The sequence below is a fragment of the Lissotriton vulgaris genome, chromosome 1_2, assembly GCF_964263255.1.
Source record: "Lissotriton vulgaris chromosome 1_2, aLisVul1.2, whole genome shotgun sequence".
In the NCBI taxonomy this organism is placed as follows: domain Eukaryota; kingdom Metazoa; phylum Chordata; class Amphibia; order Caudata; family Salamandridae; genus Lissotriton; species Lissotriton vulgaris.
The window spans coordinates 224,663,022-224,735,110 of record NC_141686.1 but is presented as its reverse complement, the minus strand read 5'-3'; the positions used below and the strand labels follow the sequence as shown (position 1 = coordinate 224,735,110).

The 72,089-nt window shown below is 41.8% G+C and overlaps 1 protein-coding gene and 1 long non-coding RNA gene across 2 annotated transcripts; one reads left to right on the top strand and one right to left on the bottom strand.

Annotated features, from left to right (window-relative positions):
• Nucleotides 1-13,980: 13,980 nt before the first annotated feature.
• On the bottom strand, nucleotides 13,981-48,955 carry LOC147735088 (uncharacterized). The gene is made up of 3 exons (XR_015307615.1): nucleotides 48,854-48,955; nucleotides 18,131-18,203; nucleotides 13,981-14,284 (listed from the first exon to the last, which is right to left on the bottom strand). It is a non-coding gene; the product is annotated as an uncharacterized LOC147735088 (long non-coding RNA).
• LOC147735089 (olfactory receptor 8U3-like) lies at nucleotides 26,185-27,126 on the top strand. The gene has a single exon (XM_086953580.1). It carries the CDS (start codon nucleotides 26,185-26,187, stop codon nucleotides 27,124-27,126), a length of 942 nt encoding a protein of 313 aa, XP_086809706.1.
• Nucleotides 48,956-72,089: the final 23,134 nt, after the last annotated feature.

Genomic DNA, 72,089 nt, shown 5'->3' with positions numbered 1-72,089 from the left:
TAAAAAAGAACTTGCTTATTCATTCATATATATATATGTATTAATGTATTTCTATGTACCTACATACAGACATCTAAACACACACATGCATATGTATTGACAAAAGAAACAAAGGTTGAAGTAACATTATAATTAGGTGAAATGCTTACTAACAATGTTACGTTTTAAATGAAAAAAAACCATGGAAATTCACCAGTTATCGTTATTTTCAGTAGGTATAACTGAAGTCCTACGGTAACTGTAATTTGCACACCCATCATACACAGTTTTTTCATCAATAATTTAATTGCAAATGTTGCAATGATAATATTAATTTTGTCATAGAATATGCGACAAGTGATATTATATGCGGGGTAATTGTCAGTGCATGGCGAGTGCTTGAGTTATACTTAACTTTAGGACACGAATTATAGTTGCTTGAGATAACCTTAGCTAAAAATGGTGCATTTTTGTGGTTTTTAGAGTTTAAAATACTACATTATCACTGCACATTTATCCTAACTATACCATTACTTTAACCTTTGTTTGGGTGAATTTTGAGGGTTTTTTGAATGTAAAATAATGTCATAACTATATGCAAATCTGACCTCTGCTGCGCATAGTCATTGGCCACTCCTCAGGGGTTTAGCTGCAGAGCCTGCCCCCGACATCCCGCATGCCCCGCTGAGGCATGCACCCCCAAAGGCCCCATGGCATCACTTCCTAAGGCATCAGTAAGGGCAGAAAAACAGATTTCAAGTCTGCTTCCTGCCAGTCGCAGCATTTTTAAAAAACCTGCTGAGGGCATCTTTTGCATTTGCTTCTGTTTAGCAAGAGATAAAAAAATACTCCTACAAGGCGAGAGCAAGCCCCATGTTTACTGAGGGTACTGTGTCCCAGGAATTGACACCCTGGAACACAGTATATGAGCCAGTCCTGTTAAGGAGGCAGTAAAGGAGGCAGCGTGACCCCTCTCCCTTTCAGAGTATTTGATGGCTCTGGGGGATATGGCCCCTCTGAACTTCTGAAGGCCAGTGGAGAGGGTTATGCAGCCCCCATCCCCTGATCAAACATATTGTACCAGGTGGATAGGGTCAATGAGGCAACATATGGTTCATGGATATGGGCCCCATCCCCCTCCGATAAATATGTAAATTGGGCTCCAGGGCCAAAGCACCAGGTGAGGGAGCCACATAACCCATCATCTTGAAAAATACTTCTGTCCCCGAGGATGGGGACTCGAAGGCTGAAAACTGCTCTGGGTGGCGGTACCACATTCCACACTCCCCTTTATTACAATGCCAGCCCGGGGGTGAGGTCCCGGTCCTTATTAGTTATGGGGAGGCTGGTCATGTGCCACCTCCACCCAAAAATATGTTTCACAGCACAGGAGCCCACATTTCTTAAAAATATATATATATATTTTCCACTGACCTTTCACTAGTTTGCAACAAAATTGACAAAAATGACATTTTTGATCCCACCACCAAGCCTAAGGTGTCAAAATATCCCTACCATGCCTCCTTACAGCTTATTTTTAGTTTTTTTGTTGGACTGAATTCCGAGTCTTAAGATGGCTACCACCACTTCCTGGTTTAGGTGGTTGCAGGCAATCAGATCTCAGTTTGCGATCTGTTGGCTCTGAGAATTCTCCGTGACATGACATATACAATTCTTTTAAACCTTAATTTTCCCCAAACTACTGAACAGACTTCACAAAAATACAAAAGGCACTCTTTCTGGACCAAGGTCCAGCTTTCTGCCAAATTTTTTGTAAATCCATTTAGTGGTTGTGGCTGTAGTATATAAAGTTCCTATGATAAAATGAATGAAGAAAATGCATTTTGGACACCTCCTTTTTCTGAGACCCTGCTTGATGAACCACCCTGAAACCTTCCATGCACAAACTAGTTAAAAGTGTAACGCTTGGTGGAGGTTCGTCAACCAGGACCAAAGTTATTAGCAGACAAAAAATGCTTACCCATGGTGACGCAAACCTAAGTGGAAATACCCAGTAATGACAGCTAATGGGCAATATATATATATATAATATATATATATATATATATATATATATATATATATATATATATATATATATATATATATATATATATCAATTCATTCATCTCCTCCCTCCGGATTAGATAGAGCAGGTCACAGCGGGGCATCGTTTTTCAACCTTTTATTTTCAGGCAAGCATGACCGGTTTCGGCAATACGCCTTCTTCAAATGCTTCAAAGTCCCGACATTAACTTTCCCCCGCCTTATCGTAGTGGTGGTTGGCTGGCTGCACTTACGAAATCCTTAGCAAATAGCAGGGGACTACCAGTCCCATAATGCCGCTAAAGTGATCTCTCCGTGCAGCGGGTGGGAAACTTGACGTGCTTCACATTTCTTTTAAAAAATCTTCTTATGTGCCCCATACTTTCATCCACCTTCAGCAATATATTTTTCTTTTAAAAATCGCGGGGTACGCGTACATGATAGCACCTCATTAAAAAGCATTGCAGTTAATGGAAGGTTTTAAGACTTTAGTTACATTATAAATCATTTGTTGATGGTACCATACTCATTTTAGGAATTGTGGTGTGTTCTAAGGTGATTTTACCATGTGAAAATGCCTTCTGGTGGGATATCATGAATCATGTTTAAAGAAAACTATTATCTAATGCTTTTCCCACAGTGGTTTGTAAGGGGATCTATAAGCTAAACTGAAAGCATATTTTCTGAAAATTCACATTATCTTTCTCAGTCATGTGAGAATGAAGTCTGACATTCTCAGTAAAACATGTACATCCAACAAGGACAGAGACTGTCAGTTGATTCTGTTGTGTTCTACTGCAGCCTCCTAGAGTGTTCTAAAGAACTCTGACATGGAGTCTGCCAAGATGGCCACCAGAGACAAAAGAGCACAAATGTAGCCCAAATATCACCCAGATGTAGCCCAAGTATAGCCCAATGACAGAATGTCCCAGAGTGTTCTAAAGAACAACTAGAGCACTAACAGTCTTACTTATGACAAAAGTATGGCACACCAGAAGCCATCTTGATTGGAATAAAGTGGTAAGTCTGAAAACATTTAATTTAAAAAGGAAAAAACATGAGGGGGTTCATTTTGCCATAGAAAGTATGATTAGTGCTGCAGAAATAAAAATTAGGGCACATTTTGAGTGAATTCTCAAATCCTCTTCTATTTCATTAAAAAAATTCTGACATGCAGACTGAAACATGCACTTTGAATACCAGCAGCAGACTTCCCTGGTGAGCAGTAGCTTCACTACTGTGATCTAATGAGCAACTAGAGTGCTAACATTCAGAATTGATGGCAAATGTGTGCCACATTTGAATGCCTTCTTGATGGAACCAAAGTAAACAAGCATTGAAAATGCAATAGATCTCACCCTCGTTTAAGTTAAAGCCATTCTGTTTGTAATGAGGTGGCTTTTTAGCTTTCCTTTTATTTATTTTTTTCAAACTATGTAAATAACATGCATATGTATGCATATATGTATATGTATGAATGCATTTATATTTGTATTTATATAGATATGCAGATTATATATGTTTATATATGTATGTATAAATATATATATACACACATACATAATTATAAATGCATATGCATATATATGCATATATATATGTGTATGTGTGTGCGTGTAGAGAGAGGTAGAGTGGTAGAGGTAGAGAGGTAGAGGTAGAGAGGTAGAGACTAGTAGAGAGAGGTTGAGAGGTAGAGAGTAGAGAGTGAGTAATAGAGAGTAGAGAGTGAGTAGTAGAGAGTAGTAGAGAGCAGTAGAGAGAGTAGCAGAGAGTGAGTAGTAAAGAGTAGTAGAGTGAGTAGTAGAGAGTAAAAAGAGTGAGTAGTAGAGAGTGAGTAGTAGAGAGTGAGTAGTAGAGAGTAGCCGAGAGTGAGTAGCAGAGAGTGAGTATCAGAGAGAGAGAATAGTAGAGAGCAGTAGAGAGTGAGTAGTAGAGATTGAGTAGTAGAGTGAGTAGTAGAGAGTAGTAGAGAGAGAGTAGTAGAGAGTGAGTAGTAGAGTGAGTAGTAGAGAGTGAGTAGTAGAGAGTGAGTAGTAGAGAATCAGTAGTAGAGAGTAGTAGAGAGTGAGTAGTAGAGAGTATTCGTAGAGAGAGAGTAGTAGAGAGTGAGTAGTAGAGAGTAGTAAAGAGTGAGTAGTAGAGAGTAGTAGAGAAAGTAGTAGAGAAAGTAGTAGAGAGTGAGTAGTAGAGAGTAGTAGAGAGTGAGTAGTAGAGAGTAGTAGCGAGTGAATAGTAGAGAGTAGTAAGAGTGAGTAGTAGAGAGAAGTAGAGAGAGAGTAGTAGAGAGTGAGTAGTAGAGAGTAGTAGAGAGTGAGTAGTAGAGAGTGAGTAGCAGAGAGAGAAAATAGTAGAGAGTAGTAGAGAGTGAGTAGTAGAGTGAGTAGTAGAGAGTAGTAGAGAGAGTAGTAGAGAGTGAGTAGTAGAGAGTAGTAGAGAGTGAGTAGTAGAGAGTGAGTAGTAGAGAGTGAGTAATAGGGTGAGTAGTAGAGTGAGTAGTATAGTGAGTAGTAGAGAGTGAGTAGTAGAGAGTAGTAGAGAGAGAGTAGTAGAGAGTGAATAGTAGAGAGTAGTAGAGAGTGAGTAGTAGAGAGAGAGTAGTAGAGAGAGAGTAGTAGAGAGAGAGTAGTAGAGAGTGAGTAGTAGAGAGTAGAGAGTAGTAGAGAGTAGTAGATAGTGAGTAGTAGGGAGTGAGCAGTAGAGAGAGAGTAGCAGAGAGTACTAGAGTAGTAGAGAATGAGTGACTCATACGGGTCCGCAAACGTATGCGTACGGTACGTGGACGGTGCACGTACCTTTCCGAGAAAGCTGCATGCTTATTGGCTGTCAACACTCCAAACCAGGAAGCCATCTTGTGCTCATTAGACTGAGGCACAAGAAAGCCTAAAAACAAACATGTAGAATACAAAAAGGGGGCAGGGTAGAAACACCCTGACCCCATAGGCCTGTTAAGGTAATCCCACAAAGACCCCCAAGGCCAATTTTTTTTTTTTTTAAACCCGGTATGTTTTTTAAAAAATTACCCCCCAGGGGGACCAAATCGCGGGGGCATAGTGATAAAGAAGTGTGGGGGGTGCCCAATCCCCCCAAACTGCCCCGGGGACCGCCGCCCTCCGGGGCAAAGCAACACAGCCCCCTCGCGCATACTGGAGGCTCCTGGTGGGCTAGTTGGCCCCCAGGGACCCCCAGTATTCAAGGGGAATTAGTTCCCCCTCTTCAAACATGCACGGGGGCTGCGTTGCAGAGAGGTGTAAAAAAGGGTGTGACCTAATTACACCTCTCTGCAATGCAGCCCCCTGGCGCATACTGCAGGTTCAAGGTGGAATGGTTGGCCCCAAGGGACCCCCAGTATGCAAGGAGAATTAGTTCCCCCTCTGCAAACACGCCCAGGGACTGCAGTGCAGGGAGGTGTAAAAAGGGGCGTGGCTGCATTACACCTCTCTGCAATGCAGTCCCCTGGCGCATACTGGAGATTCCTGGTGGGCTTTCAGGTCTTATATAGTTAGGAATTAGCATTAAAAAAGTTTGCAAATTCACAGAAAAAAACATAGGTTTCAGGCCTTATATAGTTAGGAATAAGCATTTAAAAAACCTTTGAAATTCACTGAAACAAACATAGGTTTCAGGCCTCATATAGTTAGGAATTAGCATTTAAAAAACCTTTAAAATTCACTCAAAAAACGATAGGTTTTAGGGGTGTTATAGTTAGCTGGACATTTCACTCATACATAACCATTGAAATTGCTCCTATGTAGTTAGTTGTACTAACTATATTTCGCGCACCCGCAATCCACTGCTGATGATGTCACATATTACATCATTCATGACATGGTCAGTGATTTCACTGATGACATCTCAAATGACATCACTGATGACATCCTTCTGCTGCAACTGCCCTTTCCAATGCTGTATTGGGTGTTGTGATTGGTGCTGTGGTTCCTGAGATTACCCGCCTCAAAGGTTCGGGCTCTCTTTTTATTATATTAGTATGGATACTTTGAACCACTTGGGATTTTATGTTGTTATTTTCAGATTTGAAAGCATACCCACTGTGGATGACTGAGTAACGCACTACATACCCCACAAGACACAGTGTCGGCCACGCCCACTGGGGCAGGGACTAAATATCAAGAGTGCGTTAACAAAATGCTTTCATATCTCCTAACAAGCACGCCGCTGATGAAGGGATCATTCCGGAAACGCGTTTGGCGTTTTGAACTTTCATAGTTAGCCTCGGATGCGAACCTGTTTGCAAGTTGCCATTAAAACGAGTGGAGCAAAAAGAACTTCTTGTGGCTTCCTGCAATTGTTGGATATATATATATATACATATATATATATATATATATGAGAGCGCAAGTTTCCCTCTCTCCAGATCTGCGTACACGGTCAAAGCCTCCACGCCAACCACAGGAAGGAAAAACGGACCACCAATTCAGCAAGCATATTCTGTTTTATTTCAGTTCACAAGCCAATTTTCAGCGACGCGTTTGGGGCACAAGTGCCCTTGTTCACGCTGCAGTGAAAGAATAAAGCAATCACAAGCCATTTTTAAATGCAGTGCACCTGTGTGTGTTACCGCCCCCCTGGTGGTAACTTCCCGTGTCACGTGAGTGATAACAGTGAAAACAGACTATCGCTGCAAAGTCAATGTATCAGGGGCACACTTATAAAAGCTAATCACAGGTTAAATCCAGGATTGTGTACAAGAGTTATTGAAATAAATAGAATAAATAACTGGTTAAATCCATGATACCTCTTAAATGGTCACTGTTTCTAAAAACATGTAATGGTAACTGTCAACTCGACCTTGACTACCATAATTACATAAACAACAAACTGTATACAAATTAGTATTGCTAATACAGTGATTAGGATCTGAAATGTTCAGAAACATGTGAACCATAGCTTTAGTGTGCAAAATTCAGCAATACTAGCAGCAAATAGACCTTAATAAAGTGCATATGTGAAAAAAGTGCAAAGAAAGTGATTGCGACGAAAAAATGTATATATATGAAAGTGCAGTATAAGCCGCATTATAACCAGACTAGAGAAGCCATATGAGCATATATTTCAAAATTCAGGGCCCTGAATAAAAAATGATCATAAACACATTTAGGCTATCAACGTCATAAATGGTAAAAGTTGGTATCAAAAGTACAGTGTTAAAAAAGTGTTAAAAAACGGGTATATGTATATACAAAAGTTAGCAAAACTTTCTGTATTTACAAACAAAATAGACAGATCACTTGTCATCAATACATAGATAACTCGCGCAGATGTGCAAAATGTAGACCCATAAAGTGCTTATAAAGTGCATAGTCAAAAAACTATCATATTTACACAGGAATAGATATTTACAAAGTTGCAACACGACTAAGATGGAAAAAGATTTTAAGTTCAATGTACACACATAGGAAACCTAACTTGTGTAAATGTATGGTCTTGCAGATGAAAGAACTCAATGATATGAGATGGGCACATTCGTCTTGATATCACAAATAGGGAACCTAACTTGAGATATCTATACTACTGCAACCGTTGCCGCTAAAAAGAGAAAGAGATATTGAGAGTGGAACCTTATTCTAGGAAGTGATCTCTTCAAAGCCCATTAGGCCAGCGGCTGTCTAGCTCTAGAATGAATCTTGATTCCAACTTTCTCAATAACAGTTCTCTATTGCCACCTTTCCTTGACAGGGGTACCGAACCGATCACGAAATAAGAAAGGCAAGACAAATCTCTCTTGTGGGTATGATCGAAATGCCTGGCGACCGGATAAGCCGGGTCATTATGGAGTATGGCTCGTAGGTGCTGTAATATTCGCATATGTACCTGGGGTTTGGTACTACCCACGTACCAAAGTCCGCAGGCACATACCAAAACGTACACGGCATAATCGGTTTTGCAGGAGTAATTGCCCAATATAGGTTTATCTGCAGAGCTAAATGGAGTCGTGTAGTGGGTGGTAGACATGCCGAATTTGCATGCCCGGCAGCTGGAGCATTTAAAGAACCCCCTAGAGGGTCGTAGCCAAGCTGCTTTAGTTTTTAATTCAGGCGCAGCGGTATCTAAATAGCTACCCATAGTTTTTGCTCTCCTAAAGGTCACCTGAGGAGCAGAGGGTAACACTGAATTGAGAACCTGATCACTTAGGACTATCAGCCAGTTCTTGTTAAGAATGGCCTTAATTTTCTTTTCCTCCCTACTGAAGGTAGTGATCATGCGAGGGCCAGAATCTAGGGGCTCACTGGTAGTGGGGTCCTCAATATCAGAATTGCTCACTGGAAACAGGCTTTCTCTTGTGCGTGATAGAGATTTTTTATAGGCTTTTTTCAGCACTGCCTCAGAATACCCCCTAGCTTTGAGGCGGGAATTAAGGTCTTTTAAACATTGCTTATATAAATATAAATATATAAATATATATATATATATATATTTATATTACCTACTGGCGGTCGACAGTAGGTAGTTATAGTTAGGACCTATTATCCATAGGAAAACCACAACATTCTATTGGCAATAATTTTGGCTCCGATTGATGAATGTTCTTGAATTCTCCAAACTTTTGGCCGCTCAGTTCCACTCCTTCCCTGAAAGTTTGGGGGTGATTGGGGGGCGGAGCAAGCCAGCATCTGAGATGGCTGCCTAAGTCCGGAGCACCTCCGCCCAGACGAATGATCCTACAAGTATCCTGGCCAGTTGCCCTATTTCTTTGGCTAAACTGCTGCACCGGAGTCTGTACTCACACTGGGCACCGAAATCCTGCAACTCTGCCCGAGTTTGAACTCCACAGATCTGAGAACGAGCGACCGGCAGGGAGACGCGCGGCGGGCCTACTGAGCCGCGGTCTCAAGTTTCGCGCTGCCCGCAACACAGATCCAAGCCTCTCCTATCGAGGCCCCTGATGACACCCCGCTGCTGTTTGAAGTGACGGCTTGCTGACTCAGCGGTGAGTGGGGGAGTGCGAGCTTCAGGGGGGCATTTGGTGACCACAGCGAGGACCCTGATCACTGGGTCTCTCCTCCCCCACTTTACCCCCCCCGCTCCCGCTTCGCAGACCAGTCTGGCACCGTGAGGCCTGCCGCACCGCAGCCGAAACCAACACGAAGGGGCCCACAATTTGAAGGTTGCGCTACTCCGGCGTAGACCCGTTCTAGCCCCCAGTGACCTACGCAGGAGCGCTTTTTGCTATGGCAGGCCCAGATGACAGTGCTAGTTGACCCGTGGCTACCTGCACCAGTGAATGCCTGAGTTGAACTGAGGTCTCCCGTGGAGTGGGGTACATCACTTGTCACTGTTCCCCCCCCAACACTGCAACAACTGGACTGATTATGTTGCTTGGGCGGAGAGGGGGCTCTGCCCGAATTTGCTGAGGGCGCACTTGCTGATAACTCCCTCCCTGATCCACAGAGACTGTCACGCTGCTGCGTGGACCTGCGAAGCATGTACATGAGCTAGAGGCACTTGTTTTCCCCCGTTGTCTGCCCTCTGCTGAACACTTTCCTACTGGTCGCTGCCCGCGTCGTGTGGTCCTGCGCCCCACCAACTCTCCGGGCCTGTACTGACCGGCTCACAATTGCGCACACACCTGCTCCCCCTGGCCATACTTCGGAAGTGTGTGCACCCTAACTCTCGATCTCCCAACTGAGGCTACCACCCTATGCTGGCACGGTCATTGCGCCTGGAGACGTGCCTGATTGAGAGGGTGTCCGGAGGTGTACTACGATACTGTGACCTGCCATTGAGAGATTCCTGATCTGGTCCTCATCCCTGCGGAGAGGGGGTTCGCTACCGACTGCTATGGGTCGCTCCAACATGACGCAGTCAAAGCTTTCCTTCGGCCCCAAGGGCCCTAAGACGATGGAGGATGCGGGTGGAGGCGGTGCGGCAGACAGGCCTGAGACAAAGGAAATGCAACAGAAGGACTTACGAGGCATCCTTTTCTCCATGGAAAAGAATCTGCAAGGGGGTATGACGAACCTGGGCACGAAAATAGACGCTCTTACCTACCGCATGGACTGTATGGTCGAGCGGCTGGAAAAACAAGCAGAGAGAATAGATATGTTGGAGCGTCGGCTCACTGAGGTAGAGGAGGCCCAGACCACGCTTGACTCGGAGAACAAACAAATTGGTAGAGCCATGCAGTCCCTTCTGGACAAAACTGAGGATTTGGAGGCCCGTTCGCGAGGCAGTAACATACTCATCACGGGCCTTCCGGAAAACACTCAGACAGGCAATATGGAACTGTTTATGGAGGGCCTCCTGAAGAAACTACTTGGGGACACGGCGTTCTCATCCATGTTCATTGTTGAAAGGGCACATCGCTCCTTGGGCCCACGACTTAAGCCAGGGGCTCCGCCTCGGCCCATTATTGCCAAACTGTTAAACTATCGGGACCGTGACCTTGCTTTGAAACTTGCCAGAGAAAAGCAGCCGCTACAATATGAGGGCTCGGATCTTTCCATATATCCCGACTTTACGGCCAGGGTGCAGGAGGCCAGGAAACAGTTTGCTCCTATGAAGCGTCAGTTACGTAAATTGGGCGCATATTATGCCATGTTATATCCAGCAAAACTACGCATCAATAGGCAGGGGCGATCTATGACCTTTATGGACCCCAAGGCACTTCAAAAGGCCCTGAAAGACTGGCAGAAGGAGAAACGCTCACCGAGGAAGGAGAGCGACGATGCGATGGAGGAGCCCCTGGAGGAGCAAGACTGAACATAACTTATGTGTGTTTCCTGATGCTCTGATGCCTCATTACACGGCATGTGTGCAGGAGGGAGGCTGTCGAACACATTCATAATGGTTTTCAATAGAGATGTTTATTGCTATAAGATGATTCTATGCCCCTGAGTCCTATAGGGTTCGCTTCTTGACTCTTTGGGTCCCACTCTGTCTGGGAGTGTTCGTTTGAACTTATAGCTCTGCTTATTGCCTTGGGAGCTCTTGACTTTTGTGTGTTTTTGCAGTTTACGATTTTGTATTTATAGATTGAGACATTTGGCAACTTGATATGGGGTGGTAGTGCCACCCTCCTATTTTTGGGAGTTCTGGGTCGGAGGGGTGAAGGGGGGGGGGGGGGGGGGGCAGCGTACTTGATATTGTCTTACAGTGATAGACGCACAGTTTTTGCCAACTACATCTGCCCCTGTGTGATTACCACTGATTCCAATGTATATTTTGGGGGGTGGATGGGGGGGCTTGATTGTGTGGATGCGTGTATTTGTGAGTGTTTGGATGTTGGGGTGTGAGAGTGGGGCTGGGGACTGTTTGATGGGGTGGAAGAATGAACACAGCCCAGTTGGGGTTGGGCAGGCGTGGGTGGGGGATAGGGAAAGAGAATTTGTGGGAACTGTTTTTATGCAAAGTTCTTTATTGGTTACATGGTTCATGGCAAGCAAGCGATATGCACAGACAGGCAGTAATGTGTCCGAGAGACACCTCACATTTACACTTGACATGGTAGAGATGACCCTTTCACGCACACCATGGCAGATGACAAGATAGTAGGAGCTGAAGCGCCCGATACGTTAAGACTCATGACCTGGAATGTTACTGGTCCCAGTCTACTTTTATACCCCAAAAATCTTTGTTTTTCTTGTGTGCGAGATCCTGGAACCAGTCTAAACCAGTTCTGGGTGCACTCTACCAGTGAACCTCTTCTTCCTTTTTGATTGTGGGCTAGGGCCATCAGACACACCGTAGGAGGTGGAACCAGCATTGTGGCAGGCAGGCTCAGACCTATTGAGACCAAGGTGCTACTCCTCCCCACCACTCTACATGTAGATGGAGCTATTCAGCCTAGTGCTGATTCATCCAGCCACCCCCAGCCCCTGTCACTCACAAACCAGACAGTCAATACACAAACAGGCAGAGGCACACAGAATGGTTGAACAGGAAAATAGCCACTTTCTAACAGTGCTATTTTCAAACTTAGAATTTAAAAACCGTTTTCACTACAGGATGTGTTATCACATTCTAAGTTCAGGTATACCAGATTCTATATATCTATATTGCCGTTATGGGAAGATATGCAGGTAAACATGTTACACAGCATTCCCTATGTTATCCTACGGGCAAGATAGCCTTTCAATAGGGAACAAACAACATTGGCAGTATTTCACTATCAGGACATGTTACTCACACTAGTACATGTCCCAACTTTCTCATACACTGCACCCTGCCCAGGGGGGTACCTTGGGCCTACCATAGGGGTGTCCAATGTGTAAGACAAGGAAAGAGTCAGGCCTGGCCAATGTGTACACTGGCCAGGACAACATGGCAGTTCACAGACTGCGCACAGGCCCTGCGGTGGCAGGCCTAAGACACCATTTTAGAGCTACTCCTGTGGGTGGCACAATCAGTGGTGTAGGCCCACTCACAGCATTTGAATTACCCGCCCTGGCACACTTAGTGCACTTTACTAGGGACCTACTGGTAAAACAAATATGCCAATCATGGATAACCAATCACAGTAATATTTTAACCAGGGAGAACTTGCACTTTGGCACTGATCAGCAGTGGCAATGTGCTTAAAGCATCTAAACCAGCAAAACGAAATCCATCACAGTGTCAAAAACGTAGGTGATAGGGGCAAAAAGTCTGGGGAAACCACGCCAAGGATGCCAGGTCTAACAAAAACCTGTCTCATTCAGCTTCAGTCTTCTCCTGACCACTATGGCTCCTTCACTTCAAAATGCTTACATTGTAAGTTGTTGGCCACAGCTACATGTGTTGGGCTAAAAAGGCTGCAAAAACGAGAAGTACTGACAGCGATTTGGGTTTGCCAAAGGTGCAGATTACTTGGGTTGCCCACAGAGGGTTTCCGTTTCATCAGTTGCTGACTTTGGTTAAATCAATTGTGGATTCCCAAGCGCCTCATCTCATGATTGTGCACAATGGTGGCAATGACAAAGGCACATTGAATAGAGTAGAGCTGGAAATCCTAATGAAAGAAACCTTTGCAGAACAGATGTCACTTTTCCCTCACACTGTCATGGTGTACTCTAATATATGCCAAAGACAGAAATTGAAGTGGCCAAATCAATTCTGTCCAGAGATTGACAAAGCCAAAAAACATGTTTATAAAACTGTTTCTGCATTTCTCAGAGACCATTGTAAGGGCTGTATCTGTAACAACAACCTGCATTTTGACATGCATGGAATTCATAGAAATGATGGGGTGCACTTTACAGATGAAGGCAACAGGGGGTATAATCTCTAGAATGTTCGATAATCATAGCCAAAATAGGTTAACGCAATTTCACATATCGCCGTCATTTGCGAGAAAACAACTCTGTGCCAACGTCACATTCTCAACACAGCGGTAACATGCAATAGTGTCCCCATTACGCATAAAATGTCCGCAATAACATTTCCGGGACTGCGATACAAATCCAAACCAAAACGTGAAAAAAGTTGTGTTGGGCCCAACTGCGATAAAAAAGTCTGCGATAAGCAGCGCCAGGCCTCCAAGTCAGGATGCAGAAATCAGCATAAAAGTGGCAATAAAAAACACAAACCACTGAGAAGCACCATGGAGGTAGCCGAAGCAAGTACAGAGGACAACCAGAACCCCACAAGCCTCATGGAGGACCAGCCTAGGACCTCGGGGTCAGGGAAGGGCAAGGAGGAGAAGAGGAAGACGCAGTTCAGTCCGCAGGAAACAGCATCCTGATAACGGAGGTGACACTGCCACCATCTAATTGCCATTGGTGAAATTGTCAGCACTTAATGTTGTACTTACACTTGTCAGAGTGATGTGCTATTGCAGAGGAGTGACATGCACACAAGGAATGTGTTTTGGAATTAGTTTATTTGCACATGCTGTGCCTTTGGTCATTTGGTCTTGTCCTCTGATTGCTATGGACAGTCCCAATATGACATGCTCATGTGAAGAAATTGTTAATGATAGTGTCCCTTCGGGCTATTCCTGCTGCTGTTGCACTGGGGTGTGGTCCACCTACCTCATCATCATCGTCCAGTGCATCTTGCACATGGATCCATGGGGCATTGGTGTGTAAAAATATGTTGTGCAACACACAACATACAATAATCATCTTGCACACCATTTGCGGGCTGTAAAGGAGTATTCCACCTGTGATGTCCAGGCATCTGAAATGTGACCTCCACACATCAAATAAGTACTCCACAGTGCCCCTGGTGCGTTTGTTGTTCACATTGTACAGCCTCTGGGCCTGGGTGTTTGGGGCTCGGAGGGGTGTCATCATCCACGGGCAGAGTGCATATGCTTGATCACCTGTGAAAGGGGAGAGAGATGTGTCAATCGGTGGTTCTGCATTCTGTGTTGGCAGGCTTATTATCATCATCATCATAAAATCTTCATACGGCTGTGATCAGCCATAAAAGAACACATCATTACATAATAATAAAATACAGTACAAGAATACAATATAAATGCCATGAGCAAGGAGACGACTACAAGCGTAACATGCATCAGTAGCACAATTAATAAGTGGTTTCAAAAATAATCACTGTGGGAAAAATAAATAGGATAAAAAGTCATTTTCCAATGATATTTCGTGTCCGAACTGCGGAAGAAATATATTTATAAACCATTAAACATCATTTAAAAGCTGAAGATGACACAAGGCAGCCTGGCATTTTCTAATAACTAGAAATGTTAACAGTGGTTTTAGAAAGGCGCGTCTTTCATTAATATACAGATTACAAAAAAACATAAAGTGCAATGTGCTCTGTGCTGATTCCGAGTCACAGGGGCATAAGTCCAAATCGGCATCAGAATATACATCCCGGGGATATGAAACCAACAGATGGGAGATTCCAAACCAGAACCTAATAAGATAATACAGTTTGGCCTGACTAAGATGAAGGGATAAATAAAACTCCATACCTGGAGAACAGATTAGAAGTGAATGATCTACAACCCTTTTCTTCATTGTTTCCAGTCTGTCTCTCAGAGAATATGAGTGAGTTGAAAAATCCCATTTCATCTTTGCCCTTGATATTTTGGCAATGTTCCTGGGATTCTCAAAACAATCCAACAATCCCAGAGTCTCCAGTTGAGCCCTGACATAAGATATTATTATATTGGGGTGTGATATATGGGACTTTGGGATTCATGTTTGACATGTCTTGCATGTGGCAAATGAGCCGTATCCATGTGTATTACTTTGCCTCACAGCTGCTCCTCACTCCCCGAGCCTATTTACTTGTGTGCGCTGCGCAGTTGCATCAATTGCACTCCTATGGCACATCCATTGTCACGACTGTCTGCGCATGTCCACTAGCCTGACAACATCACTGTGATATTGGCCGTTGAAGGTGGTCGGCTACTTGTGTGTAAGCCTATGGTCAGTATATGGTGGACACAGAGACACACGCAGTAGTTGCTTTGGTGGTCATCCCATCCCCCAGGAGATAAGAAACAAGGGGTCTCTTCAGGAAAGCCTGCAGATACTCGCTCCCGCAAGTGCTATGACTGTTAGCAGGGGGTCACTTGAAGGGGGATGCCAAGAATCACAAGAGGACACAGCTTCCCACCGGTGGACAGTCCAGGGTTGGCTAGTGTAGCGCTTGGTGAGGAAGGGTACCTACAGGAGGGAGGGGATCCTGCAGAAATGACCCTCCTCTCACTAGAGGACAGTGAAATGGTCCCAGGAAACTAGGTGCCTTCTACACTAAAAAATATAGTGCCAGGGTGACCATCAATGAGATAAGGGTAGCGGCTCTCAGATACACTGGAGCCAATGTGAGCTCAGTCTGGTGTCATTTGGTCTCTGAGGAGCAAGTAGTCCCCTGGGCACTCCAGCAAGTAGTTTCTGTGAACAACTCAGGGCACCAGTATAGGATGGCACAAGTTCCCTTTGAATGGATGATCTCAGGTCCCTGGATGGTGATTGTGTGCCCTACCATGCCAGTGGATTGTCTTCTAGGTAACACCTGGTAACGTCCATGTGGAAGAATGTCCCACTTGCAGATGCTTTGGTTGCCAGAGTGGGCATGCGTGACCACTCGGTCAATAGCAGCCAGTAAGGGTGATCAGAAGGACCAGGTTCCTGCCAAGAGAAAGGGCAGGGGGCCACAGGAAACCTACCCCCAAAGTTCCCACGGTCCTGGAGGAGGCTGACCTTGAGGGGGACACCCCTGTATCTGAAGGGGAGCAGGGACCTGAAAGAGGGGAGTTATCTGAACTAACCCATTAGCAGCAAAGGGGGGTCCTGGGAAGAATTTAACAGGGAGCAGAGAGAATACGCTTCTCTAGAAGGTTTCCTGCAGCAGGCTGCAAACCAGATAGCTGGTGATCAGTCTGGATCACACTGGATTTACTGGGAGAATGGTCTCCTCCACAGTGAGCAAAAGTTGCTAAGCATTGGTAAGCCTGTGTGCTGGTGGTACACCAGCACTTGTGAACCTTCCTAATGGGCCTAGCTCATAATATGCCTCTGGTAGGAAATTTGGGGCAGGAAAATACCTTTGACAGGATTGTCACCCACTTCTTTTGGCCTCAGATGGAAAGGCAGGCAGATGGGCCTTGTAGGTCTTACAAGACTTGCCAGGCAAGTGGTAAGAGTGGAGGAAGTATCAGGCTCCTCTCCAACCTTTTCCACTGGTAGGAACCCCTTTTGAAAGGTGTTGGGATGGACATTGGGAAGCTACTTGATCCCAATACAGCCATGGGTAACAGATACATCCTGTTCTTGGTGGACCATGTCACCCGGTACTCAGAGGCTAGCCCTCTCAAGACAATGAAGGTGTCAGCCGTGCACCAGGCATTAATGGGGATATTTTCTCACGTGGGATTCCCCAGAGAGGTGGTATCTGACCATGGTATCAATTTCATATCCAAGTACATGATATCCCTGTGGGAGGAGTGCGGTGTGACCTACAATTTCACCACTTACCACCCACAAGGTAATTGTTCGGTGAAGAGATTCAACCGAACCTTAAATGGCATGATCAAGGGTCTAACAGAACCCATGAGGCATAATTGGGAAATCCTCTTGCCATGCCTTTTCTTTGGAAACAGGGAGGTACCACCGAAGTCCTTAGGGTTCAGTCCCTTTGTGCTTCTGTATGAGCACCCTCTCAGTTTTGTCAAGGAAGGCTTGGGGACAGCTCCCAGGAAAACTCCCGAGGATGTATTTAGCTACATGCTGGCCTTCAGGACCCAAACTAACTGCTTCAGGAAAACCATGCAGGTGAACCTGGAAACAAGCAAGCCGGTAGGAGATGAAATACTGGTATGAATGAAATGCATATTTGGTACAGGTTCAGCCTGGCCAGAAAGTGTGGGTCATGGCCTCAGTTGAACCGTGTGCCTTGCAGGACAAGTGGACGGGGAGGTTTGAGGTGATGGAGTGCTAAAGTAATGCCACCTACCAGGTGAATTTGGAGACTCCCAGGAACCCTCTGAGGGTCCTCCATGTGTACCGCCTCAAGCCTCACTTTGAGAAAGGAGGTGTTTCAGAAGTTGGAGTCAAGTATTTTTAACCCCAGAGGTGCACTACCTGTTTCGGGTACTGCTCTTTGGGTTGAAGAATGTCTCTGCCACCTTTCAGACTTTGGTAAACCAGTTGTTTGCTGGGCTGAAGGATTTCAGTGCTGTCTACCTGGATGAAATACCTGTGTTCAGTTCCAGCCAGGAAGAATACTTGCAGCACCTGTGGGAAGTGTTGACGGCTCTGCAGAAGGTAAGCCTCAATGTCAAGACCAGTAAGTGCCAGATCGCGCAGGGCTCTGTGGTGTATTTAGGGCACCAGGTAGGAAGCCGCCAGGTGGCGCCCATACAGCCTAAGATTGACACCATTTTGTTGGCAGCACCCTACGACAAAGACAGAGGTGAAAGTCTTTTTAGGTCCCACTGGTTACTATAGGAGATTTGTTAAGGGCTATGGCACCATATTCCACCCCTGACCAAGCGGACTTCCTGAAAGAAGCCCAGGAAGGTGATCTGGACTGATGCCTGCCAGAAAGCTTTTGATGCCTTGAAGGCAGTGATGAGACAATGACATTGACAAAGCCCAGGTGTGATAAACGCATTTGTAGGCATTTCTTTGATTATATTCAATGGATATAATGGAATGAAGAAATGATTGAGGAAATCAGAGAGTGCAAGGCTTACCTTTGTGGAGTGTTTCAAGATACACAAGTTCCATCCTCATGAGCCAATGTATCCTCTGCGTTCGAGCGGTATTCTGACGGAAATGAGAAAATGGTTTTATATTTATACACAGACAGACAGACATATAGATAGATAAAATGAATTTACTTCCGGCCCTGTACCCCTATTAATCCCAACAAAACATTTCGAACATATACATGTAAATATATACTAGAACGCATAACAATAATTAAACACGATAAAATAAACAATTATATTTTTGCAAACGATATTTATGATTGATATTTTCTAAATTGATATTACTTACCTTAAAATCGATATTCTTGACAATTCTTGACAATTCTTGTCAATTCTTGACAATTCTATTCTTGCAGATGATATTTCTATATCACTCAATTTTAGACACAATATTTTGGTAGGACGATATTTTGGTTTCAATATTTTGTCTAAATACCAAGCCATAGTATTAACACTTGTGAGGTCATAGACGCACTACTACTGCTCTTTATGGATTGTGAATGCAAATGATTCAGGCAGAAACATATTCCTATTTGATCAAACAAATTACATCAGCTGCAAATTCAGCTAGAACCCTCTTTTAGACATTCAAAATCCTAACTAGTCTTAATAATGCCAAGATGTTAGTTGCCAATCAATCCTTTAGTTCGTTGTAAGAGTTTATGCAACCCAAGTATTGAAGTACATAATGATTTTGCTTCATATGAGGAAGTTAGTCACAATCAAATTATTGAGAGTGACCTGCCTTCTATTGTCATGTAGTTCGTTGGACCCTCCAAGACCTGTGCATTTTGGATGACCTTAACTGAGGGCTGGGTGTGCAAACAGATTCTGGACACCCCACAGGATAAGTCAGCCATTAGATCAGCAAGCTATAGAGTGCCACTACAACCCACCTGTATTCTACAGTGCTGTGTGTAATTTCTGGCAACCACTGAACATGACAACCCTGATTCCTCAGGTTTCAGAGAAAACAAAACATTATCTTTCGCTCAGTCATTCGTGTTTACTTTTCTGAGAATAAACATAGAATGACGATTGGAATGGTTTCAATAATTATTTATTAGTCAAGCTTCAGTCTAGTATGAAATATATTCACTGCGATGATCAAAAGACAGAAGCAGACAAATGTAATTGCTAGCACCAATATCGTACGTAGCAGATACATTTCTACCACAGTGCTAATAAAATGAATAAAAGCAGATTATATAAAAGAACAGCGTTGGTGTACTCCTACTATGCATAGCCTACTTAAATGTACCTAGCCTTGATATGTAGGTGAAGCCTGTGTATGTAAGTTTTAGGATATATCCTAATGGAGCCAAGAAATACCCAGGGAGTTCTGAATGAATGACCGTGTCTCTGCATTGAGGATGGCACCCAACAAGGGATGTCAGGTTTCTGCCTGTCGAATGATCAGCTTGCAAAGTCTTGGTCCAGCCTGGAAGGAATTCTCCTCTATTTTGTAAGGGGGAGGGAGGGTCTTTTATAAACAAACAGTACCAAGAGCCTAATGTTCAAGAGACCAAAGTAAGCTAATAGGGAAAAGGTCACTGCTGTAGAACTGTTATGTCGTTGGATGGGACCAAAAAAAATATATAATTGGTATGTGCATGATGGGACTATCCTAAATGATATGACACTATAACCAATAAAGTGACTAACTTCCCCTCTCTAACATTAGACCAGGTTAGTAGGCTATTGATCTCAGTAAAATCTGCATCACTATCAGGTCCTTGTCAGCCTGCAATTCTACAGATGTCTTCAAAGACTGTCGCTGCTATTCTCACAAAGAATTTTAATGAGATGTTCAGAGTGGAATATTTTTGCAGAAAGCTTGGAAAACAGCCTCAATACTACCATTTTTGGAAAAACTCACTGCTAATCTCCTTGAACCTAGTAATTAACATCCCATCTCTTGTCTCCCTTTACCCAGCCAAAGCATTGGAAAAAGCAGTGAATGTGGAATTACCTTCCGTTCCGGACAGCAACCAACTTCTAGATTCCACTCAATTTGAGTTCAGAAGTGAACACAGCATGGTGTCAAAGCTAATTATTTCACACAAAAGAAATCAGAACTAGCAGTGAGAAGGAAGGGAAAGAGGCTCTTTTCCTTCTTAACCTGCTGGTGGCATTCAACATGCTCAAACATATAAATAGTATAAATAGATTGTTTAAACAATATAGGGATTATATACACTGCATTGGCCATACTAAGGTATTTTCTTTCATGGAGGGAGAGATCGTGGCTCTTAATAGATTTGTCTCTAGTCCTTTGTCCCTCCCATGTGATGTCCCAGAGTGGTCATCCTCAAACCTGACACTTTTTAACATTTATGTTACAGCCTGATTATATCTTTTGAGTTTTACCTAGTGTTGTATGCAAATGATACATACATTGTTGACACAATCATTAGCACATTTTAAGATGCAGCTATCATATTACATTACTGCATGAAAGACATAGTCAAGTGAAATAAGAAAAACTGTCTAAAACTGAATTCAGGAAAGAATGAGGTCCTTCTGTTTGGGAATGACCCTTCCTTTTGGTCCCCCATCTGGTAGCCATAAAACCTAGGTCAGAAAACTGGGTATCATGTTTGATAACATACTGACATTGGGGACCAAATAAATGTGCTCACTTCATCCTCCTTCAGCACACTGATGATAATAAAATAAATTATTTTTTTTTCATTCCTCACAAACTTCAGAAAACCATAATTGTTACTCTAGGCTTACCAGAAATTGACTACTGAAATGACAGCTACTCAAATATGCAACAATGATTGCTGAATAAACTCTGTATGCGGCTAGAGATTCCAAAATTCCAGTCCGGCTCCAAGGCCCTGCATAGAGTACACTGGCTTCCCACCAGGAAAAGGATTGACTTTAATGCTCTTTGTATCTCCAACAAGACCCTGCATGACTCTGTTCTCGAATATTTTAGGAATGGACTCAAATGGTACACTCCCACTTGAAGTATTCGGGGTACTTCCACCAAGAATTTTTATGAACTCCAACGTACCCCAATCTAGGCCTAGGGAGATTTACACCCTTTAACCTACATTTGTCCTACCTTACTCACCTTTTCCCGAGTTATGTGCTGAATAAATGTTGGTCACTTTCTTGGGTTCTTGGAAACTAGCCTTATGTATTATGCTATTAGATAAGTCCCCTGCACATGATGCACATCACAGCATGAAAATACTCTGCGTAAACGTTATGGTCATCTTCATCCGAATGTGAAAGAACTACGTTGCGTAATTGCAGGTATTGTTCTAGGCTCAGTTGCATACTTGTACAAACAACATATCGATTGTGGAAGGAACCCCAAGGCTATCTTTAGGGTAGTAAAGACCCATACTGATCTCGAGTTAGATGAAAAGCTTCCATGCTCATATCAGACGCTGGGATTCCTGCATGCAGAAACGTCACCATACAGTTGTCTGACATACCTTGCAGGGTGTCCAACTCCAGAATGCAGTGGTCGGACATCCTTTGCAGGGTGTCCAACTTGAGACCAAGACAGGATCTCCCATTGGGTAATGGGTTTGGCTCTTTCCTAAGGGATTATTGGCTTTACACCCACATTCATGCTAGGTACATTTACGTACACTGAGATGGGGCTGCATAGGAGGAGTACACATGATTACTGCCATGTATTTATATGCCTGCATATATTCACTGTTTTAGCACCAAGGTTATTTACTCTGTTGGTGCCTGTAATCTTATACATCTGTTTCTGTCTAATGATAGTTGCAGCAAATATATTTTCTACTAGAATGACACTGGTTCAAAAAATACTTAATGAAAAAGTACCCACCATTTATTCTGTATATCTCTCTGAGATTAAATGAGCACAAGTGAATGAGCGAAAAGTACTGCACTGTTTTCAAGATCCCTGAAGGATCAAGGGTTGTCATGTTGGATAGTTACCAGAAGATCCCTGAAGGATCAAGGGTTGTCATGTTGGATAGTTACCAGAAACTATTCTCTCCTTGGCAAAGTTAGGAGCTTATGGTGACACTGTGAGCTAGCTGGTCTAAAGTCTAACAAATCTGTTGGGGGTGTCTGGAATCAGTCTGGACACCAATCCCTTAGTTTATCTTGTCTGAACGCGCAGATCCTATATAGCTTTGTACGAACCACATACCAGTATGTGAAGGTCTCCAAACTCGAACTAACTGATTGGGGAGGTAGAAGTTTTTTGAGCTGCACTGAAAGTGTATGGAACTGTCTTCCTCTGAATTTAAAATCCCAGTCAAATCTGCTCAGGTTATGGACAGATTTGAAAACCTGGCTATTTACAAACTAATATCACAACACAGGAGACCCTTATGTACACTGCAGCGCCAAGATGCCTTATGGCATATGCCTATCTCACAAAAATTAGCATTTGCATTGAAAGTAGTATAGTTGGAAATTTTCTGGAGGCGATATTGTGTCGATCAAAACCCTGTGACTTGTGTAAAATTCCCAGGTACATTGATCTTCTTCTAATTTTTCTTCCTATCTGTGTATTAAACATCAGTTGTCAGACAGTTCTTGTATGCATGAGGGGATGATTATTTTAAACTGCCAGATCATCTTTTCATTTGAACACTGAGTTCTAGATTTCTGCAGTGTTGCCTTGTAAATGTCAAGGAGTGTGTTGATGTTTTATGTGGTCTGTTTAATTTGTGATATTTTATGTGAATGTCTTCAAGAGTTCAATAAAGGGCTTATTTAAGCTTGCAGAATGTACTTTTTTTCTCTTTGGTTGACCACAGTGCAGTAGAATGGTGTGACAAATGAAGAAGGGGATGGCAAATTTTCCATGGTTATTTATTTATTGTACTTCTAAAGCGCATCTGTCACCTTGCAGGCATCCTGGTGCTAAACCTTTCAGAAATACGCACTACGAGACCACACTACAACATGTATTAAATCTTTGGGAAGAGCCATGTTTTTTACTTTTTCCTGAAAGGCAGAATCTCAATAATTTGTCTGAGTTCCAGAGGCAGGGCATTCCAGAGCCTTGCTGCCGCCACCTCAAAAGATCTGCCACCTGATCTCACCTTCCTGAATGTAGGTACTTTCACCAGCTTTGCAACTGAGGAGAGCAGAGTTCTCATAGGTGCATATCAGGAAAATTTATTTTGAAAGGAGACCGACTCCATCCCGTTGAGGCCCTTAAACACCAGGCAAAGGGATTTAAATTGAACTCTTTGCCTTAGCGGCAGCCATTGTAGTTCCGCTAAAGCCTGTGAGGAAGAAGACCTTCTAGGCCAACCCAGGGCCAATTTGGCTGCCATAGATTGTATTCTCTGTAACCTATCCAATAGGAAGTTGGGAGCTTCCAGCAAAAGGGCATTACAGTAGTCTAATCTACTGAGAATGGTACTACGCACTATCACAGAATATCAATTCTCATTGGTGAATTGAGGGTGATCAACTAATCAAAAGTGGAAGGATCACTTGTCCTGCATTGGAGGATCACTTGTCCTGCATAACATTGGGTATGCGGTCTCGGTACTAGTCCCAATAAAAAAACCCTCATTAACGTGTTGTTTTTGTGGTTGTCTCTGAGCGGTATATTTTCGTTCTCCGCTTCTTACACACGTTTTTGCAAAATCATGGGGTTTAGTGGTTTTGCAACCTCCACCAGGAGGTAATACCCTTTGCTATAACAGTAGTGACCAGAGATGGTGCTCGTGAAATAGTGAAGTGAATTTAAAAGTCTCTCGGTTCCGGATATAACTCTTTATTCGTTCCGGGGTCTTTTGAGACAGTAAAACTATTGGAGGTGATTGAGGAGCTTGTTATGGCTCTATCACGCAATGATTGTGAATAAGGTCGACATGTTTCAGCCCTTGTTCGCCAACAGGTCGGGTGGGCTTTCTTCAGGACCAGGGTGAAGTGAAAAGGTGAAGGATACTCCTAAGAATTACTCGGTGTATCTCAATTTAGAACGTCATTCATTAATGTTCTGACAAGGTCCTTTTTTGGTACCTATGGGAAAGGGATGTATAGAATTTGATAACTAAAATAAGGTGGCATAGGGTGATGCCAGGAATCTTTAACTAATTTGGTGCTGAGGGAAATTGGGATGGGAGTTTTGGAAGGTGGAGGTGTTGATATCTGAGATTTCCTCAGTTAATTTCTTTTTTGGAATGGGTTCCCTCTAGATCAGCAAAAAGGAGTCAGTCCAAGACATCAAGAGTGGAAAGAAAATATCTGAGAAATACCTAGTTGACATTGTTTTGGTAGTCACTGTACAGGGAGGTAGAATGTGAGGGAGATAACATTAACATGTTTAATTCTGATTTAGATTTTTGTTGGCAGATTTTAGGTCTACTGTTGCATCATTAATGCCTTTGCTGGCATACTTAGATATCTTGGATATGATGTAAGATCTTTCTTTACAAGCCATCCTCATCATGTGTTGTTCGACTTTGTGTAGAAAAGTTCTGGCTAATCTGCCAATGACCAATTAGACTGTGGAACTTCCATAACAAATGAGGGCGCAGTAAATATACAATAAGATTTGACTCTATTGTTAGAGTCCTCATATCTATATCATCTAACAATGGAAGTAGGGAATTTTCTTTTATTTCTCTGGTATACCTGGTTAAAGAAAGAATCTCTTCCCTTTGTGAAGAATGCTAAAGCATCATGACATCACCAAGAAGACATGCTATCTCATCCAACTGCTCAACAATAGCGGCCATTTTCTGCAATGTGATGTGCTGTTCATTTGATATCACTACCACACCAGGTAAAAGGTGTCACAGCTGGAGTGGTGAGTTGCCTCAGATAGGAGACCTTGCCAAGGAGAGGTTCAGTTCTCAGTAGATCTAATTGGGCCCCTCTTGCTCCATGGAGGAGACTATGGAGGTGACGCACAATTTAAGTAAGTGAATTGCATGAAAGTGGGAACTATGGGGCTCATTCTGATGGCGGGCGGACATCAGTCCGCCCGCCATCATAATGGTGATGAGACCGCCCATCAGACATGTGGTTGTCCAACCAGACCAATTATTATGCGCCCGCTAATCAGGCAGGTGCATGCTGGGCTTTCATCATTGTGGGTGGTGCTGCTGGCTGCAGCGCCGTCCGCAATGTTGAAAGTGCTTGCACCGCATTCACCTGCTCCGCGTGGCAGGCACCGCGCAGTGCCTGCCACTTGGAGCATGAAAATGCAGGGGGTACCATGGGTAATCCCAGTGCAGCAACATCCCCCCAAACAAGGGGGGGCCCACAAAACGCCCCCAAACCCAATCCCCACCAGCTTTTCCATGGCGGCATCGCCGCCATGGAAAGACCCTCTAATACCCACATCCTAATATGGCCTACAGTGCCTGCTAGGCACCAACACCATGTAAGTTGCCCTTCTCTGCCCTCCAGGCAATCGTTGCAGTTGCCATCAGCGATAAAGCGGCAGATGGATTTTGCGTCCGCCGCGATACCTACCGCCATCCCAATATGGCGGTGGGTAAACCTCATTGTGAAGGCAGAATGATCGCCATTGGCGGCCCGGCGTTGGCGATCATTCTCCCATCGTAATGAGCCCCTATGATCAGAAAATGGCAGCACCAATCTAAAAAGTCTTTTAGTTGTATTAAGTGGCAGCAGGAATGATTTGTCAATATCAGAAATGGTCATTGAAAATGACACTTTGCGTACCCCTTGATAACATTGTAGCAGATGTTTCACAGAGTTTTTGGAAGAAGATACTTTCCTATCTCTTCCTCGTTGCCATGGCAATTGCTAATGAAGTTAGTTAAGCCATAAATATGTTTGGCTTGGTCTCTGTAGATGGGGTTGCTGATCTGTCAACATTTATGGTGAATTTAACTCTAAACCTCAACAGAGTTTTAGTATTTTCTGCCGGTGACATATCCATCATCTATGAATGTGAGCAGAGGACAGTATTAAATTCCTTTATTGTTTGCCTTACTTAAATCTAATTTGAAGAAAAATAAGATATAACATTTCTATCACTATTTTTCTTTTTCATTCCCAGAATTACTCTATCTGGCATATGCCTACATCCAATGGAAGGAAGAAATCACACTGTGGTGACAGAGTTTTTGCTATCAGGACTTACGGATGTTCCAGAGCTGGAACTTCTACTGTTCTTGATATTCCTCACTGTTTACATCATCACTGTTGCCGGGAATGTTGGAATAATCCTTCTGATCAGAAGTGACCCTCGTCTTTGCGTGCCCATGTACTTCTTCATCAGTCACCTGGCCTTTATTGATCTGTGCTACTCTTCTACTATCACCCCCAAGATGTTGACTGACCTCCTGTCAGAGAAGAAGTCCATCTCTGTTCCTGGCTGTTTTACTCAACTCTCCTCTTTTTCTCTCTTTGCAACAACAGAGTGCAACCTTTTAGCATTGATGGCTATTGACCGATATATGGCAATTTGCATTCCATTGCGTTACACACTCATAATGGCCAAGAATGTCTGTTTGTGGTCAGTGGTGGCGGTGTATGCTGTCAGCTTTGTAAGCTCTGTGATTAACATTGGGTACATGTCAGTACTCTCCTTCTGTGGGCCCAATGTGATCAGGCACTTCTTTTGTGACTTTCTAGTTCTTTATGGACTGTCATGCACTGATACATGGAGCAATAAGATGCTATTATTTGCCTTCTCAGTGATGTTCACAATGGGTGCCATCCTCATTATTCTATTCTCCTACAGTTCTATTCTCAGTGCAGTTTTGAAAATCCAATCTGTGACGGGTATGAGTAAGGTCATCTCCACCTGTGGATCCCACTTCCTGTGTGTTTTGATCTTCTATGGGACTCTCCTCTACATGTATCTTCGACCAAACTCCAGTCATTCCCAGGAGCAAGACTTTGTGAGCTCTGTGTTCTATGCTGTGGTTATCCCCATGCTAAACCCCCTGATCTACAGCCTCAGGAACAAGAGCATGAAGAATGCCCTGAAAAAGATAGGGTTCATGAAGACCTTGCCATTGTCATGAGGGCTGGACTTTGCTACTATAGATATAGAGCAATAGATTGTGTCTCATTTATGGAATGAGTGCCTTTTTCCCAATGTCATCTAAGTGTAATGCCCCTTTACAATGGTGTTAATTTTCAATTATTTAAAATGTAATAAACACCAAACTGAACATTACCTGATCGTATATGAGATCAAATGAGGATACATTTGCTAATATTTGTTAAAACCTATTGTGAATCAGCACAACATTCGGAGCTAGTAGTAACTCAGATGAGTTAGGTGCTGCAATATAAGTGTCAAATTTTTGCTAATTAATGTACTTATTTCATTTTGCTAGCGCTATGACAGATAGACATGAGCAGAGACACAAAGACCACTAAAAGCCTCTTCAAAGAAAGGGGGTATCATTAAATGCAGTCCATCTGTTTGATAAGGGTCTCACATTCATCTCTGATCAACAACATCATACCACAATCCCTGGCAGTCTTGGGAGTCAGGTGTGCTGTGATTCGTCTTACACATGCCAGATGCTCTGTATGTGCTACATTATCATAGCTCTGAGAGAAGTTGATTTAAAATGTATTTTCTTGAAATGAGAACAAAACTAGCTTTCTCTTTTAAATGTACAGTATTTTTACTATGCCATTTTTTTGTTACAAGTTAAACAATTAATTAAATGCAAAGATAAAAGTGAATCTAAACATAGGTGCACATAATTTATTACATTATTTTATCTGCTTCTATAATTTGGTGATAGAAGTAGAACCCCCTCTTTATATGGCAGGCATCTAGCCTTATTTATTATAGAATATCACTTTAGAAGAAATTGTAACGTAACACATGATTGTGACCGGAAAAGGTGGAGTGAATAAAATGTCTACTGCTAATACTACATTCTAATAAACCAAACTTTGCTATAAAGTTGCTTGCTCCTATAGAAACAGTCCAGCCCAAACTGCCAAGCCAGATCCTCCATGAACTGGAACACCAGCAACCCAGGACTGGTTTCACCCTGATTATTGGCTCCTCAGTCGAGTACAGCTCAATGTGTCACTGGAACCAAGCTGTACATTTCGTTTACTGCTGGAGCCTGACAACCGATCTGCTCTAGTCGCAAGGCCTGAGACCCCCCACTGGTCATGAGAAACCCTGATTCAAACTTAAAAATAGACTGTCTAAATCAGCAGCCTTGGATGATCTAAAGTGAACCCATTGAATTCCCTGCCTAAGGATTCAAAAGGTCTTGAAGATGATATATATTCACATGAAGTCCTATAAGATCACGCCTGGGAAGATTAAGGAGAGTGTTGACTCTGATGATGATCTAGATCTTTAATTCTCATTGGCTATTGCCTAAACACTAGAAGTATAACAACCATGATTTTTGGAAGACCCTTCCAGTTTATCACTCCTGTCTGACTTTCCGAAAGACACCTTTGATCTGGAGGGGATAGCATACCCACGCTCATTTGACAGGATTGTTTTAGCTAGAATGGCAGCCTCTGTTCAGGCTAGAGTGTGTAAAGCTTTAATCAAAGACGTGCAGAACTGCTTATGAGTGGACTGTCTTTCCCCCTTGTCCAGTTGGCTATTACCCAGTAAATGTTCCACCCTCTTTAGGGATTATGTCAAGCACCCTAGAAGGATAGTGCCCATAAAGATATGTTGCTTGATATTTCCGATCCGCAATCCAATATTTTAGATTTTGCATTTTTATCCAAACAACGATTCCTTATGGATTCAGTGGTCTTAGCAGGCTGGGCTTATGAAGTCTGCTAGTTGTTAGGAATCTGTTAATTAGGGAATGTGAACTGCACCCTCCTAGTTTAGAGGGACAGACCATTCTTCTAACAATTAACTCAAAGTTCTGACTACAAGCCCTAGACACTCAACTGCTGAACTATCGTTTGGAGACCCATTTGCCAAGGAGCTGATTAGGATTGTAAGCAAGTTTACCACATTAGACAAGGCTCAATAGCCTTTTTTCTCAGGGCTAGCAGAGACAGGGGATGCACCACTGTTCATGCCTCCTACCAGTAGTCTTTTAGATGTCTCTCAAGGAGGCAGGGGTACTGGAAGGATTGCCATTGAGATGTTTTCTTTTCTGCCAGTGCTGCAAGGGTTATTAGGATACCTGCCATGGAGGACCCTACAACTCTTCCTTCATAGATAAGATTTTAACAGTTTTCCTCATTTTAACTCAGAGGTAGAATTCAATTGTTCAGTCAAATCACACATGCAAGTGGCTTCTGTTTTACAATACTCCTTGGCAAACACTTCCTCCAACACCTTTGCAGTTCTCTATAGAGAAACTGGTTTTTCTAGAGGAGATACAATCACTGATTCAAACTAAAGAAATTCTAGTCACTTTTTCCCATCCTGGAGGTATTATAAGCAACATTTTCTTGATGGACAAGAAAGGGGGAGGTTGTTAATCAGTCATCAATCGCAGATAATTCAATACTTTGATTCTGTGAAGACATTTCAAGAAGTAGTGCACTCACCTCCTTCGATACACACTGAAGGAACTTCATGGTGCTGCGTGACCCGAAGGATGCTTTCCTCTTAGTTCCAATTTTTCTTCCTCATAGCTACTTCCTTCAGTTTTGCTGGAATGTAGTAAACTAAAAGTACTTTGCATTTCTAATAGGGCTGTCCGCAGACCTATTGTGTTTAACCAAGCTACTGAAGCCTGTAGTTCAGTCTCCAAGGCAGAGATTAATTTGTCTGACAATATATCTCAACAATATTTTAATGTACTCTCAGGACCAAACCCTTCTTTGGTAGAGAGGTCATCTATCCTGTCCTGATTCCTGTCCTGAAGCCGTTGTTGCCCAATCTTTCTCAGGAGACCCTTCCCAGCTCCTTGGCCAGGGGGTTGGTTTTCACACCATCTTAGTTAATTTCTGTGTATGTGCCAAGGTTCTTTTCTCTCTATCCTCTCCTTTCTGAGCATAAGTCATTGCAATATATATGCTTTGTGTCTGATGATTGATTAATTGAATTTTCCTTCCTATGAGGACGGATACTGTACTGTACTTTGTAAGTGGTTCACATGAAATTAAGTTAGATAAAGATTTAAAATATTTCCCAAGTCTCTGGTCATTTCATCAACTTGGAAAAAGATTATTCTATGTAATTTCACCATCAACTAGTTCAACTATTGGTCCGTTGACCAGAGGAAAGAACTTTTTGATCAGTGAACGATTAGTTGAGAATAAGAGGTGACTAATCCTTGACATGGTACAGAAATCTTAAACAGTTGACCAACCGCAGTTAATTACCAGGTTGTGTGAATGTGTGTTGATAGGCCCAGATGATATATGATATTGGAGTACCCGTTGCTGGTAAACCGCTGGATCAAGCTGACCTCTGACTGGTAAAATCAACAGATAACTATCCCCCTGGACCTGATCGGCCCAAGTAGTTGGCTCCCTATCAGAGCCGGAACATCGAGAGTGCCCATATAGTTGTTTTCAACTTACTTGTCATGGCTAACTCTTAACTGCTTTCAGATGGATTACAAAGATGTGTTGCATTAGGTGAAAAGCAGTGTTGTTGTTTTATCAGAAATTCACATCTACACAACCCTATCTGGATTTTTGCAGTTGAGTTGTCTATATAAAAGATAAAGATAAAAATAGGAAATCCATACTAATAATATAAAGAGACAGCCTAAACCTTTGAGGCGGGTAAACTCAAGAAGTACAGCACCAATCACAACACCCAATACAGCGTTGGAAAGGGCAGTTGCAGCAGAAGGACATAGGCTATGCAGACGCCCACCATATACATTTAAAAGGTAAAAGAACCGTGCCAGCAAAGTAGTCCCTTGTGGGCGTGTCTGCGTTGTGCTGTGGGCGTGTGCTGGGGGCGTGACGAACGCTGGGGGCGTGTGGTACGTTCCGCCCTTCATGCCATGTCTTTTATCGTGTGCTAATCCCACCCTGCTCCCTTTAAATACTCCTGCACCCCATAATCATAATCCACCCGTACTCCTTAAAATACCCCAACACCCTTAAACACTAACCCATCTTAACCCTATAAATATACCCTGTACCCCAAAACCCAAACCTATCCCTAAACCCTAAAAATACCCCTGTACCCCAAACCTAGCCCTGAACCCTATAAATACCCCTGTACCTCAAAACCCAAACCTAACCCTGAACCCTAAAAAAAACCCTGTACCCCAAAACCCAAACCTAGCCCTGAACCATAAAAATAACCCTGTTCCCCAAAACCCAAACCTACCCCTGAACCCTAAAATACCCCTGTACCCCAAAACCCAAACCTAGCCCTGAACCCTAAAAATACACCTGTACCCCAAAATCCAAACCTACCCTGAACCCTTAAAATACCCCTGTACCCGAAAACCCAAACCTACCGCTGAATACTAAAAATACTCCTATACCCCAAAATCCAAACCTAGCCCTGAACCCTAAAATACCCCTGTACCCCAAAACCCATACCTATCCCTAAACCCTAAAACTACCCCTGTACCCCATAACCCAAACCTAGCCCTGAACCCTAAAAAATACCCCTGTACCCCAAAACCCAAACCTAGCCCTGAACCATAAAAATAATCATGTTTCCCAAAACCCAAACCTAGCCCTAAACCCTTAAAATACCCCTGTACCCAAAAGCCCAAACCTACCGCTGAACCCTAAAAATACTCCTATACCCCAAAATCCAAACCTAGCCCTGAACCCTAAAAATACCCCTGTACCCCAAAACCCAAACGTACCCCTGAACCCTAAAATACCCCTGTACCCCAAAACCCAAACCTAGCCCTGAACCCTTAAAATACCCCTGTACCCCAAAACCCAAACCTATCTCTGAACCCTAAAAATACCCCTGTACCCAAAAACCCAACCTAGCCCTGAACCCTTAAAATACCTCTGTACCCCAAAACTCAAACCTACCTCTGAACCCTTAAAATACCCCTGTACCCCAAAACCCAAACCTATCTCTGAACCCTAAAAATACCCCTGTACCCCAAAACCCAACCTAGCCCTGAACCCTTAAAATACCCCTGTACCCCAAAACCCAAACCTACCCCTGAACCCTAAAATACCCCTGTACCCCAAAACCCAAACCTAGCCCTGAACCCTAAAAATAACCCTGTACCTCAAAACCCAAACCTAGCCCTGAACCATAAAAATAACCCTGTTCCCCCAAACCCAAACCTACCCCTGAACCCTAAAATACCCCTGTACCCCAAACCCAAACCTAGCCCTGAACCCTAAAAATAACCCTGTACCCCAAAACCCAAACCTAGCCCTGAACCCTAAAAATACCCCTGTACCTGAAAACCCAAACCTACCGCTGAACCCTAAAAATACTCCTATACCCCAAAATCCAAACCTAGTCCTGAACCCTAAAAATACCCATGTACCCCAAAACCCTTACCTATCTCTAAACCCTAAAAATACCCCTGTACCCCAAAACCCAAACCTACCCCTGAACCCTAAAATACCCCTGTACCCCAAAACCCAAACCTATCTCTGAACCCTAAAAATACCCCTGTACCCCAAAGCCCAAACCTAGCCCTGAACCCTTAAAATACCCTTGTACCCCAAAACCCAAACCTAGCCCTGAACCCTAAAAATACCCCTGTACCCCCAAACCTAGCCCTGAACCATAAAAATAACCCTGTTCCCCAAAACCCAAACCTACCCCTGAACCCTAAAATACCCCTGTACCCCAAAACCCAAACCTAGCCCTGAACCCTAAAAATAACCCTGCACCCCAAAACCCAAACCTAGCCCTGAACCCTTAAAATACCCCTGTACCCGAAAACCCAAACCTACCGCTGAACCCTAAAAATACTCCTATACCCCAAAATCCAAACCTAGCCCTGAACCCTAAAAATACCCATGTACCCCCAAACCCTTACCTATCCCTAAACCCTAAAACTACCCTTGTACCCCATAACCCAAAACTATATCTGAACCCTTAAAATACCAAAACACCCCAAAACATATACCTCAGTACCCCTAAACAGATACCCCTATACCCATACTTACCTTATCCAAACATTTAAAAAAAACATGCTTTTACCATTCATGCATTTACAACGAATTTCGTTGTAAATGTATGAGTGGTAAAAGCATATAAAATGTAATGCCATGCGTTATAATGGCATTGCGGAGTCATGGTACTTTCGTAATGAAAGTATGCGGAGTGATGGTATGCGGAAAGAAAGTTGTGGAATAATGGGTGTGTATTCCCCCCCGGTAAGTACATTGGTGGCACGGCGGCCCACATCTCCAGCAACATACTAGTATTTTTTCACCACCGATTTGAAAAATGCACAGTCTCTCTCATTGATGGCTAGCACCGACATACACTTTTAGACACCTCCCGCCACAAGTTCTAGAATTGCGAACTTTAGAGCTGGGGAGCTACATTCGAATCTCGGCATCAGCTCAACATCCTGTGATTCCAGGCAAATCGCTTTGTCTCCCCTTGCCTACCACAAATGAATGTGTTCTTCTGAAATGTAAATTGTGCTCATGCCATGTTGTCGAGTTTGCGCTATATAATATTGCAAGGAAAAATAAAGTAGGGAAACTCGATTTCACACACTATTGAACGCGCACTCTTAAGTGCATCAGCAGTGCACTGTGAATCGGAGCGTTTCACAGGCCTGTCAGAGATAAGAAATGCTATCAAAACGAAATCCTACAAAACAATATACTACTGGCCGGCATCAATTCATATCCGGACAACGTCGGGACCGGCTGCTAGTATTTTTATAAATTGGTGTCTGATTTTTTTTATTGTGTTGTATTCCTTGATTTTTTACTGTTTTTGATATTACGTCATGTTTTACACTTCTGGAAGTGGAACTTCAAACTTAAAACACCACAATATGTACCTCAGACAGTTGTGCCTTTTCCAGTTGGATCTTGCGATAAAGACAACCTTCCCATGAACAGACCCAATATTAATTTAGGGTAGTAGGAAAAACGTATCTGTGATCCCCCAATAATTGAGTTCTAGAGCTGAGAAATGATTAGGAGTTTCATTTCAAAATCTCAAAATTCAAACAGTACAGCGGAAATGGTAAATGCCAAGAAAACTCATTTTCAAAATGCAACATCAGAAATCAAAATCATTGCAAATGAATAGCAAAATCATGAGAAATTGGACAGCATTCCTAGAGGAACAGGTAGGTCTTCTGAGTCAGTCCCAAAACCAAGGGGTTTGTCTACACAAATTTTGCACAAAAAAATCAATCAATTTAATCAGGGATTTGTAAAGCATGGCAAATCACCTGTGAGGGTCTCAAACTGCAGTTTTATGGTAGTATGACTGAAAGTAAATATTATTGGGAAAATCAGAGAATGAATCGTCATCCTTAGATGCTATCCCACTATCCTAACTCTAAGAAAATTTTGAGCATCTTTATTTATAAAGTGCATCATTCATCCCAATGGATATCACACTGTTGAATAGCGAGAGATCGTAGCAGGGCTGCTGTTGGAGTGGGAAATCTGTTGAATGTTTGTCCTTAGGGAACAAATACGTTTTAATGTTTTTCCTGAAAGCTTAGTAGTTGGTCGTGAGGCGTAAGTTTAGGGGGAGTTTATTCCATTTCTTAGGCGCCAGGTATGAAAATGAACGCCACGCAAAAGATAAACAAAACCCTGGCGATGCTATGTAGGGTGGGTCCTATAAAAGGATCCTAGGATGTAAAGAGGGCAACACTATGTACTGTCAAAGCCACACAACACATTATAATCGTAGAGACTGCAGTTTATTCATTATTAGTTATTTTATTAGAATTTTTTGATTTCATCATTTTTCAAATTAGAAAGATAACATTACAAACATAAACTATCTATCATTCAACAGATTTTTTGCGTATGGATGAGTGAAAGATCTGTTGAATGATAGATAGTTGAATTGATATGATTGTGGTTATGAGTATATGATGCATGTGGTGTTTGTGGAACTACATTTATTATATTGATTGTAAAACTCTATCGAATCCGCCCAGATTTTAATGTTTGTAATGTTATTTTTCTAATTTGAAAAATCATGAAATCAAAAAATTTGAATAAAATAACTAATGATGAATAAACTGCAGACTCTACGAATATAATATGTTGTGTGGCTTTGACAGTACATAGTGTTGCCCTCTTTAAATCCTAGGATCCTTTTATAGGACTCACCCTACATAGTATCGGCAGGGTTCTGTTGAACTTTTGCGCTGTTTAACCCCCTTACCTGCCGCCAATCCAAATCCCTATGGGGAACCCCTTCTATTCTTATAAAAATGAACCCCCTACTGCCATCACTTACTTGATACACTTTGTCCTGGCCAGCGCTTGATGGGGTGACAATAGACTTCTTGTGGGGACATAGAATTCATGGGGCCACTTTGAAACAGGGCTGTATGTGCATAACTGAGCAGTTTAAATACTGCTCTTTGTCGCATGGGTAGCCAGTGAAGATCTTACATGCAAATTGATGCTGAGCTCAGTCTGCTTTTATTACACACTAATATGGCTGCAGCATTTTAGGGCACTTGTAGCCTTGTGAAAAGGTACTCATCCATGCCTACAAATAAGGAGTTTATATAGTTGAGCTGACTTATAAGCAGGGCCTGTGTAACTGCTCTTCTACAGTCCAGTGGGATCCAGGGGAAACGTCTGGTTAGCAGTTTCAGAGTTATGAAGCCTCTTCCTTAGGGGGCCTGCACATGGTCCTTCATGGAAAGGGTATTATCAATCAGGATGCCTAAGTTTCTTGCACATTCCTTGGGAGCTGGGGCCTCAACCAGGGTTTGAGGCCACCATGTGGCATCCCAGATTTGGTTGGCTCCTCCGAAGAGCAGGATTTCTGATTTCCCTGACTTTAGTTTCAAACAATGCTCAGACATCCATTGTACCATTTCTGAGAGGCAGTTGTGAAATTTTATTTTGGTAACATCAGGTCTTTCCTCCAGGGCTACAATCGGCTGTCTGTCATCCACATAGGAGCCAATACTGAGTCCCCATTTTTTGCCTTTTTTGCCAAGGAGGACACAGGTGTTAAATAATGTGGGCTTTGAGATGCCCACTGCGGGACACCACATCTGATGGCACTAGGTTTGGACAGGAAATGACCTAATTGTACTGTTTGTGTTCTGTTGCTCAGGAATGAGCTGAGCCACTCTAAGGCTTTAGAGTGCATTCCTTTTTCATAAAGGATTTCCAATGTTCTGGGGGCGTGGCTTGCGCGCCGCTTCAGCATGGCGTGTTGCGCTTGAGCTCCGAGGCGAGTTTGTCCCGTCGAGCAAATTTCTCCGTTTCTTGCTGCCCTTGTTTGCGGAAAAGGCAACCCTCATCAGCGGAACATGCAGTGAGCTGATTGATGCTGTTTTCCTGATGTTTTGGTCACCGGCTGAATGATTTCTGCCTCACGCTTCAAAGGCGCTCGCATTCCTCACGAGCGGCCGCCATTTTCCCGCTCTTGACGTTCCTGTCATTTTACTTCAGATGCGCCGCTTTGGATACAAATTTGCAGTGCCACTTGTCTGCCTAGTGCGTTTCTTCCATGAGACCTACTACTGGTAAAAATTTTTCCTTTTTTCTGTTATTTTATTGTTGCTTGGCTGGGTCTTAAGCTACTCACGCGCTGTTTTTTCTCAGAGCGCTTCTCTCATAGAGGGGAGCTCATTACTGTGCTCCCCTGCTCTGCACATACTTTCGCCGCTAGTACTATCTTAGCGCACACTGAACTCAGTTTGCTATATCTATTTTTGTGAGACACTCTGCGCAGCTTCTGTGTTCCTTTTTCCCTCAAGTGGTATTCTTGGAGTCTACTCCTTCAGCACTGCAACTATGAATCGTTCTTCGACCACCAAAGACTCAAAAGATGTTGGCACGTCATTGAAAAGGCTTAAGTCAGTCTCTCCGACGCCCGAGTCTCCTCAGTCAGACACTGCTTCCACATTGGACACGATATTAGCGTGCCTTAATGAAGTGCATGATATTGGGCAGTCAACAAAAACTAACACAGACTTGCTACAAGTGGAGGTGTCTGCTATCAGAAATGACTTTAAAGCCCTTTCTCTTCGTGTATCTGCTACAGAATCACGAATCAGTTGTGCAGAGGATGGTATACAAAAACAGTCCAGATCCCTCAACCACTTGGAGCGCTCAATGGCGGCATTGCGCAGAGATCTCACTGAGCAGGAGGACCGTAATCGTAGATCTAACCTGCGTATTTTTGGTCTACCGGAAGATTCAGAGAAATCATCTTCCTCTATGATAGAGTTCTTATCTCATTGGATTCCAGACACATTACAAATCTCATTCCACAGAGAGTTTGAGATAGAAAGAGCACACCGTGTTCCAACGTTTCGACCTAAAGCAGCAACCCAGCCAAGAGCAATCATTTTTAAACCTCTGCGGCATCAGCATACTGAGTTGATTCTCTCTCATATGCGGAAAGCTAAACAAGTCATCTGGGATGGTCATCGCATCTCCATTTCCCAAGACTTTGCCAGAGACACGGTTATAAGGAGGAAAGGCTTCCTGAACCTTCGGAAATGTCTATCTGAAATGGGCATTCCTTTTTCGTTTTCTGGTCCTTCAAAGTTCCGCATCACTCATAAAGGACGCTCTAGAATCTTCGACGAGCCGGCGGACTTGGCTACTTTCTTGGACAACCAGTTGGAGATAGAGATGGAGATCCAACGAGCGACTTCGCAGACTCCTGGTGCCTCGGGCACTTGAACTGTTTCTTGTTTGTTTTTGGGTATATATTTTTTCTGTCTGCCTGCTTCTTTTCTCTCTCCAGTTGAGCTTATAAGTCGGTCTTTCCTTCTGGAATGTTTGTGCTAATTCTGTTCCTCTTCTATCCATACTAATCTCGATTTTATCTTTCTTCCTCGCATTGTACTTGTCTATTTTACTCATGGTATTTGTCCTACAAACACACTTTTTTGTCTTTACACTTTTTTCTTACTCTTCTATTCTACTCCGTTCCCTGGTTTTTTTTTTTACTTGTCTTGCTTTCCTCTTCTATTATCATGCCTTTTGTTTTGCTTCCTTTTTCTCCTCTTTTCAGACCATCCTATCCACATTCTTGCTCTTTTATTTCTTACCTGTCGTCCTTTTCTGTTCTTCTTGCTTATGTCTTCAACATTTACATTCCTCTTTCTGTCTTTTTAAAAATAACTTTTATGAATATTGGAAAAACTTTTTTGTATTTTTAACATGTATAGCATTCGACTGTTAATGTTTAATATGTGTTTTAGAAAGTATTTTTAGCTGTAGTATTTATTGTAATAGGGTTAGGAAGGATGCTTTTATGACAAACGTCGAATAAAGCTTTGAAATTTGACATTCCTCTTTCTATTACAGGGCATTTTCTCTCTCTCTCTATATGCCTACTCTCCTATTTTCCTACATTTCTTTTCCCTTCCATCTCTACTTTCTTCCTTCTGTATCTCAGCTTCATACTCTTCTCATATACAGTTATAGCTTGTTCTTTACTTATGTTATTCTCTTTTAAAATATGCATATTATCTGCCTTGCATTTATCTACTGTTTAGGATTTACCTCATATAATTAGTGTGTTAGTAATTATTTTCCTAGTATTGCTTATTATACATATATCTCTCGCTAGGGTGTTGATATGTTTCAGTTGGGGGTAATAATCTCTTTATTATTAGTTTTGATATTTGCTTTCTATGATCTCTTATTTCTATTCTCTCTTTCTTTATCTACCTAGTTTGCTGTTTTCTGACAGTTCTTTTCTTATACATCTCTATTTTCTTGCTTCTGTCACTCAACTTCATAGTATTGTCATATGCAGTTATAGCTTGTTCTTTAATTATGTTGTTAGCTTTTAGAATATGTATTTTATACGCTTCACATTTACCTATTGTTTAGGCTTTATCTCACATACTTATTTTGTTATTATTTATTCTACTAATGTTGCTTATTATAGATGTCTCTCTCGCTAGGATGTCGTTATTCTACACTAGAGTGTAGTAATCTTTTCATTATCAGTTTTATTATTTGCATTATAATGATGTTTTGCGGTACTATGTGTTCCTTGTTACCAGTTCCGATTTTCCTGCTATCCGCTATTATATTTTAGTATTGGGCTACTGTTATTACCCACGTATGCTCCTAGTACGGGTCCCTTGCTCGCCTTTTCCACGTTCTCCCTTGCATGATGTTGGTCTTTTTTAGGCCTCCCCTCCTGCTTCTTTTCTCTCTTTTTTCTATTCTCTTTACCTCTCTTCTTTCTCTTCTTTTCTCCTGGTCCTCCCACATGGACGCTCCCTCAGTGTTTCTTTTGTTTAATGGTTGGTCCCTTGTATTTATGACGTTGGTTTTTTTTCTGTTATCAGTGTCGTCTTCTTTTTATCCCTCCTGTTTTACATGCCGGGTTTAAATGTGTTATCCCTTAATGTTAAGGGTTTGAATCACCCGGTGAAGAGGTCGAAAATTTTGGATTATTGTAAGTCTCTCTCTGCAGATTTGGTTCTTTTTCAAGAGTCCAAGATCACTAACAGAGAAGCGTCGTTTTTGAAGAAGGAATGGGTTTCGGATGTTTCTTGCTCTGATGCCTCTGGCAAACGGAATGGGGTTGTTACTTTAATCTCGAGGAACTCTGGTTTATCAATACTCTCTTCTGGTCATGATTCTGAGGGTCGGTGGCTGTTATCTAAATTGTCGGATGGACAGCACGATTTATATGTTATGAATATCTATGCTCCGAACGTTGATGATCCAGCTTTTTGGAAATCCATTACCAAAAAATTAAATAACACCCCACACGCTGGTAATCTCATTGTTGGTGGCGATTTTAATTTACCGATGGACCCTCTCTTAGATAGGAATTCTTCGTTTCAGTTTCGCCCCCCTAAATCCCACAAACAAATGCTTAACATATGCTCCATCTCTCATCTTCACGATATCTGGCGTCTCCATAATCCCACTGGTAGTGATTTTTCTTTCTTCTCTTCGCCTCATTCCTCCTTCTCTCGTATTGACTATCTCCTAGTTCATTCTTCTCTTGTTTCATCTTCTTCCTCTCCGCTTATACACCCTATTTTGATCTCTGATCATGCTGCGGTCAGTTTTACGCTATCATCCTTTGCCCCTAAACCATGCGCTCGTTCATGGAGATTAAATACTGAAGTGTTGCATGACCCTTCTCAGGTTGATGAATTTTCTACGGCTATAGATACTTTTTTTCCGTGAAAACGAGGGTTCTGTCTCTTCCCCAATCGTTCTATGGGACTCCTTTAAATGCACTTTCCGGGGTCAGGTCATTAAATGTATGTCCAAAAGTAATTCAGCTATTAAAAAAGAACTTACAGATTTATCATCTGAAATCAAAACTCTGGAAGCTTCCTTTCGGCATTCTAAAGATCCGACTTGCTTACAACAAATAAAGCTACTAAAATACAAATATAATACCATTGTTACTAAAAGGGCTCATATTGGTGTCCAAGCACAAAAGTCCAATAAGTTGCTATTAAAGAATCGGGCTGGGAAGCTTCTGGCTGCTACCTTAAAATTTCAAGATTTCTCTTTTAAGTCCTCGCAAATTTCTTCTATTACGGACCACACCGGCTCTAAAAAATTCCAAACAGGGGAAATACTTGAAGTTTTTCGCGACTTTTATAATAAATTATATACCCCTTCTAACCAATCCTCTTTTGACCAATGTCAAGATTTTTTAAAATCGGTTCCGATTCAGTCGGTCTCTGAGGAGGATCGCTCTTTTCTAAATAAACCTATTTCCCCCGAAGAAATAGTGTCTGCGATCAAGGCTACTCGTTCTGGTAAAGCTCCTGGCCCTGATGGCTATCCAATATTATTTTATAAAACTTTTCTCCCTTCGCTTGTCCCTAAGTTGCAATCTGTCTTTGATTCTTTTGTTAAGGATGGATCTGTCTCTGGTACGGCTGCTGAAGCCACCATAGTTGTGCTCCCGAAAGAGGGGAAAGATCATTCGGATCCTAAAAACTTCCGACCTATTTCTCTCCTTAACATGGAAGCAAAGATTTTTGCTAAAATCCTGGCTAAAAGATTAGAATCCTTTATTCCCCATCTTGTACATCCTTCCCAAACTGGTTTTGTAAAAGGTCGTCTTGCAAGGGACAATATACGCACTTTCTGTCATATTATCGGTGCTGCCAAGCGGTCTCAACTCCCTGCCGCGGCCTTGGCCCTTGATGCAGAAAAGGCCTTCGACAAGGTCTCTTGGCCATTCCTTTGAGCTGTCTTATGTGCGCATAACCTTGGAGACTCTTTCATTAATATGGTAATGTCTTTATATTCCCAACCTAAAGCTAACATTAGAGTCAATGGTGATACGTCTTCGTTTTTTAATCTTCGCCAGGGCACAAGACAGGGCTGTCCCTTATCCCCACTTTTATTTTTATTATCTATTGATCCTCTTCTTCGTTTGATTGACCTACACCCTAATATTAAAGGTTTTTCTTTTGGTTCTCACTGTCTTAAAACTGCTGCATACGCGGACGATGTTCTTATTTGCTAGGATGATATTGCCTTGGCCATCCCTGCTATTTCTGACACCATCTCCTTGTTTTCAACGGTCTCGGGTTATACCCTAAATAAGGATAAGAAAGAGATGTTCCCTCTGAATGCTTATTGTTTTCCTGCTCATATGGGCTCGGCTGGCTTTAAGTGGCAATCTACACATCTGAAGTACCTGGGAATTTATTTCTGTTCTACTCTTCATGCCACCGTTGCTTATAATGAATCTCAGACTCTCCTCAAAGTGCGTCGTCTTTTGGATACATGGTCTCCGAAACATATCTCATGGTGGGGTCGCTTACAAACTCTAAAAATGATGATCACGCCGATTATTAATTTTGTTTCCTCCATGCTTCCGCTTAAATTATCCGATTCCTTTTTTCGAGAAATTGATGGTCTGACTTCTAAATTTCTATGGAATGACAAACGAGCTTGATTAGCATATAAATATTTGCGTCGACCTTGTGATATTGGAGGTTGTAACTTTCCTGATTGGGAGAAATACCGAACTGCCTTCTTGGCCTCTCAGGGTGCTTTTTGGTTCTCTCCTCCAACTCGTCATGTTCCCTCTTGGTTGCTCATAGAACAGGAATTAGCATCACCTCTACCTATTGCCTCTTTCTGTACTACATCTACTTTGCATATTCTGTTTTCCCGTTCTATCATTATTGATACAATTGCTGCGGTCAAGAAATTAGATAGGAAGGTGGCAATTCCTCTGCATAAAACTAGGTGGTCATCTATTTGGAGAAACTCCAAAATTAAGCTTAATATTTCTCCCACCCTCATGTCATACTGGGCAGAAAAAGGAATCTCTCTTGTTCAGCATCTGTATAGTGATTTCTCTACCTTGGCTCACAAACACTCTTTAACAAATCTTGACTTCTATACCTTTCTTAAAATCAAGGTAGCTGTTTCTAAAGTCCGTCTTCACCCCTCCTCCTCCACCATCTCGCTGTTCCACATTTGGCTCAAATCTGGTCATGTTGCCTCCAAAATCTATAAGTTTCTGTCCTCTGCTTCGCTTCCTGAACAGACGGTTGCGCAACAAAAATGGTCACGCCATTTTGATCACAACATCATGGACCATATTTCGTCCGAAGCTTGGCAATCTATTGGTAAATTAGCTCTCCGTAATAAAATAGCTCCTTCCCTAATGCAATCTAAGTTTTTCTCGATCAATCTCCTCCATTGGACGCCTGTGCGTCTTCATTCGCTCAACCTTAAAGACGATGATCTCTGCTGGAGTTGCGGTTTGGTGGCTGGTGATTTTCCTCATATGTTTTATCATTGCTCCTTACTTAAACCTTTTTGGGACCTCATTCAGAAACATTTATCTCTTATTTTTAACATTGAGCTCCAACTTTCCTTTCCTTTAATTTTATTAGGCCCCTTGGCTGCTCCTACTCCTCTCCCTTTAGACCCTTTGGAATTACAGTTACTAGATCTTCTCTTGACTGTAGCGGTCAAAATCATTCTTATGGAATGGAAATCCTTTTCGTCTGTCTCTTATCATACGTGGTGGGCGTGGGTATCCTTTTTACGCAGTGCCCACACCTCGGTTGACCAAGCACACCTTTCGCCTTCCATTTCTAAAGGGGTTTGGACAGCCTTGGACGATTATATGGAGTTGTCCTCGAAAGGGTTGGTTCCTCAGTTCCCTTTTGATTTGTCTGTCTAATTGTTGTCTGTTTTTTTTTTTTTGTTCTAGATTGGGTCAGTCCTGTGGGAATCCTTCTTCTTCTTATTTCCTCTTTCCTGTCCTCTCTTCCCTTTCATCTTTTCGATTGCTTTTTCTCTTCTTTCCTATTTTCTTTCTTTTCTTCTGTTCCCTCCCTTGTCCCCATCCTCGAATCAGAAAGTGATACGTTTGCTTATGGTTTTCTAAAGGCCTATACTTGATCAGACCCTCTACCTATCATCGATTGCTTTTTAATTTTATTTACAGCTATTTTATTTACTTCCCAAGTTGAGCACATGTTTGTATTTTTCTCTTGTGTCAAAATGTATCACTTATATTGTATTTGGTTTTTACTATTTGTATCATTATCTCTCTCAATAAAATCTTCTTGAAATCAAAAAAAAAATAAAGGATTTCCAATGTTCTGTTGTTTGAGATTGTGTTGAACACTGCAGACAGATCTAACAGTATCAGGGCTATAGCTCCTCCCTGGTCGGTCTGCGATCTGATATTGTCCAGGACTGCCAGCAGCATTGCCTCTGTGCTGTTAGTGGCCCTGAAGCCGGTTTGTGAGGGGTCTAGCAGATCGTTGGACTCTAGATAGTTTGATAAATGTCTATATACCAACCTTTCTAAAAATTTGGAGAGATATGGGAGTTGAGAGATTGGCTGGTACTTTTCAGGATTATGGACGTCTGTTCCTGCATTTTTCAGCAGGGGAGTCACTACCACCTATTTCCAGATTTCTGGAAAGGCAGAGGAGTTAAGAGAGTTATTGAGGAGCTTCGTGACATAGGGACATAAGACTGCTACAATCTGGGTAAAGATGAAGTGGGAGCAGGGTCTAGAGGAGATCCTGATTTTACTTCCCCCATCACTTTTAAGACCTTGGTCTCTGTAAGGGGGGAGAAGTTGCTCATCCTAAATGGAGCCTCTGGGTGAGGAGTCTGGTTATTCCCTGCCACTTGGGTCTCTTTTAGTGTTCGTACTAAAGGAGGAGTATATTTTGCTTATTTTATCCCAGAAGAAATTGCAGATTTTTTCACAAGCTTCTTCCGAGGGGGCAGTGTTTGGGACATTACTAAGTTCCATAACTATCTTTTTTTTTATGTTTGAAAGCTTTATTTGAAGCAAAGTGTTCAATACAATAAGGTGACATTAGCAGAGCAACCAAAGGAAAGGGAGATTATGGGAGAGATAAAACATAGGCAGCCGATGGCACAATGAAAAAATCAAAGCATTTTTGAATTTTACAGGGGGGGAAGGGAGGGAAGGGAGGGGAGGGAAATAAAACCATGATAATACAATATAAAAGTCAAATAGAAAGAAGCTTAATAAATGTTGGCAATAAAGTACAGTAAATGCACAAAAAATCTAACAATATATGGATTGAGAACATTAGAGAAAACCTGAATAAAGAAAAAACTGCATCAGTGAAAGTTAAAAAACTGAAATAACAAGCAGGAGTACATATGTTCAGGGGGGTTTAAAATTTTCAGAGGAAGATGGAGAATATTTGTTCTTGGTGGATTGATCTAAATATAGTGTAAGAGGTAACCAATAGAGTTCAACATTGCGAGGAGGTTTGCAGGAGGATGCAAAAGCAACATCAAGTCTATGGGAGTGACATAATAAGTTCCACCAACAAATTAAGGAAAGTTTGGTCAAGGATTTCCAATTAGAAGCAATATGTTGTAGTGCAAGGGCTAGCATAAGGTCAAAAAGACCATGTGAGTGTGGAGGGAGGTCAAGAGACTCTGAAAGACTACCCAGAAACACCAAAGAAATAGAAAAAGGAATAGAGAGATTAAAGATACGGGAAAGACGAGACCATATCTGTGTCCAGAAAAGTCGAACTGAAGGGCAGATAAAAAAGAGATGGAAGAGATCAGCATTGGGAGCATTGCAGGTCCAGCAATTAGCAGTAGAAGAAGAAAGAAAACGAGAAAGAGAGAGGGGAGAAAGATAGAGTCTATGGTAGAAGAAAAATAGGGATTGAGTGAGAGATGCATTGCGGGAAGTCTTCAAGGAATTAGTCCAGAGTTTATCCCAGAGAGAAATCGACCAGGAGAGACCTAAGTCTTTTTCCCAAGAGAGTTCCAGTTTTGATTTGGAGCGATCAGGATTAGGAGCTGAGAAGTATCGATAAATAAGAGAGGCTTTAGGAGTAGTAGAAAGAATTGCGAGTAGAGAGGAAGGCAATGCGGGTGATACAGCAGAAATAAGGGAATAGTATCGATCAAGAACAATTTCCATAAGAATGAAGCATTTCTTTGCAAATGAAGAAGGGCAGTGAAATTGGGATTGAAATTGGGGGAAGGAACAAGGAGATGAACCGTCAAAAAGATGATGAACCCAGGTAATACCCTTTGATCTCCACGAAGGCCATGCAATAGGTCTATTTCGTATTAAAATGAGTGAGTTATACCAAATGGGTAGTAACAAGAAGGATTCTCGAGAAACAGAAACTGTCGATATCAAGGGTCGCAAAAGGGAAGAAGTGTGCTTGAATAATGGAGGATTAAGACATGGAGCTTTAGTTGTGAAGCGAATGACCTCTTGAAAAGAATAGGGTAGTAACAATTCATGTTCAACAGAAAGCCAAAGGGGGGAAAAAGGAGAGATGTCTTCTGATAACCAGCGAGAAGCTTGGCGAAGAGAGAAAGACTTATGATAAAGGCGGAAATCTGGAAAATTAACTCCACCATTGGATTTAGACTTACGGAGAGCTGAGAGAGAAATTCGAGCTTTCTTCTTCTTCCAGAGAAACTTAGATAAAACAGTCAATACGACAGAAGTAAAGGGCTGGGATATGAATTGGAAGCATGGAAAGTAAATATATTAAGATTGGAGCAATCATCATCTTGATGGAATCAAGACGACCCCACCAGGACAGATATAAAGGGTTCCAAGAGGAAAGTAAAGAGTCAATCCTGGAGATAACTGCATTCATGTTAAGTTGGATAGACGATGAAATAGAGTTAGAAAAAAGAACACCAAGATACTTTATTTTCTTAGAATTCCAAGCAAAGCCAGTGGAAGCAAAAAAATGTGGAAGGCAAAATTTAGTTATAGGAAGAATCTCCGTCTTATCCGAATTTATTTTATATCCTGAAACCAGGGAAAATTTCTCAAATTCATTTAATAAGGAAGGAACTGAATTAACTGGATCCGAAATGAATAAAAGTATGTCATCAGCATAGGCAGATAGTTTAAGATGATGCTCACCTTATGTAAAGCCAGAGATGGAAGGATTGTTACGAATAGAAGATAGGAAGGGTTCGAGAGCTAAAATAAATAAAAGGGGCGAAAGAGGACAGCCCTGACGAACTCCACGTTTAAGTGTAAAAGGGGAAGTAAGTTGACCGTTGACAAGGACTGACGCCTTGGGCATAGAATATATTGAAGAAATATAAGAGATAAATTTGGAACCAAAGCCATGCCATTTCAGGGAAGCCAACAAAAAGGACCAGTCAACCCGATCAAAAGCCTTTTCAGCATCAACTGAGATAGCTGCCAGGGGAATAGACAGAGAAGGGGCCTTACTGAGAACATTAAGGAGGAGTCTGGAGTTGTCTGAGGTGAGGCGGCCCTTAACAAAACCACATTGCTCTTTCCCAATGAGATGTGGCATGAGTGGGTCAAGACGAAGAGCTAATAATTTTGCAAAAATCTTATAGTCTACATTAACTAAAGAAATTGGTCGATAATTTATACAAAATTTGGGATCTCTACCCTCTTTAGGGATGAGGCATATGGTAGCATCTTGAAATGAGCCTTGGGCCAGACCAGTAGAACAAAAAGACTGAAAAAGAAAAAGAAGTTTGGGTAAGAGGAGATCAGAAAAGTGTAAATAAAATTCAACTGGAAAGCCATCAGGCCCCGGAGTCTTGCCTTTGGTTAAAGAAGACAAAGCTGTGGACAATTCAGAAAGGGTGAGGTCGGTATCAATGCACGAGAAATCGAGTTGGGAGGTATCTGGCTTAGGCAGGTTATCAAAATATGATTGGAGGAGAGCTGGGGTAGGTGGGTTTTCAGGGGAGTACAAAGACTCATAGAAAGAATGAAATTGGTCCAAAATTTCTGCATTGGTATGTAGAAGGACATTAGAAGGTGAATAGATAGAGTCTATGATGGTACGCTCTTTACGCGATTTCAAGTAGTTGGTAAGTAGTTTGCCCGATTTATTGCGACCTCCATAATATCGTGCACTACTCCGGAGAAGAAAAGAGGATGCTGAATCTGTAGTAAGTTTATTAAATGCAATTTTAGCTTGAAGGAGGTCAGGAGACATGTGATTTGGAGAGGAAGTGTAGAATTGTTGTTCTAATGATTTAATATGCGCAAGAGCAACCTTACGTTTTTGAAGAAACTTTTTCTTTTTTTTAGAAACAAAGTCGATAATAAATCCGCGGGCTGTGGCTTTAAAAGAATCCCAAAGAACATGGGGCGGGGTATCAGGATTAGAATTAAGTTGGAAAAATTCAGAGGTGAAAGAGCAAAAAGAGGAGGAAAAAAGAGGATCAGTGAGAAGAGAAGAGTTAAAGCGCCAGCGAGAAGATTTAGGAATAGGAGGAAGAAGATCAAAGACAGTGATAATAGGAGCGTGATCGGAGATAACAATAGGCTCAATAGAAGAGAATAAAAGATTTTGAGATAAAGAGGAGGAGAGAAAAATATAATCTAAATGAGAAAAAGAGGCATGTGGAGGAGAGAAAAAAGAAAAATCTACAGTGTCTGGATGAGTAAGTCTCCATGAATCCACAAGATCAACCTGAGTAATAGTATCAAGAAACTGTTTATGTGGCTTGTGTGGGGTGAAACGAACAGAGGACTTACGATCCAAAAAGGGGTCAATAATCTGATTACAGTCTCCGCCTAATAAAAAAGAATCATCTTTGTGTTGGATACATTTTGCAGTTATCGAGGGCCAAAAAGAGGAATCAAAGGATGTAGGACCATAAACATTAAACAGAGTGCTTGGGATATTATTAACAAGCAATTTAACTAAAATCCAACGACCCTCATCATCCTTTTCTTCAAGAACCACTTTACATTTGAGACGTTTGTGAATTAAAATAGCAACCCCATTCTTTTTATGAGAGGCTGCAGAAAACAGGACAGTACCAACCCACAATCTTTTTAATTTCATAGATTCGAAATCTGAAAGATGGGTTTCCTGAATGAGAACAATATCAGGATTGTAAGAGGAGAGGTGTGAAAGTACTCTCTGCCGCTTAATAGGATGGTTAAATCCTTTCACATTCCATGAAACAACTTTGAAAGTAAAAACATATTAAACTGTTCAAACTTGAAAAGCGCAAAAATATACTGTACAAGCAATAACTCAAATTTACGTAATTTAGAAAATAAATGAAACATTAAAGGTTTGGAAGAAAGGATAGGAGGAAGGAGAAGAAAGGGGGAAACAAAAAGGAAAAAGAGGAAGGTAAAGGAAAGAGGGTCAGCAAGGAGAGGAGGAGAAAGAAAAGAAATGAGGCATAGAAGACAGTACAAATCCGTAAGGATGACTGTAAAAGACATACCTGAAGGGGGGAAATACACAAGGGGAGGTGGGGAAGTGGTGATGCGTTACAAGACGGGTAGACCAGGAGGAGAGGCACAACCGCACCGAGACCTCATAAAAATTACAAAGGGCGGAACATGATGATAAAGGGAACAGCCAACACGTATCTGTATGAGGGGAGAAAGAAAATAATTAATATACTATGAAGCATGTAATACAGAACACATAACCATAGAAAGGATAAGAATAGAGAGGAATTGAAAAAGGAGAATATCAATGGAGAACATGTTCGGGAAGATTTAAGAAAAAGAAGTAGATAAGGTGACAACGAGGAATCCTGTGCAAGAACAAAAGAAAGAGAGGAAAAAACAAGAGAAGGATTAGGTAGAAACACGGGATACTAGAGAAAACAATTAGAGAGCATTACACAAAAACAGCAATAATATTTCAGCCACTGTTTGAAGGAGAGGCTTCCATTCCCTCTTCACCCTGCAAAAGAAGGAAGTTACGTAATTCACCAGGATCTTGAAATGACCATGTCTTATTCCGATGAGTGACTCGGAAGGTACAAGGATGTAATAGGCCATATCGTGCCCCAATTGAGCGCAAAGAAGGGCGGAGAGCTAGAAATTCCTTACGCCTGGAGGCAGTAGCATTAGAGACCTCTTGAGACAAGTAGACTCGTTGACCCAGTCAGGATATTTGTCGCTTGGATCTTGCTGCTGAAAGAATTGAAAGAAGATCTGTGAACTTCAAAAAGAGAATAATAACATCACAAGGTTTTATAGATGAAGATGTTCGTGCTCCCAGTCTATGAGCTCTTTGAATACTGATGGACGTAGAAGGAGGCATGTCAAGAAGCTTCAGGAGGAAGGAGGTAAAGAAGGTCACCGGGTCGTCACCTTCAAGATTCTCTGGTAAACCATAAATACGAAGGTTGTTTCTTCTGTTGCGATTTTCCAAATCCTCCGTATGTTGCTGTAAAGAAAGGACAGTCTTTTCCAATGTAAAAATGCGTTGCGTGTTGGATTGAACTTCAGGGATCTGCTGTTCAACTGAGGATAGCCGAGCATCCATGGACTCCCATTTATCTTTTAAAAGTTGCATATCTTTGCTTGTCTCCTGGATGAAAGGACGCATTGCACGAATTTCTTCCAAAATTTGATCAATGGAGGACAAAGAAGAAGGGTTATCTGGTGGAGGAGAATCTTGTTTAGGTCGTTTGCTGGAAGTGGCAGGAGGGGAGGATCTATTGGACGACGAGTGTCCCGAAGGGGAACGCTGAGAAGATGGAGTCGTCATCCTAGTAGATTGACTAGAGGTAGATGCAGTGGTTGAGAGGCTCACAGGGGTGATCACAGATGGAGCAAAAACAAACTTAGGTTTACGTAGTCTCACCATAGGAAATGTGCACTCTAGTCAATTGATCAGTCACAATGCCTCGAAAGACAAACCAGAGTACGCAGAAAGCACGCTGTTATAGTGGAAATAAATGAGTTTCAAAGGGTCATCCCAGCGCAATTAGGAGCAATATGCGAGTGCAAGATGCCCAGAAACACAGCACATTTAAATATCCAAGAATAACTTCAGGAGGAAGAAAAATGTGGGTGTTGAAAGCGTGAGGAAACCATAGCAGGGTGGACTAGAAGACCTCCAGAAGGTTAAAGGTTTGCGTATAACTGAAATTCAGGAGTGTATACATTGAGAGTAAAGGACTTGAAGATACGTTGCGTGTTGGATTGAGGAGCAATATGCGAGTGCAAGATGCCCAGAAACACAGCACATTTAAATATCCAAGAATAACTTCAGGAGGAAGAAAAATGTGGGTGTTGAAAGCGTGAGGAAACCATAGCAGGGTGGACTAGAAGACCTCCAGAAGGTTAAAGGTTTGCGTATAACTGAAATTCAGGAGTGTATACATTGAGAGTAAAGGACTTGAAGATACGTTGCGTGTTGGATTGAGGAGCAATATGCGAGTGCAAGATGCCCAGAAACACAGCACATTTAAATATCCAAGAATAACTTCAGGAGGAAGAAAAATGTGGGTGTTGAAAGCGTGAGGAAACCATAGCAGGGTGCACTAGAAGACCTCAAGAAGGTTAAAGGTTTGCGTATAACTGAAATTCAGGAGTGCATACATTGAGAGTAAAGGACTTGAAGATATAATAACATGAGGTGCAGGAATTAAAAACTATTTTCCTCAAGATATACTTCAAAAGTTGCATTAGGAACTCCTCTGTTGTCTGCGTAGATTGTACATTAGGAAAGCCAACGTTGCTGAATAGCCAAAGGTGCTGAAACGCATTAAAATGGCGGCAATGCGCTTGAGTGCTGAAAATAGCGTAATGTAAGGCACGATATCATGAGGCTCAGTGCTATAAAACATGAAGTCATGAGGAATCCATTAGGAATGGCACTCAAGCACCGTAAGCGAGCAGGAGGGCATATAGACAGGAAGAGCCTGCAGCGCCGAAAAAGCAGAGCTTCTAAAATGGCGATTCTTACCCAAGCGGCGCCATGACGCAGATTCCAAGCAGCTGCGTCACATACCAGACAGAGTAGCAAAGGGCACAGGAAAAGTTCATGAAAAGCCCGGTTGCTCACCTAAAGTCCGTTGATGCAGGAGAGTGAAGCGAGAGGAGTAAATCCTGACAGGCTGCGTAAGCGGAGGTCCGGTAGCGTGAGGAGCGCTGAAGATGGCGGTTCCGTGAGGCGCGATACACATGCTGCAGAGATTAAGATGAAAGGCGGCACTTTGGAAGCCGCAAAACCGCTCCGCCTGCTCTCCGCATACTCCAGTGACGATATCCGTGGAAAAGATACAGAAACAGTCCCCTTCACATCGGGAAAACTGTTTTGAGGTGATACGGTGTGGCGGAGCTCAGCACCTAGCCGGCCATCTTGCGCGGCATCCAAGCCACGCCCCCTCAGTTCCATAACTATCTTATATAACTCCTCTGCTCAGTAACAATTTTCATTGATTAGATCCGCAAAGTATGTCTTCTTTGCATTTCTTATGGCGTAGTTGTAGGTCCTACGTTCTGACTTTTACCGTAATCTATCTTTTTTCCCACTTAGACATTCTCCATTGATGTTCATTTGTTTTACACTTTCGTTCGAGTGCCCTGAGTTGGGGTGTGTACCACTTCTCAGTGTTGGATCTTTGTGATTGCTTATGTTTTAGCTTATGTGCGTATCAGTCCAGTGTTTTTGTAATTTCTATTTCAAAGTTAACTGCTCCAGGTTCACTGGGGGATCACTCAGGGTCTCTGTGTAGTTGGGGGTAAAGTGAGACTGGAAAGATGCATGGGTAACTAGCCTCCAGGCTCTATGGCTACCTACGGGGGCTTACAGGGTTTTGTTGGTTTGACCGGCAGACCAAGTGAGAAAGATATGACTGAATGGTCTATCCATGGTAGTGGTTTTATCTCCTGAATGAGTGTGGATTCGATGTTGGGGAATACTAAATCAAGTGTATGGCCTGCTATATGAGTGGGCCCCTTGATCCATTGCTTAAAGTTGGGGGATCTGCATATCACTCTCCAATTTTGTTGCAGCGTGACTGTTTACCTTTTCAAAGTGAGCATTAAAATCCCCCATTACTATGTAGTTCTTTTGTTTCAGGCATCCGGGGAAAAGGTGGGCGAGTAGAATGGTACTGAGTTCAGCTTGGTGTCCTGGAGGATTTTTTGGTGTCACTTTGTCTTAAGAATTTCAACTAATCTGCACCATTTCTAAACATCAGACCACACACCAGTGGAAGAGTACTAGTCCAGCAATGGAACTACTGTGGAAGGACCTTGGACATTAGGAGCACTAGAATGTTCATTCATAATATATGCACATTTAAGACATTTATGGGGATGTAATTGAGTCATTAGTTCAAAAAGGGGGATCAGAAGCGCTTAGATATCCAGCATACATGCTCGTAAAGGAATTGAAAATGAATGAGGGGGGCATTGAAGGACTCACCGAGCCGTGAGGGGAACGGCATATCACCCAGGCATTCTGCTCCAGGGTGCGGGAGCAAGTAAACCAGGACCCTTGCTGCTACCACCGAGAGGGCTGAACCACAAGCCCCAGGTGCCCCGGCGGTCGCAGCTCTCGTCTGTCACACCTGAGCGCCCGGAGGCGTGATAAAGCTGAGGAGCGCCGAGCGCTCACTGGGGGCATTGAAGGACTCACCGAACCGTGAGGGGAACGGCATATCACCCAGGCATTCTGCTCCAGTGTGCGGGGGCAAGTAAACCAGGACCCTTGCTGCTACCGCCGAGAGGGCTGAACCACAAGCCCCAGGTGCCCCGGCGGTCGCAGCTCTCGTCTGTCACACCTGAGCGCCCGGAGACGCGATAAAGCTGAGGAACACCTCTCGCACCGCGAGTTGCCAGGGAGGAAGCAGGGCAGGGCCACGACCCCTGGCGGATTGGACATCGGACACAGAACTGATTCATCCCGTAGTGAGTGCCTAACCTCTTCATAAACCAGTGTTCATATTGATATTGTCTATTGATTAAATGGCTAAACTGCGCTCATGTAAAACTCCTGCACTAGCTGGGACTATGGACAATTTTATGATTAAGATGGTCACAAAAATTTATTCTGACCGTCGACAGTCGCTGAGTTGGACTACTCCCCCCCCCTTCGCCTGCAGCAGACTCTGTTGTTGTAGTTCTAGATAATCCTGAGGACAAGGATATGAACGAGGGAGCCCTATCCACCCCCCCCCCTGTAACGCCAGACTTGGACCTTGCTTCTACATCGGCGGATATTCTTGTCAGCGATGACGTTTTGCCATCTTCTCCCACTGCTGTTTCATCTTTGGTCCGCCGCCCAGTTAGGGCTTGTAGTAGACTGATCAACAAGCGTGGGGGGCATTGTAAGATCAAGAATATTGTAAGCTCTCAGCCTGTTCGGGTGGAGGCAACAAATGACAATAGTACTGGGGGGGGGGGAAATGAAGCTGTAAATGGTGACCATCTTCAGCTACTTGCAGACATGATGACCTCTAAATTGGAGCTATTGATTAAACCTCTAATGACAAAAGTAGATATGGTGACAAAGGATGTAGCTAGATTAAGTTCACTCCTATCCCCTCCAGCGCAAATATCTGCTGAAAATACTACAAATGTACATCAAAATGCCAACTCTGAGGGTGTTGTAGCGAATGGGGTTGATTATAAATTAGATCAAGTCTCAAAGGAGGTTTCCAGACTTGGGTGCCTCTTGTCTACTCATTTGTCATGGACCAAGACGCCCCAGATTGCAGGCCCGGGTGTATCTGCTACATCAGCTACGACAGTGGCCTCTGGATCAAATTGCAGTAAGAGGGCTAAAGCTACAGCCACAGGGCCATCTATAACTCCTGCAAGTTCTGGCCAACTTCTGTTAACACCTGATATTATAGCTCCTACTTCACTGAAGCCAATAGTTGCTAATAAAACAGGCATCAATAACATGGGGGGACCACTGGGGAAGAAAAAACCTGTAGTGAATCTACCTCCTGAATGTGCACCATATACAGTTGTCCTAACAAATGTCCTGACAGTAGATCCAAACTCATTTGAAGCCCGGGAAGAGGTAACTAGCTCCCTAGGAAATGAAGTCTTTGCTTGGCTAAACAAGTATTGTGGGTTTCCCATCGCCTTTTGCAATGACATAGTGTCAGTGCGCAGGGTTGAATGGATCGGTACCTCAAGAAAATCCTGCAGAGGCGACTGTGTTATTGTAAATTTAAGACACCCACAGCACGTCGCAACTGTACTATTAAGGGCAGCCTCCTTACCGGTCACTGAGGATAATATAAGTGTACGCCCATTGGGGTTTTTCTACAACCACCTGAGCATGACCCCTACTCCTAACTCCTATGTAGGTCACCATACTCCTACCTACCCTTCAAATAGACAGGCCTTCTTTCCTGGATTACCACAAGTTCAACAACTATCTATAAACATGGATTCATACTGTTATAACCTGTGTAGCCTAATCCTCAAGTATTCCCAGCCTTGCCCTTGTTTAATCGGTTTGCACCTCTATCATCTTTAAGCGAAAATGATTGACTACCTATTAATGAGGGTACCCTAAATGCACATTGCCGAATAATGACTTGGAACATTGCCGGTATTAGGGCCAAGGCAGGGATTAATGATTGGATTAACTTACTGAAGACCTTTGACATCATTGCTCTTCAGGAAACTTGGTACCCTTTGAACATTTTCTCTTTGGATGGCTATACACATTTTTCTGTGCCTGCTCTTAGCGGAGGGGCTGGCAGACCAAAGGGGGGCTTGTTAACTTTGTTTAAAACGTCTCTAAAAGGGGTGTTAACACAACACAATTCTGGTTCCCAAAAGTGTTTGATTGTTGAACTCAATCCCCCTACTTTTTCAAATATTTTGTTTATTAATTTTTATAATTCTAGCCCTAATGTTGATACTAGGCAGAATTTAGATATCATTGATTCTTTTTTGTCAGTCTATAGAACCAAGGTAAAGGAGTTTGCAGTCATTCACCCCTGCACCCAGACATGCACAAGTTCTTCAGAAGAGGGGCCTCCGTTCTCTTCATTAACACCCTTTGAGCATTCTACTAGGGGGGAAACCCTTGAGTCTTATCTGAATGCTTGGAATCTGTACGAGTCTGGTTGTGGGGAATTAGATAGTAGAACTCCTACCTTTAAAGGTACCGGCGACGGTACTGTAATTGATTATATATTTATGTCTTGCCAGATTTTAGAGAGGGTGGTTCACTATGGCGCTATTGTCTCAGCATTTAGCGACCATAACCCTGTAGTAGTGGAGGTATTGTCAACTGCCTTTTAAACTCAGTGTGGGCCAGATGGGAATAGAGGCCAAGATGTGGTGTTAAGGGACCAGGGTCGCAGACTGAAGTGGTCTTCTGTTGTTCCAGAGGACGTCCTTCAAGCGGTCCTTGTTAGTACTGAAAACGATGTTTTAACATGTATGGATGCAATGGCGTCAAATAATCAAGTAATGTCTACCTTTGGTAACATTTGTAATTCCATTGACACTAGTCTGACAAACAATAAAAAATTGTCTAAGCCCAGAGAGAAAAAGTGGTTTGACCACGCATGTTCAAGAGCTCACGCCGATTTGCTCAAGGCCCTTAAAGCTGTCCCTAAAGACCGTCCATTAATAATCATATTAAGATCTATGTACAAAAAAGCTATAGAGAATAGAAAGAAGGAGATCAGGGAATTAGCTTGGTCAGAATTGTCTGACCCCGAGATTGTTAAAAATAGTGCTGACTTTTGGAGGATAGTTAATCAGCCTTTTTTCTCAGATAAGAATCAGGCTTCCCTTGAATTAAATATCCCGGACGGTGATTGGATTAACCATTTTGAGTCGATATACTCGAGCAACTTAGTGGATGATTTGGTAGATAGCCTTTCTTTTTCTCAGGAGACACAGGGTGTTGTTTTTGAGGCCTCGGAAGTAGAAAATGCCATTGATCAGACCTTACAAAATAAGGCCCCTGGGCCGGATGGAGTCCCAGCTTACTTTTTTAAAATGGATACAAAGCTCTGGTCGAGGGTGCTGTGCGGTGCTTTTGTTATGTTATGTTATGTTATGTTATTTATTCTTTTGTATAGCGCACGGCTACTCAAAAAGAGTGTCCCGGCGCTTTTAACGCTATAACCAGAAACAGTACTCCAGCATCCTGGAAGGAGTCTGTAATTATTCCCGTCTTTAAGAAGGGAAGTAGGGTAGACCCAGCATGTTACCGCCCGATATCTCTAATTGATCCATCAGTAAAAATTATGTCCAGGGTCATCCTACTTAGACTTCAGGCTTGGCTGGATGATAGAGGGGTCTTGTCCAACCTGCAGTACGGTTTTAGATCTAAACGGGGTACTATGGACCAGTGCCTCAATCTGCAGATGTTAGTGGACAAATACACTAGGGCTAAAGATGGGTCGTTATATTTAGGGTTCATGGACCTATCTTTGGCCTTTGACCTTGTGAATCACACTAAACTGTGGCATATTCTTGCCGATTTGGGTCTTGATCGTGCGCTTGTTAACCTTTTAGCCGACCTCCACTCAGACCTCCAGGCCTCAGTCAGGGTTGACTCAGGGGGGCGACGTACCAGTCGTTTCAAGTCCAAAAGAGGGGTGAGACAGGGGTGCATTTTGGCACCCCTGCTCTTCACAGTTTATATTAATGCCCTCGAATCTGAATTAAAGACTGCTACGCCGGACATACCGCGTATAGGGGAGACAAGTGTTCCTGTCCTCCTGTACGCGGATGACGCGGTGCTTCTGTCCCGCACAGGCTTGGGTCTTCAGCGGTTATTGGATGCTTTTGGCCTTTTCATGACGTCTTTAGACCTTAAGATAAATGCCAAAAAATCACAAGTTATGATGGTGGGTAAAGGCTCACGCTGCAAGAAAGTTAAAACTTTCTATTGCAGCAAGGCAGAAATGCGAAGAGTTTCAACATTCCCTTACCTAGGAGTTACGTTTGAAGATAAAGGGAGTTGGGGCCCTCAAATAAGAAATAGAAATAGTGCCCTAGTAAGAACATCTTCTGCCATCCTGAGTTTCAGCAGAAGGCTGGGGGCTAGGCCAGTCCCAGCCCTCATGACCATCTACAACGCCAAGTGTGTGTCTGTTGCAACTTATGGTTGTTCCTTATGGGGATATGGCTCGATAGACTGTCTTCAGGCTTCTGAAAATAAATTTCTTAGATCAGTCTTGTCTGTACCCCAGTCAACACCATCTTATTCTGTCCATTCTGAATTGGGGGCCGATTTTATAACAGACAAAATTCGAGTGGCTCCTCTAATCATGTGGCTTAAAATTTGGCTTAATAACGAACTATCTTTAAATCAGGCCATTTTGAGGGACTGTCTCCTATCCGACAACGCCCACAAAATTAAGTGGTTAACTTATGTTAAAAATGGTTTTAGCACTCTGGGACGACCTAACCTCTTTTCCTCACCGGAGTTGATATCCCGGGCCGACATTGTTAGAACCAAAAGCGATATGCTCTTGAGGCTGTCGCTAATAAGAGAGGAAAAGGAATTAACAAAACCCTTGGTTAGAGGTCACCTTTTGATTGCAAACCCACCCGGCCCTGAATTCTACCTCACTCTGGTTAACCACCCGTTTCATAGATTTTTATTAACTCGTTTCCGCATGAACATGATTCACCTGATATTAGGACAGTACACAACCTGGTGTAAACCTGATGAATTTGTTCCTTGTTCTTGTGATAGCTTCTCCATCCAAGATACTATGCATTTTACCATGTTTTGTGGGCATTTTTTACTAGAAAGGAGGAAGTATCTTGTGCCAATCTTAAAAAAGGTAGGGTTTCTGCAAGTTAGACCAGCACTTCTTTATTTGCAGTTGTTAAATGACCCTAGCACTGTCTTTCACATAGCCAATTACTTGGTGTGTGCGGTGCGCACCAAGAAAGGATTCATGGTGAAAGAGAGATTGGACACATTGTCATAAAGTATTGCACCTTGCACTTTAGTGGTCAAACATTATCATTAATGTATATCAGGATTAAGGGGATGGCGGAACGATATATTTTTTACTTTTTATGACATAGTTTTTACACAGTGATGATTTTTAAAATTTCTTGTATCTTTGTTTTTAGTTAAATCATGATATGTGGTTTTTACTTCAAAAGTTGTATATTTTTAACCATTGTATAATGTGTGTTTTTTAATCATGATTGTATGTTTCTTTTTGTACCATGCCTTTTTTTGATATTCATTTATCGAAATAAAGATTTTGACTGACTGACTGACTGACTGAATGAAAGGGTATGCAGTTCCTTGTAAATACTAGTGGGGAAATTAGGTCAGTGCTAGCCTGCACTTCTCCAATTGATACTCACTGATCACACAAATTTACACTTCTAACCCTGCACCTAGATATGGCACAATGGAATTAGAATGTCAGTGCTATCCTGCACTTCTCCAATTTATACACTCACTGATCACACAAATTTACACTGCAAACCCTACACCTAGATATGGCACAGCAGAAAGATCTCCAGTAAAGAGCCCCCTTGTGGGTGCTCATCAGTCATTGCAGTGCCGGCCCAACGTGGATCACGTCCGATGACGAAGCATCATGATCACCTTGGTGTGTGAAGGGTCTTACTTCTGAGGAGTCATGACCCCGCTCACTCAAAAGGCTAGCACTGACCTGTAATTCATTACCCCACTAGTCTCCACAAAGAACTGAATACCATTTCTTTCATGTTTGACGTCATTCAGTCTTCTGAGCTGTGGGTAGAGAAGATGCACTATGGAAGGAAATGGAAGGGGACAAAGACAGGAGTGAGCAATAAAAGGCATCCATATCAAATCAAATGTAGTTTTCCAAAGAAGGTGGCTAACTAAAATATGTTGATAAATACAGATCTGTTCATTCTTCAGAACTCTTTTCATCTACAATCAAACTAGTATATTTTACAGCATTGGATCTGTTATTGAGCACCATTATATTTAATGAAAATGTAAACACAAAAAATGCTTTCACACACTTGTTCTTTTGATAAAGCCTCAGGACTAAGCTAAGGTTTTGCAAACAGACCTGATCGGACTTGATATAGATTTTGTTTCATTAGTAAACAGCGAGGTAGTACAACCATATAACATAATAATCCACATTTCTCAAAAAGCCTGAAAGTAAGCCTTTTTCGATTGTTCTTGAAGAGCATAGTGTGAGTTCTCTGGTCTTCTCATGCAATTGAGAGGTTTTTAGCAACTGTGAACAAGAAATGTCATTTCTAACAAAGACACAGAATGTTATCCCACCTTTGATCATATCTTGTCATAGGGATGTTGCTTATAACGTTTTGTGGATCTATGTTTTATATTTTAGTTTGTTGTTCAATTTTGATCACTCCTATCACTTATTGGAAAGCCTACAGATACCAGTTCTATCTGTTACTCGATCATTTAGGAGTCAGAAATGGATCAAAAGGAAGAATAAGCTCCTGAAGATGCTGAACTTTCATGAAGTCCTCATTGCAAGGAGAGGCTACCTTACAGTAGTTAGTGTGTATACCAGAATGGATAATGTTATTATTGCATATACATGTTTGATGGGATGAGTAACTTATTCCCATGAAAACATGTTTTTGAACCTTGCTTTATAACTACTTCAAAAAGCTGCTGTTTTGATAAAGTGAAAACTGGAATGCCCAATATTCCTCTAAATGTCCTTGATAATATTAGAAAATTATACACTAATGCTATCAAATGTTCAAATATAGAGCAGTAGGAAGGGCTTCTTTCATTTCCCAAAGGTCAATAGATACACAAGAAGGAATGCCAACAGACTGATCCGTTGCCATCCAGTGTCTTAGCAGTCCTTCTATTTCCATGAACAAGCAGCTGGAAAGCTGTCATAGGTGGCTCCAAAGCAACAGAGCTGCTACAGCTGGTGCCTTAATTTAAAAAAAAGAGAATGAGGTAAAGTCTGCTCCCGCTTCTGAACTAGGCTTCTAGAGGCCATAACCTTTTTTTTTTTACAAATTAAAGGACTGATGTAGATGTAGGGGAAAGGGTTACTCTGTCACAATGATAATTTACTATGGGATTTAAATGTTGGCGGATGGGATATTCGTCACCCATTTATATACTTGAATTTCTAATGTGACCAGTTGCGTTTTCTTATTTTATGTGTGCCTTTATTCAAACATTAGATTTTGGTATTTGTTCAAACCGTATTTCATTGGAAATGAATGAAATTAATGAAAAAATGTATTGTTCAGTTAATAAAAACCATCCTCATTGTCCCCAGTTAAGCAGTAAGTAAGTAAAAGTGTATTTGTTGATGAATTAAAATCATTACAAACGAGAAGAAAAGAAAAAAGAAAGAAAAAAAGTACATATCCAGAGCAAAATCTGATTAAACATATACCTATACAGATACAGTGAATTTTTATAAACAAGGTGAGATCTGCAGCCGAGCCCTAACATGAATTAATCAACAGTAATTTGACAATTTGCCACTAACCGTTAGCAGCAGAAGATAAACTGCATTGTGCTTACAGCACCAAAACTGAAGTGCTGTATGCTAGCAGCAAATATTAACAATTTTAACAATTTGCCAATAACAGTTAGCAGCAGAAGATAAAGTGCATTGTGATTTCAGCACCAAAACTAAAATGCTGTATGATAGCAGCAAAAAGTTATAAATAACTCTTTGAGTTAATAATGCTACATAATATTCAACGCACCAACAGTAATTAAAGTGCCTTGTGCTAACAATCTAAGATCATCAAATATGATTTAGACTTAAAAAAGATATACATAAAGTGCCATCCGCCATTATGAAATTACATTTAAAACACAGCATTTCAGGGGGTAAACTACAACATAAATTAAAATGACTTGTGCGAGCAGCAAGAATTACACATATTCAATACAAAATGAAACACATTAAAATAGCCCACATACTCCCTAAAAACATTTAAGATCATTATTTCGTTACCATTTTTTTATTAACTTTCACAACGGATATTTCATTTACTTAAAATGTCTACTTTATGGAATTTCTTTTCAGCTGGAAAGATAAACTTAACAAATTGGTGAATAATATAAATGTTAACACCTCTTAGACATACAATAGTTGCAGTCCTACAGGTTCAAACTCCCAATTCCTTAAAAATAGGCTTCAAAACAATCTTCCGCTCTTCTAACAAGTTTGGACAATGTAGTTACAAAGTGCTGTAAGGTTTCATCACACAGCCCACATAGCCTACAAATACTCGATGGCCATTTGTTCTCCCATTTTGAAATTCCGTCTTTAGTTGGATATCTCTCAAGCCTTATAACATGAATTTATTCTTAATCAGAGGTTTTAGATAAAATAACAAGTAAGGTTGGGGCAACAATTTGCCAAAAGAGTTAGCTATTGACCATAGGTATTTTTTTTTCCTTAGTTCATCTTTATCCGTTACAGTAGACAGTAAGGCAGCCGTTTGGTTAATTGATTTTTTTATAAATCATTTTGCTCCGCACTTCATCTACTAAGTTTGGGCATTCAAAGTTACATGAACACTCATTTAAATAAGTTTGCCAGCTGCTCAAGTAGTCACCTTTTGAGATCTCAAGCCAGCACAGATTAACTAACGAGCCCTCTTCAGCTCGGGATAGTGACAGTAACGACTTTAAATATGTGGATTGTTGGGCCAATAACTGCTTCTTTAGACCAAATTCGAGTCTTGTATTGGCACAACTAATATATCTGGGGATCCTCAAAACTGATTTAGATGTCCTTACTTCTATGTCATCGAGCAGTTTCGCATCTTTGCCCCGAAAGATAATAGAGCCGTAGTCCAAAGATGGAATTACCTTAGCTCTCATGACCTTCAGCTAGTGATCGTAATTGGGGCATAATAACTTATCCCTCAGTGTTTTAAAGGCAAATGCAAGCGAAGTACCCTTGGCTTTGAGGTTATTAAAATGCTGCCTAAATGACAAACCGATAACAAACGAAATGAGCAACCCAATTTACCCTTGAGGGTTTGGGCAAACAGTATGGAAGGGTAAAGGTACCTTCAAGGGATTTTATTAGAGTTAGTTAAAGCTAAAAGCTTTTGATCCTAGTTCGTGACCCACCACAATTAAGGCCAAAAGTGCAACAACAGAAATTCATATATTTTAAAGCAGTCACAGTAAGTGAACAGAAAAAAGAAGAATACTAGAGGTGCCGGGTGTATATGGAAAATCGTATTTAATACTCTAAAAAGGATTAAAAAGGGTACAGAGTCAATGTCAACAATGTTACAAGAAGTAGATGCTGGACAATCAAATAAACACCTCTTTGGAACAATTGTTAGCGCTTTCCTGCCTAATTACAAATAATCAATTAATCGAGGCAGGAAAAGCGTCAGTCGTCGTTTCGTTCTCCTATATGTTCATTGTTGAGACCATCTTCAGGACAAAGGACAATATCTGAAGACCCTGGAATTTCTATAATCCTTCCAAAAAACGTGCTGTTTTACATACAAGAAATATTCCGCGTTGGTAGATACGGTATTCGACCTGCTATGTGATGTTGTATCCACTAGCTGCCCACTTGTTTAGCTGAAGTTAAGGCCAATAGTTTCCTCTTTTGGGTCGTATCATCAACACATATATTTGGATGAATGGAAAATCGATTTCCTTAGTTTGAAGTCTTTTAAAGAGCAAAAGTCACTGCATGCAATCACGTCAGTGCGTGATTTTTGCTCTTTGAAAGACACAAAAGACTACCTTCCTCTTTTCAGACAGCAGATCAGAAGCCTGTGTTTCATCCTTATCTCTAGAGTCAACCGATACCCTCTTCCCACTAGTAGGAGCCAAGACAGAAACTGTCAAATGATTTAATTCATTAGGCTCTAATGGCCTTTGGTCCTGAATACAGGGTTGAGCAGCCTGATCGTTCCTACTACATTGGAGATTCATAGGATTTACAATTTTCTGATTAAAAGTGTTTTGATCTCCATGTTGGGCAGCCGATTAATTTCTAGTCAGGCACAGCAACCGCCTAACTTTATTTGCTGCTGAACTTTGGACCCTATACTTGGTTTAACCTCCTCCTGCATAGAAATATTAACATATTGACTGATTTGTTTATCCTTTGAGTTAACTACAGAATCTTTCTTTAATCTAAAAATCGGAAAGAAGGCTTTTGTTTCAAGTTCTTTAGACGTTTTAAGACCATTACTTACTACATCACTAGGAAGGTTTTTTTCCTGTGATATTTTATTATGGGTTTTCCTTAACCTTTTTCTTGCCCTCAGGTTTTGTAATAACTCCTATAGTCTGGCTTGCATTAGGACAGATCATTTTCGTCTCAGAGTTTTTAATAAAACTTGGGGCTTGAATAAGCTCAGAATAATCACAAATTATTTCCTCAACTACCAAATGGTCCTTGTTATTAATGCTTTTAAGACTAACATGGGATACCTTCGGTGATTGCAATTTATTGGTATCAATTACAGGTTGGTCATTCCTATCAATATCTATACTAGTTATGCTATTCACATCATCTTGTACTATAGTAGGTTTATTTTTAGTCAATGACCCTAATATAACAGGACCATTTAAATAATTTTTTTAACCCAATAGATTGCTAGGTTCTTCATAACCTTGAACTTTTCTGCCTGACAAGTTTTACTTCATGCACGATAGAACTGACAATTGACGGTAGATCAGAGATTTTATCTATCAGTTGTGCACAAGTACAGGTTGTTAACTGATTTTGTTTGTCTGCTTGCACCTTAGTGATCAAATTGGTTAATTGCAGAAGCTTTGCATTGATTCCCACTACATGTGAATGCAATGTGTTTAGGATGTCTACCTGAATATCTAACTTGTCCGAATGGAAATTAAGAGCATTAGTGATTGAGTCCATAGTACATAATAGGCAATCCCATATACCACGCTCAGGTCTAGAAACATTATTTACCAAATCACCAGATCTGGCCTGAAAGTTCCCATCAAATTTAGTTAATAAAGATAAATCAACTATATTAGTGGGTTTACATTGCTCATTTGCATTGAGAGCAATATCTCTGCTAACCGCACCTGGAACCAATAGTTATTTATTAATGGTGAAACTATTCTACAGAATTATGCTCGACTGGTCCAGATTAAAAGGTCTTGCATTACCAATTTTGTCAAATTGGCCGTTTGGTCTGGATACTAATTCATCTGAAGCTGATATTGATGTAAAAAAAACTCTTGAAATTTGACTCTTCAGCTATAAAAACTGACACAATAACCTCATCACTTACATTCTGAACCAAACGGGAGGAGATATCAATTACTGATCCAGACTCTTTTCTGCTCTCAGCTGTCATTTGACTGAGCTCCTCCTGTCTGACTCATCATCCAAAATTAATTCTGTAGGATGTATAACAACGTCATGTGAATGAATTTGAACTTGTGTCTGTAACTGGCCAGAAGGAGTTAATAGAGATTTAGACGTTAATGGCACTTCATCCTTTGCAACCTTTTCAACATTTATAATCCTATCATGAGAACCTACTATATTCGAATTTGCTATTTCTGAAGACATCGTAGACCCTATTAGTGCACAAGGATAAACACTTTTACCACATAATGGTGATGAAGATAATGAAGATGCTGCACAATCACTAACAGGCTCAATATTTTTATTTGTACTTCTTTTTTGTTTTTGAGACTGTTTTTGATGATACTTGAAGAAGAAACTCTTAATAGATGGCTGCGTAGCATGCAGCGAATTCTTACAATCCTGTCCAGAAATTATGGGTGGAACAACCGATTTAGCTGACTTGCTCATATGCTCCTCATTTTCCTCTTTATTTGACATGGCTCAAATTGGGGTACAACAACCTCAGTCTTCTGTCGTTTTTTTAAATTTAGCAATGCCCCACGCTGACGGCCTGACCCTATTATTTACTGTCTAGCTCTTGGAGTTTAACAAATGATATTAAGAAAAATATTAATTTTGGCCGCCCCACCTCACCCAGCTGCTGGTCGTCGCGGCATGGCGTATCGTGACTCGCTTATAATTAAACGCTGCGGCGGCTTCTTTTGAAACTCCGAAGGGGTCCTTTCACATTGGAAATAACTCACAGCTTCTGCGTTAGACAAATGTTTTTTGGCTCCAGTCCATGTTGGAAGACAACTTGGAACTCGCAGCATTCTGCAGCTTTCTGCTGCTTTCGGGAGATATTTTATGGCTCCAGGCTCCTGCCACGATGGGAGGTTCTTGAGGTTCTTGCGGCTTCTGCCACGTTAGGGGAATTGATTTAAGGCATGCGCCGTTCGCATAAGAAACACTTGCAGCTCTGCTGCACACCAGTGATCTGCGGTGGCCCCACCTCCTCTCCACTCGTCCACACCTGCAATTCAGGCTCAGCTCCACTCACTTCTCCACCCTGCACGCCTCCGCCTGGGCTCACCGCAAGACCTCCCTCGCCTCTCCACCCTGGAGCCCACAAACTACAGAGCTCGGGTGGTGGTGTGGTGGCGATAACAGGAGTAGAAGCGGAGCAGCAATGGGAGTGGAAGCAGGAGCAGCGGCAGCTAAAAAAACGGAGGCGGCAGCAACAGCAACCTGCAGAAACTCGCAGCGGTACGTGGCTTCTCCACAGTTAAGCAGTTTCTTCTCCACTATTTCTATAAACTTCAGAAGTCTTCCCGTAAATTGCAAACTTTCTCCTTGTTAACTGGCTACGACTGCTTGCCGGCATGTTTGTATCATTTGAACATTAAAGTCCGACCTTAGCAGCCTTTTACGTTCCTCTGTTAGTGCAGGGCAGCTACAGATGATATGGCAAATGTCTTTCCTCTTGTAATTCCAGAGGCGACACATCCTCTCACTACTCATCAATTTCTATGTAGGGGCATCTCCGAGAAATTGGCTATATCCAAATCGGAGATGCATAAGTTTCAGCTTTGCCCTTTGGCTATTTGAGTCTCCTAAATAGCTTTGAGGTTTTAGCATATCGTACGAAGCAATAACCGTCCATGCATGGGATCTATTTGCCAGTACTGCTACATCCCATAATGACGACAATTTTTTGCTGCACCCATTTATAACTTTATTGTAAGCCACCTGTACAAGAGGTAAGGTCCATAGTTGTTCCACCTTGAACGTATCTATTGCCAGTTTAAAATATTCATGTGCCTGCTTATGTTTATTATTGCAAATTGACTCACACACCTCTGTCATAGGCGAGTAATTACTACCCCTTCTAATTTAATGGCAGAATTTTATTATGCTTCTAAGCTATTTAGGTTCTGTCATTTAAGTCTGAACTCAAGTTGGATTTGTGCTGATGAAGTATGTCGCAGAAGATTAAACAGGTGTTGGTAGGTCCCTGTCACTGGCTTATCTATGTTGTTGTCAGCACACCCTCTTAAGGTCTCTACTACATATGCGAGAGTTGGCACATGCTTAACTGACATACATTGTAATAGTTGGTTAAGGTGAAGCCATTTTAAGTTATTTTGAAGTATGGAAAATGCAGCAAATAATGAGTCATTTTTTTCTCTGTAGTGCAGAGCACTGGTTTCTACCCGTGCCCCTAGCATCTATTATAACACCCAAATATCTATATTCAGTGACCGATTCTAAAACAGTACTTTCCATTCTCAATTTTGGTCTTACAGCCAACCGCCTAGTCACCAGCATTGTTTTTGTCTTTTTTAAGTTAATATTTAAGACATGAGTGGAGGCGTTCTGTGCACTTTCACTAATTAATCTCTGCAGTCCCACCTTGGTATTACTTATTCAAACAATATCGTTGGCATGAAGTAAATGTGAATTAATTTCAGTAAGCCTTGATGACTAAGGTTGGGCCCAAAACACACCCCTGCTTCAGCCCGTCTTTATCACCATTTTTTTTTACAAAACGGTGCTTTGGCCCAACCTTACTCTCGTTCAAGTATTAGTATATAGCAATTGTATCGCTCTGAACAAACTCAGTGAGATTCCCATTTTCGTTAATTTGTTCCAAAGAATATTTCTATGCACAGTGTTTAAAGCTGAGCTAAAATCAATCTATCTATCTGTATATATAAAAATGAAAGTATGTCTATTTGTCCTTTTTGCATTACTACACCATTCATCTGATCGCCATGAAACTTTGCGAAGTTGTTGAGTACACTCCCGTGAAGGTTTCTGGAAAAAATAAAATAAAAAAGAAATTGTTAAAAGTTGTTGAGTACACTCCCGCGAAGGTTTCTGGAAAAAAAATTAAAATGTGTTGAATATCGGCCCCCCTGACCTCCCAGGGCCCTCATAATCTTTCCAATACTGAACGTTTACAGTTTCCGGTGCGACTCGCTTTTGCAATGACCATCAACAAAGCACAAGGACAATTGCTGCAAGTGTGTGGACTAGATTTGGAGAATCCGTGCTTCTCACATGGACAACCGTATGTGGCCAGCTCACGCGTCGGAAAACCTTCTGATTTATTCGTGTAAGCACCAGACGGAAAACCAAAAAATACCATGTAAAAATACCATGTATCCACAAGCACTCGAATAAATAAACAGAATTAAAACAACACTTTAAAATGGTTTCCATATTAAAATGAATAAGTTTCAATAAAAATGACACAATGTAAATTGAATGTTATCATAACAGGTTTCCTTAAATTTCCTTTCTCTGAGATCGCAGCAACGTGCGACGGGTAAGCTAGTAAAACATAAATGAAGGTTCATCTTACGGCTTCTGGCCATTTCCATTATAAAAACTAGCATTTGAATATTAATAATCTTCCCCATGCCATTAATAAACCCTGTTTGATTTTTTGGGAGTAAATTACTGGCAGCAACTCAGCCATGAGTTACGTTAGCAGACACTTAGCAAAAAACTTTGCTACACAATCCATTAAAGATATGCGTCTATAGTTAGCAGGGTCCGAAACTTGACCAGCTTCGTAAATCGTAGCCAAAATGTAACCCCTCCATTTGTCTGGGACTTCTTCCTTCATTAAAACATGATTGAATAAGTTTGACAAGCTCTTTGCCCACTATTGTGGATTTTCTTTAAATAGTGCTTGAGGAAGGCCATTTGGCACTGGTGCACTACTCCGTCTGCTAGAACTTATAATTTTTTCCACTGTTGTCTGCTGGATCATTAGCTGGGCATTTTTCCTTACATTATCACTGTCCCTTGTATTTTCTACTTAATCTACTTCTGTTGGCTTTATTATATTTCTGGTGTAACCTGTCATTGCTCCAAAATGCTTCTCCCAGACTTCTTCCAATTCATTTGTAGACCAGTCTCCAAAATTCACGTGCATCTTTACGATTTGCTGCATAATTGATTTTTCTCCAAAACAGATCCAGCTCGGTTTTTGTTTGTATCCATACTTCTTTTTTATAGAGTGACCTCAGTTTTGGTAATATCTTACTACTGACATTGGAGGATGGGTGGTTTCTTAGGACCCTCAGCGCATTGTTCAATTTCCTTTTCTCTATCTTAAGTTGAACAGTCATTTTTTGGGAAAAGATGTAGCCGTTATTACCACACCTTTTGAACGCACAGCATTTTTCTCTCCTAGGTTAGTTATGAACTGCTCCCAGAGGGTCAATGGATTTTGATCTATTCTATTTAACTCTTCTTCCCACTGGGCTCTTGCTTGCTGTTAGATCTTTTTTATATTATTTACTGTCGAGTTTATCCTTCTATAGGTCAGACCAATAGGTTTCCCTAACTCAGGGGCGCTTTGTTCGTGTCGGGTAATATGAAGATTAAGGCTGATCTTTTGTGGTTGGTGATCACTTTCCAGTCGATTTACCAGATTATAGCTTAATATTGATTGGTATAATGGGAGAGGCACTAAAGTATAATCAATAACTGCTTTGGATTGTGCCGTAAAATGGGTCGCCTGAGCTGGGATGTCTGGATCTACTCGGCCGTTCAAAACTTGAAGGCTGTGATGCTCCAGGTTTCTCACCGTTTCTTCACCCATTTTGTCTGATCGTTGTTTAGTTGCATCAGTTGCCGGGATATGCCAGATTTGATCAATCACCTCCAATATTTGATCCCTAGGCGCCCCATGGAAGAAATTCATATTGAAATCCCCTATGAAGATGATTTAAGAGACTGGATTCATCCTGCTTAGTGTTAATAGTGTTATTAGTGTCTTGAAAGAGGATTATCTGATATTTTCCAATGTACGTTAGGAATTCATGGTCGTCCATCTTTGCTGCCAAAGCCTCTATGTTCCATGAGCAGATGTCTACCTTTGCAGCCAGACCCTCTAATTTCCATGTGCAGGTGTCACCTTTACTCTTATTGTCAATGAAACGGTTTATATCCTGTCAGTATCATACACCTTTGTCTGTCCTGACATTCAAGGTACTTGGTAGCTGGGACCAGTCTGACTTTGAGTAAAGTGTTTTGCTTTCCTTGGCATCAGTGTAGTTATCTGCCTGAAGGGTTATATTGTCCCTTAAAGGGGTAATTGAGCTACTCCTTGCCCCTTTCAAGTTTGTCATTATACCTGATTGTTGATTTTTACTGCCCATTTGTTGACTTTTTGTTAGTTTTTGTCTTCCCCTATCACCTTCTTCATTGACCCTCTTAAACTGTTTGTCTCCAACATTCGGTTTTAGAAACTGTAGATAAGGTTCCTCCTTTTATTTATCATCTCAATATCCCATGTTTCAAATTTCTCTTTTCCCGTCCATAGTTGGTCCGCTACCTCAGCAGTAATCCATGTGATCATTGTCGCTTCCTCACCTCCCCACATTGGGTTACTTACAAATGTAACTGAATGCATATCCGTGGACTCTATGTGTTAAAAAACCTCTATTTCCTTGATCATTTGAATCATAAACTCTCTATTTATTCGATCAAAGTGACCCCTGGATTTATATATTGGTACAAATGTCATTTTACAATGAATACTAGGCAAGCTGTACCAAATTGTCCTGTCCTTTTGACCCTGCTAGATCGTGCAGACTATTTCCTGCTGCATATTCTTAACCTGTCCTGTTTCATTTCGGTCGTTCTTTCCCAATTGACGTTCATCCTGCGATCTTTGCCTCTGTTCCCTTTGGGGCTCATAATCATTCCTTAGCGATTGTTCACATACTTGTTGCATTCTGTTCTCCTTTGCATCTTTCTCCTTTAGCGCATTGAGTGATGTTTCCAAAAGCTCCACCATTTTAACTGTTTTAATTTGGTTTATATGTTCCTCTTTCACTGTTTTGGCCTGGTCTAATTCCTGTTGGATATCTTCCAGTTGACCCTCCTTTCTCTTCATACTTTTCCCTTTCGCACTAGCTGGTATATTCTCATTTTCCGTCTCCACATTATTTTCCCTTACCTTACCATCACTCTTATCTTGTTCCGGAGGAGTCACTTGTCTTCCCAATTAAGGGCCAAAAATTGGATACACCTTCCCTTGGAGACCTGCACTCTTCTCCACCTCTTTTTTATTGTGGCTTTTCCTAAGTCTCTTTCTCTGTCTCATAGAGAGCTTAAATGTCTTGACTGCTTCCCCTTGTGTGGGCGGTTCTAGGGTTTCTCTGCTCAACAGGACCACTCCTACCTAGTATTCAAGATGGTGCCTGATCACTTAATAGCTTTTTGTGTATGGCAATGGGTTTGACTAAGTTATTTCCTGAGTAACTACCCTGTATTAAGTCTACATTGTTCTGCAACTGTATCATTTCCGTACTTAAAATTTCCTCCAGAGGCTCCCCTTCACCAATTCACTTGTCTTGGACCCTCAGGGCTAGCCCCTTCTTTAGTAGTAGATTGTAGTTATCCCTTGTTTTCTGCCTGGACCACTTCCAGCATCCCTGGCAGCGAGGACAGTTTATCAAATAGTGGGCTACATTAACATGTATTTTCAGGCAATGCCTCCACCTGTAAAACTGCCTGCCCCTTTACGATCAACTGATTCAATGCCCCAATTTTTTTTATTTCATTGGTATATGGAAGCATCATTATTTTAGGTTTGGCATTGGCTTAGAACTTTTTTTCTTTTATTACATTGATATACATTATGGGCCTGATTCACAAAGGTAACTTACACTTTGGAGTATGTTTATTGCTTTCGGTATTCACAGGCTCCAAGTGTAAATTTACAATGAAAGTGTAAAGTACATGTCTCACTTAAGGGGGTGCAGTCCTGATAGCTGTAATTTATGACTATAAAGTTATACATCTAGCTCTCTAATGTATTTTACGACTGGCAGAAACCCCACAATGTTGGGAATAACACTCTTCAGACATGAGGCAGGATTTCTGCTTACAGAGACTGTGGTGAAGGCAGGGCCTTTCTTGCCCACATTGCTATGTTAGCCTAAACTTATTAGAAGTTTAAATGCCATTTTACCTTTTTGCAGCTTTTGCACACAACACTGCATGTAGCTGTTGTTGTAAGTTTGACTTTGTGAATATCTTCACATGAGAATGGCTTGTTTTCAACCTAGACTTACATTGCAACCTTAGTCTACACAGTGAGTGTTGAAGTCTCCAAGGTTATCATAACAATGTTAGCTGGTATTCGGGCTGATCGGCCCATGCTTAGGCACAACATGCACGCAGATGCAGCTTAATAAAATTCTGACGCCTTTCATATTGCACTGCCTACATGATTTTTGACACTTGGAGAAAATCATTTTCCAGAGAGACAGAGAGCTTTTGCAGATCCTGATGTGATTCACTTCTGCTGATCTTGGAGATATGGGGTCCCCTATTCAAGCCTAAGAGACCTTATATATTTTATAAAACATAGTTCCTAGCTCGAGAGGGTGGC

Coding starts and splice junctions, on each gene's coding strand:
- LOC147735089 (XM_086953580.1), top strand. CDS start 26,185: ATGGAAGGAAGAAATCACACTGTGGTGACAGAGTTTTTGCTATCAGGA.